The sequence below is a fragment of the Arachis hypogaea genome, chromosome 17 (genome assembly GCF_003086295.3).
Source record: "Arachis hypogaea cultivar Tifrunner chromosome 17, arahy.Tifrunner.gnm2.J5K5, whole genome shotgun sequence".
NCBI classification, from domain to species: domain Eukaryota; kingdom Viridiplantae; phylum Streptophyta; class Magnoliopsida; order Fabales; family Fabaceae; genus Arachis; species Arachis hypogaea.
This window is the reverse complement of record NC_092052.1, coordinates 25,622,665-25,694,753: the sequence shown is the minus strand read 5'-3', so window position 1 is coordinate 25,694,753 and position 72,089 is coordinate 25,622,665. Positions and strand designations below refer to the sequence as shown.

Sequence of the window (72,089 nt, the reverse complement as noted above, 5' to 3'; positions counted from 1 at the left end):
TACTAGAGAGTGTCATCCTTCTCAGAAATACTCTCCACATGAGTATGTGATAAACACTGAGATTGGGAAGCCAGAGAACTACCAGAAAGCTATGTCTGATGAGTATAAAGAAGATTGGTTGAAGGCTATGCAAGAAGAAATAAAATCCTTGCATGAGAATCATACGTTTGATTGGTGAAGTTGTCGAGTAGTAAGAGAGAATTCAATAATAAATGGGTGTTCAAATTGAAAGCGGATGAAAATGTCTCATGACCAAGATACAAAGCTCAGTTGGTTATGAAAGGTTTTGAGAAAAAGAAACGTATTAATTTTGATAAGATTTTCTCTTCGGTTGTGAAGATATCCTCTATTCAAGTTGTGCTTAGATTGGCGGCTAGTTTGAATTTAGAGGTTGAATAGCTTGATGTAAAGACTGCATTCCTTCACGGTGACATAGATAAAGAAATTTATATGGAGAAAATAGAGAATTTCAAAGTTAAAGAAAAGAAGCATCTTGTATACAAGTTGAAGAAGAGCTTATATGTGTTGAAGCAAGCGCCAAGGCAGTGGTACACAAAGTTTAATTCCTTCATGGAAGGTTCTTTTAATCATTATGTATATGTTAAGAAATTCTCTTATGGTGATTTTATAATTCTCTTGCTTTATGTTGATGACATGTTGATTGTTGGTCATAACACTAAGAAGATTGAAAGTCTTAAGAAAGACTCTAACAGATCCTTTGCTATGAATTATTTGGGTCCTACAAAGAAAATCTTTAGCATGAGTATCACTCGTGATAGGAAGAATGAAAAACTATAATTGTCACAGCAAAAGTATATTGAGAAGGTTTTAGAGAGGTTTAGTATGAGTAATTCCAAACCTGTTAGTACTCCACTTGCTAGTCATTTCAAGCTGAGTTCGCGGTAATGTTCTACAAGTGAGAAAGAGAAAGCAGAAATGAAGAAGATTTCATATGCATCTGCAGTTGGCAGTTGGATGTATGCTATAATTTGTACCAGACCGGATATTGCTCATGCTGTTGGAGTTGTTAGTCAATTTTTTCTCTAATCCTGGCAAGAAATTCTGGTAAGCAGTGAAGTAAATTCTCAAATACATTAATGGTACTTCTAGAGTTTGTTTATAATTTGGGAGTGGCCAACCTGTGTTGAATGGTTATACAGATGCGGATATAGCTGGAGATCTTGATTCAAGAAAGTCTACTTCTAGTTATATGATGAGTTTTGTAGGGAGAGATATGTTGTGGCAATCTCCGACTTCAGAAATGTGTTGCTTTGTCTACTACAGAGGCAGAATACATTATTTGTGTTATTTTGTGACAGTCAAAGTGCTATCCATCTCAACAAGAATCCGTCGTTTCATTCTAGATCGAAACTCATAGAGGTGAGATATCATTTGATACGTCAAGCGCTTGAGATGAAGTCATATGTACTTGAGAAGATCCATATTGATGATAATAATTCAGATATGATGACTAAGAGTTTACCTGTAATGAAGTTTGATTCTTGCAAAGAGAAGGCAGACTTGGTAGTAGGGGTGTTATCGGTTCGGTTTGGTTCGGTTTTAGACCAAAAACCAACCGAACCGATTTATTCGGTTTTTACATAATACCAACCAATCGGTTTGCTGTTTGCGCAACAACCGAACCGAACCAAAAGCGGTTTGATTCGGTCAGTTTTTTCGATTTTTAAATTCTAATTAATAGAAAATTAATCTTAGTAAAATGATGTTCAAAACAATCAATAAACTGAAATAATATTATATTACATTCAAATTTAATACAATTTCAACTCATTCCAACAACTAAACATAAAACAAACACATTTGTTAAGTCTAAAATTTTCATTTTAATGTATTACTAAACCATTTCTGTGGTTCGGTTCGGTTTCTGCTGAGCCAACCGAAAACCGAACCGAACCGATCGGTTTACTTCGGAAAAAACAAAAAAAAACCAATTTTTTTCGGTTTTTATTCGGTTGTTGTAAATTTCGGTTCGATTTTGCAGTAAATTTCGGTTTGGTTCGGTAACTTACACCCCTACTTGGTAGAGTAGCCTATTCCCACTTGAATCGATTAGAGAGAGATTTGTTGGTAGGTCCCCAACTCTAGTGGCACCCATACATTTAAGTAAAATAAAAATAAAATAAAAAGAGGAAGAAGTGGCTATAAGCGACGTGAAGAAAGAGAGGCTCTTTCATTTTTTTTGAAAGAAAGAAAATGAAACCGAAAGGGAGAGAGGGTTTCGGCATTGAGAAGAGAAGAAAGAAAAGGGAAAAGGGCAGTCCAATATTGCACATATTAAATTGTTAAACTTGCTCCAATTCTTATGAAATTTTAGTATGTTGTTTTTGGTGTAGAGATGAACATTAGGATATAACTTGCTAGTTGTATTACATTCTCTTTTATCTAATGTGAGATATCCATTTTTGTGGATGGTTTATGTTGATTCTATCATATATTTTGTTGATTATTAAGATGCCATAGTACTATTAAAAAGACTGATTGTATAATGTATACCAATTATTTTGATAGTAGAAGAATTTATTGGACTAGATCTCGTGAATTTTTCGTCCCTTTTTTAGAGATTTTTTCATGATAAAAATTTTGATGTTTAATTATTTAATTTCTGTCACTATATTTACTGCTTGAAATATCTTGGGTGTTGCTTATTTAATTGTACAGATTATGAAAAAAATTATTTTTTGTGCTTTCGCTATTAGATAGGTTCTTATTTAAATTCCAATTTTTTCATGTTAGTTAGTTAGATGCGCTTCCTATTAAATCGGTGGAAACTTTGGTTTTAGTTATGCAGATATTTTCATCTTAAATCGTATAGCCGTGGATTTTTAATTTTTTGTAGGGAGGCTAATAACTTGTAGCCTATAATAGTGTAATTCATTAACAATTCAAACTACTAAATCATTGTGATCACAAGATATTACATACAAAATTTAAATACCTAGATCTTGTAGTGATTTACATAAGCTAAAGAAGGATAAATTTGTAACGATAATTGATAAAGGCAATATGATCATTTTACTTTCAAATAATCCCGAAAAAATTATGTGTTTGTAAAGCCGATCCTCAAAAGATTATGTCTCAAATTGATATATGAAGAATCCAGTCATGAGTCAAATTCATCATTCCATGAGTTAGGTAGGTAACAACACTTAAGTCCAGTTTGGATAAATAGTTTAATTAAATTTTTTTTTAAAAAATAGCTTAAACAATAAATGGTTATATTAAAATAAGTTATTTTGTGTTTGAATTTTTAGTTATAAAAATACTTATTTTATAAAAATGTGATAAAAAATAGTAATATTATGAGAGAAATTTTTTTTTTAACTTTTCTATAAGCTCCTAAATAACTTTTTAAAAAGCTACAATTTAGTTTTAGAAATTGTAATATTAATATTACTATTTTTCATAAATCAGAAACTCAAAAAATTACTTTTAAAACTTTCCAAACGACCCTTTAATATTTGATTCAATTCTTTTGATACCAATTTGAGTTATATAGCTTTTGGAACTCCAAATTGACATATGCATCATCTTTCAAATACTATTTTAACTATTAACCCCAACAATTAAAAAATAGAAGGAAAATGTTTTGCAGAGAAATGGTTTGCAATATCGAATTTACTCTTCCTTTGTACAAATAATTACCCTAGTTTTTCCAAAGGATAATGCGATCATAGGGAATCATCATAACACACCAACGTAAATTGTACTGTAACATTTTCCATCATTGAGATTTCAAAATACAAAAAGGTGAAAATAGTGTATATTGATAATGTCAATTCAACAAAGACATTTATAAGAAGGAAACAGCCACACCCCACATCAGGGTTTTCTTGATGATGCTGTGAAGGTGCTACAATACAAGATTGCAAAAGAACCTACAAAATTTACATCTTCATTACTTCTATATAAGCAAACTTGTTATCAAGTGCTATATCAACAGTTTAGGTTCCACAAAAGGCCTATCGTAAATATGGACCTTTTTCCTTTTTACCCATTGATTCAGTGAAAAGGCGCAATGACATTGTTTGATTCATGTAACCGATCGACTTTTTGTTGTTTACCTATTGATGTTATTTGGACGCAGCAACAATGTTAAGATCTCGGAGAATTGAGGGCGTTTCGAAGGGATATTGTTCCAGCACTTTGTCATGATTGATTTTAGTGTTTGTGGACAGTCTTTGGGGATTTCAGGTCTAAGGCCACAAGCAGCAATGCCAACTGCTGCTTGAACAGGTGAGAATGCTGAATATGCTGCTTCACCAGTTACCATCTCCCAAATTACCATGCCGAAACTATAAACATTGCTCATCGATGTCTCTGTCACACTCTCAGGATCCCCGGCAATTATCTGTTTCCAACACGAAAAAGACAGAAAGATAAACAGGTTAGAATGGGGAGTACGTATTAGTCATGCCATATTAAGAGTCTTTTGAATAGATAAAAGGGTAAATTAAGAGTCCTCTTGGTTTGTACTTTGTCATACCTACCTTGATCTCTCTTCTTAGAAAGCAATGTCAATATCATGAGAAGTTGGTGTCACATTTTACAAAGAACATGACACCAAATGCCATGAAATCTCAAGGAGGGGTATCATGTGTATAATTTAACAATGGAGGGGTGTCATGTGTCATATTGTTTATCTTCAAATTTAAAGGAATTTAGTGAAATTTAACCACACAAAATAATGTGTACTAAGAAATCAAATGTCTACATGCTCTCTCACTCACACAGACAGACTCAGAAAATAGAAAAGAGGACTGATAAAATTCCAAAGCTATTAACCAAACCAGTTTAACCAAACTGAATTGAAATTGAACCAAACAATTTTATAAAAACCAGTTTTTTAAAGTAAAAAAACTGAACTGAAACTACAGTTTTTTTTGTAAAAACCAGTTTATTAAAAACCAGTTTTTGCACTTTGGTTTGGTTTAAAACCAAATAAAACTAGTTTTACAAAACTGTCTTCTTTCTTCCAAAACTGTCAAGAGATCATGCATGTCGACCCCACCGGCTGCCCCACCAACTTGACTGTTCCCACAGCCTGACCCGACTAAAAGAAAATAAATTTACAATGTAGTGTAATTAACCCTATATTTGTATATAAACCGGTTAGAACTGGTTTCTTATATGTTAACTTTTTTTTAATATAAAACCGTTTAAACTGGTTTTTAAAATTAAAACTAATTTTAGTTCTGTGAACTGGTTTAAACTGATGCACCATAAACCAGTTTACTATAGAAGAAGGTAATTGGGTGCAGTTTCTAAACCATTTAAAATGGTTTAGTGCAATTGCAATTCAGTTTATGAAAAAACTGAACCATAGACACCCCTACTTTCAGATTAACAACTAGTAACTTCCAACTAAAGCTTTTCTTCCTTCTAATTTAGGAATTTGGTGACATTTTATTTTTATTATTATTATTATCATCATCATTATTTTTTTTTTTTATTAAAGTCCAACCAGTATATTCTATGGTCAGTTTTGATCATTCAAATACATCACCAGTACGGAGTTACAAACATATGATTTAGTGAGTATAGTTTATCTAGTTGAGGGCAAATGGGGTAATTATGATGTAGTCCTCCCTCTTCTCCGCGAATGAATAGTTTAACTTGTTATTTTCCCTTATGTTATTTCTGAGTAGTTTTATCAATCAAAAAAGTAGAATACTGGGACAAAGATCATGTTAAATACTTAAGAAATGACAACTCCACTATGGTATGTATTAATCCTAGTTTCACACTAACACTGATTTGTCTAATGATATACACGAATGCTTAGATAAAGTAAAAGCAAAAAACAAAATTATTAAAGTCATATTAGGCATGCTCAAACAATGATGCTAGTACAAAGTGACATAAAGTTTCCTTTTAATGCTTCAAATACAATGGATATAAACAACATGCTTTGAGACAATGCAAGTCAAAGTTTGCTCTAAATTGTTCTCTAGATGAACATCTAGTATGTCATTTCATGTGTTTATATATATAAATGTTAAGTCCATCAAGAGAGGAAGCAGACAAAAAAGGTAAAAGAGCCTAAACTGCCTTGGACTTGAATTTGTCATTGAATATTTTAGTATATATAAAGACAAACAAACTAGAACAAATAAGAAATAAAAGTTAAGAAAATGTCACATTTGCTGAATAATTATTTGTGACAATCTACAATTAAAAGTTGCATACATAAAAACTCATTATTATTAGTGCCAAAGTGATAGATGAATTTACTGACCAAATCAATGAGCAACAAATTTTTCACACACTATTTTCAGAAACAGATCACTATCATTGGTTCATTACGTGTCAAAAGATTTTCTGAAGAAGGTTAAAAGCAAAAAGCAGATTCCCCCACCTATTAGTCCATTACAATTACTATATATTACCTAAAAAGCATGCATGTGTATTTATATTAGGTGTCTATGTGTCAAACTATAGAGAAAGGAGGGACCCTATTCTTTAAAGAAGGCAAAGGACAGGTAACAATATAAGACCCTATTCTCTAACTAATTTTCTCTTTAAAGAATAGTTTAAACATGCTTTTATCCTAGTAAAATTAGCTATTTATGAGTTTGGTCATTCTCTTGTTTGGTCAGAAAATGATAATAGCAACTAATTTTACTTATTTCTGAAAAATTTTGGACAGTAGGACCAAAAGTTGTAAATAACTAGTTTTATAGAGACCAAAATGTTATTTAAACCCCTAAAATGGAAAGCATTGGAGAAAATTGCGGACTGTGTATGGCAAATACAATACAGTGTTACATAGGACCATGGAACACAATCTTGTAACACAAATGACCATGATTGCAACAATTATTATTCTTCCAAAACTTGACATGAGTGTTAAAATATAAAAAACATTGAACACCTAAATTAGTATCTAAAAAAAATTTAAATTGAACATTTTGATCCTCAATAAATTTTTATTACTTTAGAGTTCCTCGAGACGGATTGACCCCTCTATAAGGAGGACTAATTTGTCTTATAATGGTATTTGTTGGGAGATCTAATTGCCTTATAACAAAATTTGTTAAAGATTTATTTGCCCAATACGCATATTAAACATTTTATTGTAAGTGACAGAGAGGGACTAAACTGTCCCCAAAAGTAATGCATAGGGACTTCCAAAGTAATAAAAATTTATGATCTGAAATTTGTTGAGTTGGGTATATACTCTTTGAAAAAAAAAAAGAATGAATAGGAGCAAACCTCAGGAGCTAGCCACCGGTATCCATCAGTTTCATACTCCATTGCTTCACCAACACTCTTGCAAGCAGTGACTATTCCCATGTCTCCCAAGCATGCATTCCCATGTCTATCCAACAGGATCCTCTGTGAATTAAGGTCCCTATAAGCAACACCATGATCATTCATGAACTTGATTCCTTCAGCTATATCAACTGCAATTCTCACAATATCCTTAGCATGAATCTTCTTGTTCTTCAGCAACAAGTCATGAACAGAACCACCTTCCATGAACTTGGTAACTACACACAAACCATGATTATCATCCACACAGATACCAACAAACTGAAGAATGTTTCTGTGGCCACAAGTCATAAGTTCAAGAAGATCTTTTCGGAGCTCAAACTCATAAGCATTCCCTTTGTCACACCCCTTGAGTTTTTCAATGCCAACCCTTTTCCCATTGTAGAAACCTTTATAGGAATTTGGTCCAATCTGGTCCAAAAACTCAACATTATCTGAATTCAACACCCATTTCTCAATCTCATTACAGCCTGATTTTATTGTCTGCCATTCATCCACTGACACAACAAAAGATGAACTAGGCAATGGAACCTGAAGCTGAATCTTTTGGCTTGAATTCTCAAACTCCCTCATCACATAGCATGATGATGCATCGCCATCACCATCTTCTTCAATTTCTCCACGCTCTGATCTCCCTTTTGAGATCTCTTCCTGGCATCCACAGAGCCCAAAGGGGAGCTTCACAGCACTGGTTTTTGACTTCTTCATCGCAAATCTGAGAGCATTTTCGACCCGGGTCCTCACCAGCTTCTCTTGCCCTTGCTGAACAACAAGGAGAACAATCCCAATTGTGAAACCTTTCTTCTCAAAGATCTGAACTTTCTTGCAGGAAATGGATGAACTGTCCAATGCACTAGACATTGCAGACCACGAGATCGGAGAGTTGCAAGCAAAAGTGAGCTTCAAGACAGACCCTTTAACAACATCACAACCACCACCACCATCATCACTCTCCTCTTGAATCAGGATGGCAGGGTAGTCACTGGCTGATGCTTGTTCCATCAGCTTGATGTGAAGAAACACATCCTTCATATCAAAATCAGCTTGTGCATAGCTGTGGAAACAACAGAACAAATCATCAACAAAAGATAAAGTGCAATGAAGGCGGAAAAGATTCATCTTTGGTTACTTGATGTTCCCACGTTCTGAAAAAGTGAAATTCTGAGGGTTCTAACATAGTAACATTGAATCGAGCAACACCACCCCCCCCCCCCCAAAAAAAAACCAAAAAAAGGACTAAATATTAAAACCATCCTTTCATTTTTGGTCACTTGAAGTTCCCGAATTGCAGAAGAAGGAAATGAAAAAAAAAATGAAGTTGAGAGAGTTTATAACATTGAAGCAAACAAAACCCAGAAAGAGAAAGTGTAAAAATCAGGGAAGAAAAATATTGAGAAACTCCCATTTCTCGTTTTACTTCACTTGAAGTTCCCAAGTTGTGAAAAATGCAGACTTGAGGGATATGATTCAGATCAAGCAAATGGGGTTCTCAGAATCCGTGAAAAGATCGAAACTTCAGCATTGGATTCCAGTTCAAACCTGAGTGGCAACGAATCGTAGTGCTTCCGAATATTGGACATGAGCTTCTCCGGTAACTGGCTTCCAGGGTATAGCTGAGTCAGGTTTCGAACAACGCAGCCCCACACAACTTTCCGTGACCCTTCGATCTTCGAAGAATTAGTAGTAGTAGTAGTAGTGTTAGTAGTAGAGAAAGAAGAAGAAGAAGAGGAAGAAGAAGAAGAAGAAAGTGGGTCCCTTGTAGTATTGGAGTCTTGAATGTTGAGAGTGTTCTTAAGTGACGCAATGGCTTCAGAAACGTTTCGTGAGAGCTTCTGAAGCTTCTTATGGACGATGGAATTGTTGGAGTCTTTGGTTGAGTTGGTGGAAGAGGCGGTGGTGGAAGAGGAAGAAGAGGAGGAGGGGGGATCGAGTGCGGTGAGTCCTTCGGATCTTTGGTGGGAGCGCATGAGGACCTGCTCGACCATGTCGTCCTCGGTGGTGGTGGTGGCGCGGCTGGACCAGCACTCTAATGCTGCAGCCATTGTTGGATTTGGAAATAATAATAATGTGATGTGAAAAGTGTTCGAAGAAAAAGAGTGTGAGATTTGGAAGTGAGAGTCGGAAGGCGATGGAAGGTGGTGGGTGTGTGTGGGGAGTGACAACAACTGTTCTGAATTGCAATAAATGTTTGCGTAATCAATAATGATGTTCTTTGCCATGTAACCGCCGGATACTTCCATTTTACCATTTTCATAAAAAAAAATTTTAAGTTTAATTTTAGAATTTAATTTTAAAACATTATTTTGTAAAATCGTTTTACACGCACACGTGTATTTAATCGTTTTACACGTGTATTTAATCATATAATGTCATATTAATAAAAAATATTATTTTTTATATTAATCGCATAAATAACCATTAAAAAATAATTGTGATTGTATCACGGTGTAAAATGTTGAGTGCATCAAAATTAAACTCTTAATTTTAATATGTTAAAAAATTTAAAATATTTTACACAATTATCTAATTATATTATAATTATCAGAATTGAACCGGTAATCGAACCGATTGAACTGCTGGGTCATTAATTCAACTAATAGGTCACTGGTCAAACTAGTTGATCCACTCTCATGTAAATAAAAAATATAAAATAATAAAAATTTTAAAATTATAATTTAAAATACATATCTTCACTGGTATTTTAAGAATAATTAAATCATTCTAAAATAATATAGAACAAAAATAATAAGTATTTTATTATTTTTATTTAATCATAAAGATTTTTATTTTTTTATATTAAAATAACTATTATTTTTAAATTTTAATAATTTATTAATTAATTTATACCTATTATACGATTATATATTATAAGTATTTATTGAAAAATAATACTAATAAATATCATATAATTACAAAAAAAAAATAAGTGAGTTTATAATTATTGTTAAACAAAATACAATCAATTTAAGAATGAGTGAGTTTATAACTAAAATTAAAATAAATTAAATAGAAGTATACTATTTGATGTAAGATATCTATATATTTATATGTATTATAATTTACATATATATTAGACTTACAAAATGCTGGTGGACCGAGCAATTTGGTCGAACCGATTTTCATCAAGTTTGATTAGTTTTTGTCAGTTCACTCCGAATTTGCTTAGCCTTGTATCAGACCAGTATAGGATCCGGTTTTAATAATTATGAATTATATTTATTTTTTATTAATGTAATATTACATAAATAAATATATGTGTAAAATTATTTTATATTGATAATAACTAAAATTAAAATAAATTAAATAGAAGTATACTATTTGATGTAAGATATCTTTATATTTATATGTATTATAATTTGCATATATATTAGACTTACAGAATGCTGGTGGACCGAGCAATTCGATCGGACCGATTTTCATCAAGTTTGACTAGTTTTTGCCAGTTCACTCCGAATTTGCCTAGCCTTGTACCAGACCAGTATAGGATCCGGTTTTAATAATTATGAATTATATTTATTTTTTTATAATTATTCACATTATTAATATAAAAAATAATTATTTTTATTAATGTAGTGTTACATAAATAAATATATGTATAAAATTATTTTATACTGACAATATATCAAAATTAAACTATTTTATTAATTTTTTTAAGAGATAAATACCAAATCAATACCCGAAAGATTCTGGCACTGACAAAGTGGTACTTGACTTTTATTATTGACAAAATAATTTTTGAATGATTTTAAAATTTGATAAACGTGTCTCTGAGCTCATCGGAGTACATCTCTGATAAAAACGATGTTGAGGTGACCACCGTAATTTGATGACAATGTAACTTTGTTTTGAACTAGAATTTTTAATTAAATAAAACCTAATCCTACCTAAAAAATCCCTAAATTAATTTGGATTTGTCCTAAACCCTAAATTTCTCTTTTTGATCACGAGTTCTCCCAAATTGCAAAATTGAAAGATGCATATAGTTAGGGCTCGTGAAAAATCTGTGACAGAAAAAAAGAACCCATCAATGCAAGTTTTCGAAGTGGATAGTGTTTCAGATATTGTGAGCAAAACTTACGACAGAACATACTTTTATCCCCTTTCAATGATGTCGTTGAAGTCAAAGACAACTAGCAATCTTGATGAATGGTTTATGTGATTAGAGCAAATCCAAATTGATTTAGGAATTTTTCAAGTAAGATTATGATCTATTTAATTAAAAATTCTAGCTCAAAATAAAGTTGCCTTGTCATCAAATCACAGTGCCCACTTCAGCATCGTTCTCACGGAAGATGTGCTCCGACAAATTTAAGGGGTATGCTTGTTAAATTTTAAATCATTTGAGAACCATTTTATTAATAACAAAAGACAGGTACTATTTTGTTAATGCTAAAATTTTTCGGATACCAAAATAGTAGAAGAAAACATTTAAAACGAGAGAAAATACCCCTAAAAATTAACCTACAATAGAATTTCTGTAAACAGCTTCTATGATGCGACTCCCATTATTAAACCACTTTGTGTACTTAATCGAACTCCAAACACCTTTTTAGCTAATAAATTGGCGACAACTTTCACCTCCCTTAAGACTAGATTGAAATAAACCTCCCAATTTCTATTGAACAGCTCATGAATATGCACTACCAAATTCTCATTATTCATAACCTCCAATCCAAAAATTTTCTAAGTGATAAGAAAAACGTTTTTGAAGTCCGTCTTACAAATAATCGTTTTCAATCCGCACTCCCAAGCTAGAACCATTACTCACCAAATGACAAAGAGTTGCCATTGCTGGTATACCATATCGGCAAAGAACCTAAACATCCCTTGATTCGACCTCCAACATGATTTTTTATCATACAACCAAAACCAACCACTTACTCTTTTACAAAGATATTAGCGTCGTAGTTCCCTTCATGAAACCTTGCAACAGAGGTTTCCACTTCAACAAACTACTCCTCTTTAATAAATAACCAATATGTTTCGAAGAAAATAATAAAAATTTATTAAGAATCAAACTGTTTAATTTAAAATTTTTTAAAAATTAATTTAAATATTTATGTAAAAACATTTGAGGTATTTTTTAAATATTTTTATTATATAATTTATATTTATAATATATAAAACTTCAACTTGTAACTTTTATATCGAGCATCACATATTTTTCTTCTTAACTAACATTATATTTACTATTATTACATATATTTAATTAATATACTTGCGTTTAAATACACTACTTATTAAGAAAATAATTTTTATATCTATTTAAATAATCTGTACTCAAAAGTTTGATAAAAAAATTTGAGAGATAAGAATCATATTGGTTTTCAAAAATTTTAAAATATAATAAAAACTAATCAAGTATTTAATACATATTCTTAAAAAAATTTTAGAAATTAGATTTTGACATAATATTTTGTAAACATTATTAATATGATAATTTTATACAAAGTTTTTTTATTTTTTTTTAAATAACTGAATTTTTTAAAAAATAAAACATACTTATAGTTATTTTTTTGTATGTACCTTTTAAATAGTTATCTAAATATTTTCATAAAAATTTATTTACCACTTTTAAAAGAAAATATGATATTTTTATTTGTGTCATATTTTTAAATTATTTAAGTTTTATCTGTTATTTATATCTTCTAGGATTATTTTTATCAACAATATAAATTTTTGAATTCATTTATCTATCTTTTTATAATATTTGAGAATTTAAATTTTTAAATTTTTAATACAATTTTTTTATATTTATATTTAACACTTAAAAAAAGTATAAAACATTTATTATCTAAATGCTTTTTCTAATCAACTTCATTAGATAGTGAACAATTTTTTTAACATATATTAACTTCGATAAAGAAAGTATAAAATATAATAATTCGGATATGTGTATATATGAATTTTTTTAAATAAATAATTTAATTATTTTATTTATTGAAATAAATAATTATAGAGTATTTATTAATTTGTGTCTCATTTCTTATCTCGTTTATGTTGTAAATGATTTGAGATCGAGTGTAAATGAGATAAAACACGTATGCAGTTGCACATATATCACATGTGCAAACGTGTTGTGAAACGTCGTCTATATACGCTCAATCTCAAATTGTTTATGGTGTAAATGAGATAAGAAAATAGCGTCGCCTATATAAAAAATTCGTTGGCAACGTCTTCAAATGTTACTTTCAAGCCTTTTTACATTTCTTTTTTTTTCTTGGGCCTTTTTTTTATATTATTGAGATACTTGGACATTATGGTATGCGCAGATGTACAAGATGTCGATATTAATCATTTGGACGCGACGTGATATATTACAGGAGCAATCAACTTCTTAGTTAGTGTTGTTATTTTTTTTTCTCTTAAATAAAGAAGCATGTAGTTATAGTTAGAGTACTTTTATGGGTTTAGTATTATTATGTATGACTAGAATAGATATTGTATTAGTAACATGAAATAGGTTAATTGCCAAATTAATTTTTATTAGGCGTTGGAATGTATTTTTAATTACTTGTCTTTGTTGAATGAATTTTTTAAAATAAATAATTTAATTTTTTATTTACAAAACTAAGTAATTTGTAGAGTATTTAATTATTTTATTTTACTAAATGCATTCTTATTAAATAAATATCTTAAATGTTTGATTAGAAAATAATTTTTGGATTTTGAATTCTTTAGTTTGAACTTTATATTATTAATTTTGTTTTTCAAATATGTCATGTATTAAATTATTTTTTATTAAAATATTTTTTATTTTAACAAAGGTTTCGCTTACCACTTCATAAATGAGTTAGTTACACCTTTACAGTTACACCACCGGATGTCATTCTCTCTTACTTGAGGGAGGCTAGGTTTGGCGATGCGTGGCACTGTATGGATTTTGTATGTGATAACACCCTGATTTTTTCTTTTGTGGAGCACTGGCATTCGGAGACCTACACTTTTCACCTGCATTGGGATGAGTGCGCTATCACCCTGCAGAATGTTGTGTACCACCTTGGGTTACGCACCAACGGAGAGCCAGTGGGGTGGCTGTTTGCGAGACTTTTAGACATGGTACCAACACCCGACGTGGGAGTGGGTAAAGGAGCTCCTAGGGGGTAGAGGAAGGAGTCGTTTTCCATCAAACTGACGTGGCTGAGGGACAGGGTGCAGCATATGCCAGCTAGTGTAGATCTGGCCACCCTCTGATAGTACATGAGATGTTACATCATGTTACTAATTGGAGGTTACCTGATGACAGATAAATCAAATAATCAGATTCATATCAGGTGGCTTCCATTGTTAATCGACTTTGACAAGTGTCATAGTTTGTCTTGGAGATCTGCCATACATACATAGACGTACCACTCATTATACTCTACAACATATATATCGAGCCATCACAGACATTGTTGGATGCATGCCGTTGTTGATCTCATGGATATACCATAGATTTTCTACATGGTGTTCACTTGATAGGCAGATTTCCTGCTACAGATTGTTTGCAACACACATGATTTTTTTATTGATCAAACTCCACAACCCTTACTCACACTCCTCTAAATGCTGTAATTCTTCACACCTAGTATGATAGCCTCCCTACTTTTGAATCTGTGACCAATGCGAAACTCCACTCCACCGTCTATGTTATAATCGTATCCCCCTATATTGGAAAATTGAGTTTTCTCATGCATCGCATCCAGATTCAATGTGTGGTAGTGGCTGGCCACAGCTGACAACTCCGGTACTTGTTTTGGAGCAAAAAGATACTGAACTGTTTTATTTACAGGAGTCTTTGGTACAAACTCCTCCTTATCCTTAGAAGAACTACTGTAATTGCTATTGGCAACATATTTTTCATCCGACTCTTCACTGTTCACGTTCATGTACCCCAAAGGACTAGTATAGTGCAAAGGTATTGGTGCAAGATGTGGGTCATTTTAGACAAAATTCGAGCGCTTAGAACCATTACCATTCACATCAATAACCTCCATAAAATGTTTCATCACTTGTTGTGCGATGATTCTCCCGTGGACATCAAACATCGGGCACATATACTGATGAGCAGATATTTTATACGTTTTTTAAGGGTAATTTCATGTAGTTTTTAGTATGTTTTAGTTAGTTTTTAGTATATTTTTATTAGTTTCTAGGAAAAATTCATATTTTTGGACTTTACTATGAGTTTGTGTGTTTTTCTATGATTTTAGATATTTTCTGGCTGAAATTGAGGGAGCTGAACAAAAATCTGATTCAGGCTGAAAAAGGACTGCAGATGCTGTTGGATTCTGACCTCCCTGCACTTGAAATGGATTTTCTGGAGCTACAGAAGTCCAAATGGCGCGCTCTCAATTGCGTTGGAAATTAGACATCCAGGGCTTTCTAGCAATATATAAAAGTTCATACTTTGCTCAAGGATAAACGACGTAAACTGGCGTTCAACGCCAGTTTCATGTTGCATTCTGGCGTTAAACGCCAGAAACAGGTTACAAGTTGGAGTTAAACGCCAGAAACAGGTTACAACCTGGCGTTTAACTCTGGAAACAGCCTAGGCACGTGTAAAGCTCAAGTCTCAACCCCAGCACACACCAAGTGGGCCCCAGAAGTAGATTTCTGCACTATCTATCTTAGTTTACTCATTTTCTGTAAACCTAGGTTACTAGTTTAGTATTTAAACAACTTTTAGAGATTTATTTTGTACCTCATGACATTTTAGATCTAAACTTTGTACTCTTTGACGGCATGAGTCTCTAAACTCCATTGTTGGGGTGAGGAGCTCTGCTGTGTCCCGATGAATTAATGCAATTATTTCTGTTTTCTATTCAAACACGCTTGTTTCTATCTAAGATGTTCATTCGCACTTTAATATGATAGATGTGATGATTCGTGACACTCATCACCATTCTCAATCTATGAACGTGTGCCTGACAACCACCTCCGTTCTACCTTCGATTGAATGAGTATCTCTTAGATTCCTTAATCAGAATCTTCGTGGTATAAGCTAGAATCCATTGGCAGCATTCTTGAGAATCCGAAAAGTCTAAACCTTGTCTGTGGTATTCCGAGTAGGATTCAGGGATTGAATGACTGTGACGAGCTTCAAACTCACAAGGGTTGGGCGTAGTGACAAACGCAAAAGGATCAATGGATCCTATTCCAGCATGAGTGAGAACCGACAGATGATTAGCCATGCGGTGACAGCGCACCTGGACCATTTTCACTGAGAGGACGGATGGTAGCCATTGACAACGGTGATCCACCAACACACAGCTTGCCATAGGAGGAACCTTGCGTGCGTGAAGAAGAAGACAGGGGGAAAGCAGAGATTCAGAAGACAAAATATCTCCAAAACTCCATCATATTATCCATTACTGCATAACAAGTATTTAATTCATGCTCTTTTATTTTTTGCAATCCAAACTGATAATTATAATTGATATCCTGACTAAGAATTACAAGATAACCATAGATTGCTTCAAGCCAACAACCTCCGTGGGATTCGACCCTTACTCACGTAAGGTATTACTTGGACGACCCAGTGCACTTGCTGGTTAGTGGTACGAGTTGTGAAAAGTGTGATTTACAATTCGTGCACCAAGTTTTTGGCGCCGTTGCTGGGGATTGTTTGAGTTTGGACAACTGACGGTTTATTTTTGTTGCTTAGATTAGGAAAATTTTTTCTTTTTGGTTTAGAGTCTTCTATTATTGTTTTTGGTTGAAATTTCTTTTTTTTTAATCCTTATTTTCTCTTTTTAAATTTTTCAAAAATTTTTATAAACTAATAATTGAGTTTTTCTGTTTGAGTTTAGTTTCATATTTTAAGTTTAGTGTCGATTGCATTTTTTTTTCTTTTTAAATTTTCGAATTTGTGTTCATTATTCTTTCTTAATCTTCAAGTTGTTCTTATTTATTTTCCTTGTTTGATCTTTAGTTTTTCTTGTTCTGTGTCTTTTCTTGTTTTTCTTGTGCTTTTTCAAAATATCAGTTTTCAAAAAATTTTTTTTTATTAAATACCTTATTAAAACACTTTAAATTTATAACTCAATTGGCTAGAGCGTTGTGCTTATGTTGTTGGTAATTGGGAATTTTCCTTTTAAAACTTTTTCAAAAATAATTTCTTTTTGATTAAATCCTGTGCCAAACTTTTAAGTTTGGTGTTCTTGTAAGACCCAGAACTTTTGAAAAGTCTTATTATGATCAAGTCTCAAATCATATAGTTATTTATAGCCTTAATTTCGGAAATCATTTTTATTAAAGATAATTAAGGCAAGTTTTGATTTATTGGATTTGAGATAAGCTATGATTATTATCCAATTTTATAATTATTGGATTATTTTCCACATTCAGAGTATAAACTTGGTAATTGTGAAATAATAAGGATTTCCATATGATTTGAATTAAATAAGTAATATTTTCAATATTAATACTACTACTTTGGAAAATAAGGGATTTAATTATATTACTCCTAATTATTTGATTTGGGCATTTTATTGAAAGTAATTTGTAAAAATTGATGATTAAATAGTATTTTCTATATATAATTAGCGTTGGATTTAATTTGGGTTTCAATTACCATATTATTCCTATTTTTATGTGAAATTACTAAAATGCCCCTAACCCTAATTTTAAAAAAATGAAACCCTAACCCAGTAACCCGTACCCGACCCGGTTTCCCCTTTCTCCCACACTCAGCAGACCTCTTCCCCCCTTTCTTCAATTCGATGCACAGCAGCCACAATGTTTCCCTCATCCAGCAACAGCAGCACCCCACGGTTTCTTTCCCTTTTCCATGAAAGAAATGAATCAGAAGCAAAAAGGGGGAGATGGAGCAGAGCTATGAACAGGGGAGGGACAAGCAGCGCTACTGTCGCCGGTCACCTCGCCGCCGTGCCCAGATCGCGTCCAGCCCTCGTCACCGCCATTCGTCCTCAGCCTCATCGCGTTCTTGCTTGACCGCTGCTGCTCCCATGTCCTCCAACGGCGCTGCTGTTGTCGCCAATAGAGCCGCCACGAAGAGGAGGAAGGGCGCTGCTTCGCGCCTCGCCGCCGTCGCTCCTCTGAAAGGGGCAAAAAGTGGTCGCCGTCAAGCATGACGGGTGGAGGAGAGGGAGAACTCGCGTCTGAGACTAGGAGGAGATGGGGTTTCGCCGCTGTTGGGGTCTCACCGCCGCCATCCCCGTGGTGGCTGGTGTCGTCACTGGAGAAGACCACCGGAGTTGCTGTCTGCCTCTGCCTCGGGGTTCTGCAAGTTTCCGGAGCCCACTGCCGCCAGAGCTGCCCAGAACCACCGCTGTGGCTGCCGCTGGGATTGTGAACGGAAGGAGGAGATGCTGTTTCCGTTACAGCCACTCCCGGAGGAGAAGTCAACCGCGCCGCCGTACCGAGTTGCCGGAGAACGCCACTGCCGCCACCGAGCTCCACTGGCGGTAAGGCTTTTAAGTTGAGTTTTCCTTCTGTTAAGTTTCCTGGAACTTCATTGTCGCTGCGTGTGGTTCAGATCGCCGCTGCTGCTTGGGGCTGACTGCCGGGCTGCTGCCGAGCCGGTTCGGAGACCGCCGCTGTTTCGGTTCAGCCGTTCCTTTGGTTCGGTAAGCGTTTCGATCTGAAAGCCCTCTAGTTACTGCTCTATTATACGTTGAGGAGTTGTAGCATTTGTTGTTATGAGAGTTAATCTCGGTTATTATTATATATTGCGATTAGAGTCGTTGTGGTTGCTGAGAAAACGGTTTGGAGCTGAGGTTTTGGTAGTCGGGATTTTGATTGTTGATTTTGGGTCGAGGCAGAAAGGACGCTGTGATGCCTTTGAGTTATGGAATTTGCGTTTTGAGGTAGGGGCGCTTTCCAAAAACTATAGTTTATTATTGGAATTATTACATATGGGTACTGATGTGAGATATTGTGTACTTAGTGATTGTATCTGCCTTATGTATCAATTGATTGACTCGAATGACTATGGATGTTGGTTTGGCTGAATTGTAGTGTGGCTTGTGAAATGTAATGTTTGAAGTTGATTCTTTAAATATTTGAAATGAGTTTAATCCGTTGAGGATTGGTTTGAATTGAGTCAATATTTTGATGATGTGAAAGATAGAATGCTCTTGAAATTCAGCCTGGGTCGCTTTAATTGCTCTGGCTTTGATAAATGATTTATTGCCGAACCGATTCTTTAAAGCTTTATAAATGAGTTAAACCGGTTGATATTGAGTTGATTTCTGAAATAGTTCCCTTGAGATATGCCACTGAGGCGACTGTTGGATTTAGCTTGCTTTTGAATTGATTTCTGGTTTTGGGCTGTTAAAAAGGAATGAGAATCGGTTTAGTTGGGACCCGAACCGGGTGGCAAAAGTCCAAGTTTTAGGGGAGGTGCTGCCGAAATTTCTACAAAATCCTACTCTTGTTTGTAAAGTTATTTAAAAAGGGTTGGATTTGAGAAATTGTATTAATTGATTTATTAAGAGAATATTTATGTTTTCAAGCTTAATTTATTTAATGAACTTTATGCGTTGAGTTCAGCTTATTTAGAAACGAACTATTTGTACAGTTTGAATCACTGAAGGAAAGAATGAGACTCTAATATTGATTTCAATATAAAAAGGAGCTTTTAGTGATTTTAAAGGAATTTAGACTTTTGATTGAGTAATCAAGTTTGAGGCATTTTGGAAGAGTTAGAAAAATGGGTTCCAAAAAGAAACCTGAAAGTGGTTTGATTCAAATGAACCGGTTCCGTTTCAAATGAGTTGATTTTTGGACCGGGTTGGAACTTGTGATTTTGTATGATCGGTTTCATAATAAATTCAGTTTTATTTACTTGAACCGGGAATCTATGATTTTAAAAGTTTCAATGGATTTTAAGGAATTTATATAAGTTGACCTTCCCTAAAGACTTGGGACTCTGGCAAGAAACTTTTGTTATAAAATCCCATTGTTGGATGGGTGATTTTGAATGTTCCCAAAAAGAATCTTTAACTTTCCATGGTTTTGGAAGTTTTGGAAAGAGAATGCCGAAAGTGGCTTTGCTTAAAAAAGGAAACTCACTTTGAGTAAATTTGGCTTATGAGCCTGAGATGATTTGAAAATGAGATCTTCAAAGTCAAGGCTAAAAAGAGTTGAAACTCTATTTCAAGTGAAATGATTTGGGAAAAAGTGATTTATGGCTTAAATGCCGATTTTATGAATTTATGATGTTGAATGTGGAAGTGCTGTTTTGTTGTGAGCCGGAATGGCTATGTATGATTATAAATATTGGTTGGTTCTGGATTGAACCGTGAGCCGGAATGGCTGTGTATGATATGAATATTGGCTGGTTCTGGACTGAACCGTGAGCCGGATGGCTGAGATGGATGTTGATCCATGGATGAGATTGAATGCATGTTTATGCTGAATCATTGATAAATGTGAATGTTGCACTTCCACTATCTGAGATACGAGTTTCCCTGGGTAGTAGCAGTGGCTAGCCACCACGTGCTCCAGGTTGAGACTTGATACTCTGTTGACCCTATGTCGTAAGTGTGGCCGGGCACTGTGAAAGTCCCGGATGAGCTCGCCCCCGTAAATATTCACCAGTGAAGGTGATGGATATGGATCATGATTATGATCAAGTTTATGATGAGTATAACTCGAGTTGGGGATGCGCGACAGAGGGACAGTCCAGTGGTTAGCTACCAGGACTTGTCGGGTTGGCTCTATAACCGACAGATGATATCATCAGCCATTAGGGACAGGCATGCATCATATGCATCTATGTGACATTATTTGGGTGTGCATATCATACTTGGTTTGCCTATGTGATTAATTGCTAATTGTTCTACTTGCAATAACTGTTTGTTTGTGCTTGCATCTTCCTTTTTGTGTTTGCTACTGGGACTTTGTTGGATTGTGGTGATTGGTTGATGGTTGGATTGTTTGGGCCTAGGGCCGTGGTTGGAATGATATGAACCGATGGTTGATTTTGGTTTCGTGTTTCTGGTTTGGAATAAAATACGAAAAGCTATTTTGGTTCAGCATAGATAAACCTTCTGAAATGCTTTTGAATATTGTTTAAATGAACAGTTTCTTCTTTCAGAAAAAGGATTTCAGATTTCTCTTTTATTGTAAACGGTTGTTTTTGAAAAGAGGCATAAGATGGTTATTAATCACTGGTACGGTTTATCTTCACGTATCCTATTACAGTAATTCCCAAAAACCCTCTACTGAGAACCCTTTCGAGGATGATGTTCTCACCTCCCTACATTTTTCCCCTTTCAGGATATGGGCGCAGAAGTTACGAAGAGCTTATTTAATTGTTGTTGTGATGCTCTGTATTGTTTTAGTTATGGTTTATTGTACCCTCGCCTTGATCTTGATATAACCTGTAAGAGGGATAGGAATTGTATTGGATTATGTTTGTAATATTACTTATATATATATGTATGTATATATGTGGATGTACTCTTTATGAGTTTTTGTAAGTTGTATGGTATTTATGGATGTACGTTATCGAACGAAAGTATTTTTGGGAGCGGTATTGCGGTTTAAAGTTTTAAACAGGCTCATATTTTTAGTATTAAATAGTATAAGTGTCGTCGTAATGTCCGAGCTATCAGAGTCGCGCAGCCGGAAGTGTGAGCTCTGGTAGTTAGGGTGTTACATTATGGTATCAGAGCAGTTCTTCCTGTAGAGCCTGAGGAATGGACTGACTATGCTTCAGTTGCATACTCTGAGCGTTTGTCATGTAGTAGGTCTTGTCGAATGACGAGAATTAGAGCTTTATGCACATGACAGTCTATTGATTAACGCTGTTAGTCTTGCATTGCATAATTCCTGATATTAAGTTCGGCCGGCTTAATACTAGTGAAATATGTATATGAAAGCACTGATGGGTTATCATAGATGAAATCCTAGTTTTGAGTAAAGCGAATCGCGGGTTTTGGAAAAGTTGGAAACTACTTCTCGAGGCTATTCAGTTGTGTGTCTTGAATTCTGTTCGAGTTGACATGTTCTTTCATATCCTAACTTGAAGTTCTTATTTGCTAGACCTTTTGAAGAGTAATTCGATGTCTTCACTCTATTCCTCTATCCATATGTATTCTTGTTTGACCTTAAGTGCATATGCTGGTTTAAGATCTTTGTTGCATCTATCTTCCTCTGTTTGAGTTCTTCTTGATTCAAGTATTCTTTGATATAGCCTTGAACCTGTCTTAATGTGCTGTGACTTTTAACTCCGGATTCTGAGTCCATTCTTTGAGAAATTGTTGATTCAGTTTTTCTCTTACTTGACAGTGATCACAGCCAATTTTGAGATTTTATAAATTGCTGTTGATTAGATATATGCTTTTCTATATTTGAGACTTTGAAATTATTTATACAGTTTAACAACTATTTCTTTCTAATACTTTGCCTGTACTTTTACTGGTTTACGCAATTGTACTTATTTTAAAAGTAAATTTTGACCTTCTAGTAATTTTACTATAGTTCCAATGGACATCTTTATTTGATTGTGTATTTAGATATTTTCTGAAATACTGGAAAGAAAGAATTTTTCGCTTTCATTCCGGTTGAGTTTCGTTTGATAAGCTTTACTTAACTTATTTTGAATTGAGTTTGGTTTAGCATACTACATAGTTTATGCCATTGTTGTTCTTTTGAAAATGTTGGATTCATAGCTTTCTTCTTATGAACGGACTGGTTCCTTCTTAAGCTTTTCACCTCTATGAATGTCATACGTGATTCTGTTTTTAACTAATCTTTTACATCTTGTGAACATTACCATTGATCTTGGTTTGTCCCCTCTTGTGAATCTCATCCTTATGTGGGTCAGTTTGATTCGTTTCAGGATAGTACATTGTTTATTCTCCCATTATCTCTACAAGAGTTTTTAGTTAAAGATTTATCATTGAAAAATTACAAATGATTGAGTTGTCTTTTCTATGACTTTTGTATTCTTTTGGATCAATTTAAAACTTGTTTGATATTTCATGCTTAGTGGATCTTGTTTGAACTACTCTAATTTAAGATCCTTTCTTGCAAGGCTTGACTCCTTTTTAGTACATCTTAAACTTCTTGAATGTTCTTCTGAGATGGTGATTTTAAGGACACTTTTGGGAGTCTTGTTTTGAACTTTTTAAAGAAGTTTTGAATTCTCTTGTAAGAAGTTTTAAACGGAATTTATTTTCTGTTGCTTGATTTAGATTGAAACCATTGTTCGATTTTGACGAAGTTAATTTAAAATTTGGCATGTGCTATTTTAAGTGAGGTTTTGGAAAGTTTCCTTATTTAGTGGAAACCGGTTTGTTTGTAACGCACCACTTATTTCCTTACCAGATTGTAAGCAAATTTTTATCTCGGAGTTTCTTTTCTAAAAAGAGTTTAACTTCCTCTTTCGTACTTGCTATAAATGTTATACATGCTTGTTTGAATATGAAATTTTGAGAATTTTAAACAAGCATCTGATTATTTCCGAGTTTTTATGAACTGCTTTTGGTTAAGTTGTGCATTTAATTATCTTTCTAAAATATTTGAGGAAATATTTTAGCTCTTAGCCAAAGTTGTGTGCATTTGTTTTTGGAACTCTACAAAATCTACTTCAACATGGAATTGTATTGAAGTAAAGCCACATTTATGCTTTTGTTACTCTCTTGAAGGACATTTGTTGCTTAACTTTTCTTTTAGACTGCGAGGTGATTTTCCTGCAAGTTTTCGATTCTTTTAAGAACAATGTATTCATAAGTATTTTTAATCATGCCCTTGAGTTTTGTGAGCTTTGCCTTGGGTTTGAGATATTCTCTTTTGTAAACCTCATACTTCATCGACTCAGTTTGAGTTTGTTTCAAGCTGATGCGCTGGTTATCTTCTTGTTGATCCTATTGAACTTCTTTGATCTAAGGGTTATCTTTGAAGTTGTCAATTGAATTATGTCTAGCAAACTTTATTGCTTGAGCATCCTTGTTTATCTAGAATTGGATACACTCGCTCAAATCTATGAGTATCATTGTTGACATTTATCTCTCATTTCTAAATCTTGTATCCTTCTGAGTAGACTCGAGAATTGTTTTGATATCACGTGCGACTTGTAGACGTAGCAACGCGATGCGTTAGTTCTTTAAGACGTGATATGTGTATACGGAAGTTGAAGCGGTAGGTGTGCAACATTATGAGTTGTGGGTGTTTTGTTCCTTGCGAACGGTTTGCGGTTGTTAGGCTTATGATTGGTCATGAGGTTGTAAAATGATTGGTGGAGTTGGGAAGTTGAAGTTCTGAAGTGGGAACGAGAATTGTCAGCGAACGTTATGCCGCTGTTTAAATACCAACATTCCTTGCAGCCTCTTACCACACTAATTACCACTTTACTTTGTGAACGCCTATTTTGATTTGCACCCTATTTTGGCACCTCAAGTTTTGTAAAGCTTTGAGATCATATGACCTTGGGCATTGAGCCTATCTTGTAATGTTTGCTTTGCAACCATACTCCTACCTTTGTATCTTTATGCATACGACCATCCAAGTATTTGAAAACCGTATATATGTTTATATGTTGAGATATTTTTGCTTCTTCCTTAAATGTGTTAAGGGTGAACTGTTATGAAATTTCTTTCGTTTTGTATCAATTTTCGAGGACGAAAATTTTCATAAGGTGGGTAGGATGTAAGACCCAGAACTTTTGAAAAGTCTTATTATGATCAAGTCTCAAATCATATAGTTATTTATAGCCTTAATTTCGGAAATCATTTTTATTAAAGATAATTAAGGCAAGTTTTGATTTATTGGATTTGAGATAAGCTATGATTATTATCCAATTTTATAATTATTGGATTATTTTCCACATTCAGAGTATAAACTTGGTAATTGTGAAATAATAAGGATTTCCATATGATTTGAATTAAATAAGTAATATTTTCAATATTAATACTACTACTTTGGAAAATAAGGGATTTAATTATATTACTCCTAATTATTTGATTTGGGCATTTTATTGAAAGTAATTTGTAAAAATTGATGATTAAATAGTATTTTCTATATATAATTAGCGTTGGATTTAATTTGGGTTTCAATTACCATATTATTCCTATTTTTATGTGAAATTACTAAAATGCCCCTAACCCTAATTTTAAAAAAATGAAACCCTAACCCAGTAACCCGTACCCGACCCGGTTTCCCCTTTCTCCCACACTCAGCAGACCTCTTCCCCCCTTTCTTCAATTCGATGCACAGCAGCCACAATGTTTCCCTCATCCAGCAACAGCAGCACCCCACGGTTTCTTTCCCTTTTCCATGAAAGAAATGAATCAAAAGCAAAAAGGGGGAGATGGAGCAGAGCTACGAACAGGGGAGGGACAAGCAGCGCTACTGTCGCCGGTCACCTCGCCGCCGTGCCCAGATCGCGTCCAGCCCTCGTCACCGCCATTCGTCCTCAGCCTCATCGCGTTGGGGATGCGCGACAGAGGGACAGTCCAGTGGTTAGCTACCAGGACTTGTCGGGTTGGCTCTATAACCGACAGATGATATCATCAGCCATTAGGGACAGGCATGCATCATATGCATCTATGTGACATTATTTGGGTGTGCATATCATACTTGGTTTGCCTATGTGATTAATTGCTAATTGTTCTACTTGCAATAACTGTTTGTTTGTGCTTGCATCTTCCTTTTTGTGTTTGCTACTGGGACTTTGTTGGATTGTGGTGATTGGTTGATGGTTGGATTGTTTGGGCCTAGGGCCGTGGTTGGAATGATATGAACCGATGGTTGATTTTGGTTTCGTGTTTCTGGTTTGGAATAAAATACGAAAAGCTATTTTGGTTCAGCATAGATAAACCTTCTGAAATGCTTTTGAATATTGTTTAAATGAACAGTTTCTTCTTTCAGAAAAAGGATTTCAGATTTCTCTTTTATTGTAAACGGTTGTTTTTGAAAAGAGGCATAAGATGGTTATTAATCACTGGTACGGTTTATCTTCACGTATCCTATTACAGTAATTCCCAAAAACCCTCTACTGAGAACCCTTTCGAGGATGATGTTCTCACCTCCCTACATTTTTCCCCTTTCAGGATATGGGCGCAGAAGTTACGAAGAGCTTATTTAATTGTTGTTGTGATGCTCTGTATTGTTTTAGTTATGGTTTATTGTACCCTCGCCTTGATCTTGATATAACCTGTAAGAGGGATAGGAATTGTATTGGATTATGTTTGTAATATTACTTATATATATATGTATGTATATATGTGGATGTACTCTTTATGAGTTTTTGTAAGTTGTATGGTATTTATGGATGTACGTTATCGAACGAAAGTATTTTTGGGAGCGGTATTGCGGTTTAAAGTTTTAAACAGGCTCATATTTTTAGTATTAAATAGTATAAGTGTCGTCGTAATGTCCGAGCTATCAGAGTCGCGCAGCCGGAAGTGTGAGCTCTGGTAGTTAGGGTGTTACAGTTCTCTTGTTATTTTTCTTTAATTTTCGAAAAGTTATTTTTAGTTTTCTAAAAGTTTTAAATTTGGTGTTCTTTTTATGTTCTTGAATCTTTGAATTTTGTTCTTGTTGTTCTTGTGAGTCTTCAAGGTGTTCTTGAGTCTTCTTTGTATTTTGATCTTAAAATTTTTAAGTTTGGTGTTCCTTGGTGTTTTGCCTCCAAAATTTTTAAAAATAAGGAGCATTGGATCTAAAAATTTTAAGTTTTGTGTCTTTTTATTATTTTTCTCTTTCCTCATTGAATTCAAAAATATCTTTTCCCTTTATTTTAACTGATTTTTCGAAAATTACCTTTAAAAATTCAGATTTTTATTTTAAAAATCAAATCTTTTCAAAATTCAAAATCTTATTCAAAAATCATATTCAAAAAATTTCAAATATTTTCAATTAATTAGTCAATTCAACATTCAAATTTCTTTTTATTTTCTTTTTCTTTTAATTTTTGAAATCTATATTTTATTTTCTAATTATTTTATTTTATTTTATTTCATTTTTTTTTCGGTTATTTTTAATTAAATAAAACAAAAAAATAATAAAATAAAAATATATTTTACTTGCAATTCACATTATCTCCCTTTCTCCGTCATGAATCTAAGTAGAAATGAACAGTCTAGAAGGACTCTGGGATCATATGCTAATCCCACTACTGCTGCATATGGGAGTAGTATCTGTATACCCTCCATCAAAGCAGGCAGTTTTGAGCTAAATCATCAGCTCATTGTCATGGTGCAGCAAAACTGCAGTATTCCGGTCTTCCACAGAAAGAACCTATTGAGTTTCTGGCACAATTCTTGCAAATTGCTGACACAGTACTCGACAAGGAGGTAGATCAGGATGTATACAGACTGTTACTATTTCCGTTTGCTGTAAAAGATCAAGCTAAAAGGTAGTTAAATAACCAACCCACAGCAAGCATAAGGACATGGAAACAGTTATCAGACAAATTCCTGAATCAATATTTCCCTCCAAAAAGGATGACACAGCTAAGGCTGGATATCCAAGGCTTTAAACAAGAGGATGATGAATCACTTTATAATGCCTGGAAAAGGTACAGAGGGATGCTAAGGAAATGCCCATCTGAAATATTTTCAGAGTGGGTGCAGTTAGACATCTTCTACTATGGGCTTACAAAAGGAGCTCAGATGTCCCTAGACCACTCAACTGGTGGATCTATACACATGAAGAAAACTATTGAAGAGGCTCAAGAGCTTATTGATATAGTTGCCAGAAACCAGCATCTGTACATAAGTAATGGGTCCTCCATAAAAGAAGAAGCCAAAGCAGTATCTACTGAACTCGGTCCTCCAGAACAAGTTGCTGAACTCAATCAACAATTGTGCTTTCTAACAAAACAGCTAGCAGAATTCAAGGAGATGCTACAAGACACTAAAAATGCTAATAAAAATATGGAGGCACAATTGAATCAGACAAAACAGCAGTTATCAAAGCAGATAACAGAAGAGTGCCAGGCAGTTCAATTAAGAAGTGGAAAAACATTAAATACCTCGCTTCAGAGCAGCAGAAAGCCAAGGAAAGAACAACTGACAGAGGATGAGCAAAATATCATCCAAAATCCCTCTGAGGACAGTAAGAGCCCAGAGAAGAATGATTCTGGCGCTCAAACGCCAGAAAAGGATGGAGAGCTGGTGTTAAACGCCCAACCCATGTTCAGTTCTGGCGTTCAAACGCCACAAACAAGCAAGGAGTTGGCGTTAAACGCCCAAAGAAAACTCAGTTCTAGTGTTCAAACGCCAGGAACAGGTAAGGAGTTGGCGTCCAACGCCAATCCAGCTTCCACCCCTGGCATTCAAACGCCAGTGAGGGATCAGACACACACAAGTGTTGATAACAACCCCTCTAAAAAGGCTTCTCCAACCACCTCTGTAGAAAATAAACCTGCAGCAACCAAGGTTGAAGAATACAAATCCAAAATGCCTTATCCTCAAAAACTCCGCCAAGAGGAGCAGGATAGGCAATTTGCTCGCTTTGCAGACTATCTCAGGACTCTTGAAATAAAGATTCCATTTGCAGAGGCATTTGAGCAAATACCTTCTTATGCCAAGTTCATGAAAGAGATCTTGAGTCATAAGAAGGATTGGAAAGAAACTGGAAGAGTTCTCCTCACTGAAGAATGCAGTGCAGTCATTCTGAAAAGCTTCCCAGAAAAGCTTAAAGATCCCGGGAGCTTCATGATACCATGCACATTAGAGGGTAATTGCACCAAGACAGCTTTATGTGATCTTGGGGCAAGTATCAATCTAATACCTGCATCCACTATCAGAAAGCTTGGTGTAACTGAAGAAGTCAAACCAACCCGGATATATCTCCAACTTGCTGATGGCTCCATTAAATACCCATCAGGCGTGATTGAAGACATGATTGTCAGGGTTGGGCCATTCGCCTTCCCCACTGACTTTGTAGTGTTGGAAATGGAGGAGCACAAGAGTGCTACTCTCATTCTAGGAAGACCTTTCCTAGCAACTGAATGAACTCTCATTGATGTCCAAAAGGGGGAAGTAACCCTGAGAGTCAATGAGGATGAGTTTAAGTTGAATGCTGTCAAAGCCATGCAGCATCCAGACATACCAAAAGACTGCATGAAAGTTGATCTTATTGACTCTTTAGTAGAGGAGATCAACATGGCTGCGAGTTTCGAATCAGAGCTGGAAGACATCTTTAAAGATGTTCAGCCTGATCTGGAGTATTCAGAGGAATTGAAAGAGCCTCTGGAAATTCCTCAGGAAGAGGAAAAACCTCCTAAACCCAAGCTCAAACCATTACCACCATCCCTGAAATATGCATTTCTGGGAGAAGGTGACACTTTTCCAGTGATCATAAGCTCTGCTTTGAATTCACAGGAAGAGGAAGCACTACTTCAAGTGCTAAGGACACACAAGACAGCTCTTGGGTGGTCCATAAGTGACCTTAAGGGCATAAGCCCAGCTAGATGCATGCACAAGATCCTATTGGAGGATGATGCTAAGCCAGTGGTTCAACCACAGAGGCGGTTAAATCCAGCCATGAAGGAAGTAGTGCAGAAAGAGGTCACCAAGTTACTGGAGGCTGGGATTATTTATCCTATTTCTGATAGCCCCTGGGTGAGCCCTGTTCAAGTTGTCCCCAAAAAGGGAGGCATGATAGTGGTTCATAATGAAAAAAATGAACTGGTTCCTACAAGAACAGTTACAGGGTGGCGCATGTGTATTTACTACAGAAGACTCAATACAGCCACCAAAAAGGATCATTTTTCTTTACCATTCATAGACCAGATGCTAGAGAGACTAGCAGGTCATGATTTTTACTGCTTTTTGGATGGCTATTCAGGTTACAACCAAATTGCAGTAGATCCCCAGGATTAAGAGAAAACTACATTTTCATGTCCATCTGGAGTATTTTCCTACAGAAGGATGCCATTTGGGCTGTGTAACGCACCTGCAACCTTTCAGAGATGCATGCTCTCTATTTTCTCTGACATGGTGAAAAAATTTCTGGAAGTCTTCATGGATGACTTCTCAGTATATGGAGACTCATTCAGCTCCTGTCTTGATCACCTGACACTAGTTCTGAAAAGATGCCAAGAGACTAACCTGGTTTTAAACTGGGAAGAATGTCATTTTATGGTGACTGAAGGGATTGTCCTTGGGCACAAAATTTCAAACAAGGGAATAGAGGTGGATCAAGCTAAAGTAGAAGTAATTGAAAAATTACCACCACCTGCCAATGTTAAGGCAATCAGAAGCTTTCTGGGGCATGCAGGATTCTATAGGAGGTTTATAAAGGATTTTTCAAAAATCGCAAAACCTCTGAGCAATCTACTAGCTGCTGACACGCCATTTGTATTTGACACAGAGTGTCTGCAGGCGTTTGAAACCCTGAAAGCTAAGCGGGTCACAACACCAGTTATTTCTGCACCAGACTGGACATTACCATTCGAATTAATGTGTGATGCCAGTGACCAAGCCATTGGTGCAGTATTGGGGCAGAGGCATGACAAGCTCCTGCATGTCATTTATTATGCTAGCCGTGTTTTAAATGATGCCCAGAAAAATTACACAACCACAGAAAAGGAATTGCTTGCAGTGGTTTATGCCATTGACAAGTTTAGATCTTACTTAGTAGGATCAAAAGTGATTGTGTACACTGACCATGCTGCTCTTAAATATCTACTTACAAAGCAGGATTCAAAATCCAGGCTCATAAGATGGGTGTTGCTTCTGCAAGAGTTTGATATAGAATTAAGAGACAGAAAAGGGACAGAAAACCAAGTGGCTGATCATCTGTCCCGGATAGAGCCAGTAGAAGGGACGTCCTTTCCCTCTATTGAAATCTCTGAAACCTTTCCGGATGAGCATTTGTTTGCCATTCAGGAAACACCATGGTTTGCAGACATTACAAACTATAAAGCTGCAAGGTTCATACCCAAGGAGTACAGCAGGAAACAAAAGAAAAAATTAATTACTGATGCAAAGTATTACTTGTGGGATAAACCCTATCTCTTTAAGTGGTGTGCAGACGGAATAATCAGAAGGTGTGTGCCTAGAGAAGAAGCACAAAAGATCTTATGGCATTGCCATGGGTCACAATATGGAGGACATTTCGGAGGTGAGCGAACAGCCACCAAGGTCCTCCAATGTGGCTTCTACTGGCCTACCCTCTATAGAGATTCCCGAGAGTTTGTACGTAACTGTGACAGTTGCCAGAGAGCTGGTAATCTGCCTCATGGTTATGCCATGCCTCAACAAGGAATCTTGGAGATAGAGTTATTTGATGTATAGGGTATTGACTTCATGGGGCCTTTCCCACCATCATACTCAAACACTTATATTCTGGTTGCAGTCGACTATGTATCTAAATGGGTAGAAGCCATTGCCACACCACTAATGATACTAAGACAGTGTTAAAGTTCCTCCAGAAACATATCTTCAGCAGGTTTGGTGTCCCTAGAGTACTAATCAGTGATGGGGGCACTCACTTCTGCAACAAACAGCTTTACTCTGCCATGGTCCGGTATGGAATTAGCCACAAAGTGGCAACTCCATATCATCCACAGACAAATAGGCAAGCTGAAGTCTCTAACAGAGAACTAAAAAAAATCCTGGAATGGACTGTAAGTACCCGTAGAAAGGATTGGGCAAGAAGCTTGGATGATGCTCTGTGGGCTTACAGAACAGCATTCAAGACTCCTATAGGGACCTCTCTATACCAGCTTGTGTATGGTAAGGCCTGTCATCTGCCCGTGGAACTGGAATACAAAGCCTACTGGGCAACCAGATTCCTAAACTTTGATGCCAAATTAGCTGGAGAAAAAAGATTGCTCCAGCTGAATGAGCTAGAGGAATTCAGACTCACTGCTTTTGAAAATGCCAAGCTTTACAAAGAGAAAGCAAAAAGGTGGCATGACAGAAAGTTGTCATCTAGAGTCTTTGAACCAAGACAGAAGGTTCTGCTGTTTAACTTTAGGCTCAGACTATTCCCTGGAAAACTGAAATCCCGGTGGAGGGGACCATATGTGATTACAAGTGTGTCACCATATGGCTATGTAGAGCTTCAAGACATTGATTCTAATAAGAAGTTCATTGTTAATGGACAGAGAATCAAACATTATCTTGAAGGCAATGTTGAGCAAGAATGCTCAAAGCTTAGGCTAGATTAAAAAAAAAAACTCAACAAGGTCCAGCTAAAGACAATAAAGAAGCGCTTGCTAGGAGGCAACCCAGCCATTAGCAAAACTCTTTCTGCTATTTTATTTTATTCTATTCTTCATTTTATTTATTTTTAAAGCATATAAGTTCAATATTGACAAGGTAAAGAATCAATTGCATAAGTTCACAGGGCTACAGAAGGATTCAGAGCACAAAATAGGAAAAAGGAGCTCACTAGCAAGAAAACGCCAGTAAGAGGCACAATTGGGCGTTAAACGCCCAAAAGGAGCATCTACTGGGCGTTTAACGCCAGTAGAGATAGCCATCTGGGCGTTAAACGCCAGAAAGAAGCAGCTTCTGGGCGTTTAACGCCAGATTTACAGCATCCTGGGCGTTCAGAAAAACGCCCAGTGACAAAGGAGTTTCTGGCATTTAACGCCAGCTGGAAGCAACAGCTGGGCGTTAAACGCCCAGACCAAGCACCAATTGGGTGCCCAAAACATGCAGCAGTTGGGCGTTTAACGCCAGGATTGTGGGGAGTAGGCAATTTCGTTTTCAATTCAAATTTTTTCCATTTTTTATGTTTCAATTCATGATTTCTTGCACAAACATGTTACAAATCCTAATTTTTCAAATCTTTTTTCAAAAGATATCAAATGTATCTTAATTCATAAACCCTTTTTTTTAATCCTCTTCAAATCCTTTTCAAAACAAATCTATCTCTTTTCCTTCTACAATCTTTTCAACTCATCAATATCTTTTCCAAATCTTCACAACATCTTTTTCAAAACAAAGTTATCTTTTTCAAATATCTTCCATATTATTCATATCTTTTAAATTTTAAAGTGCATCCTTTTCCTATCATACTTATCTTTTACAAATCATATCTTTTATCATATCTTCTTCAAAATTTTCGAAAACCCACCCCCCTTCCCTTTAAATCCTAGTTCGGCCTCCCCCCCACCTCCACAATTCGGACTTGACTCTCCTCATATCCCTCTCCTTTCTTTTCTTTTGATTGAGGACAAGTAAACCTCTAAGTTTGGTGTGTTTATCCGTGATCACTAAGCCAATACCCACTAAGATCATGGCTCCTAAGGAAAAACAAACCAACTCAAGAGGCAAGAAAGAGAATATTCCAAAACCACTTTGGAATCAAGGGAAGTTCTCAACCAAAGAACATTCAGATCATTACTACAAAATAATGGGTCTAAGGTCAGTGATTCCAGAAGTTAAATTCGATCTGAAAGAAGACGAATATCCGGAGATCCAAGAGCAAATTCAAAACAGGAGCTGGGAAGTCCTAGCTAATCCTGAAACAAAGGTGGGAAGAAACATGGTTCAGGAATTCTACACAAATCTGTGGCAGACGGACAGGCAGAGAATAGCGGGAACTGCATTCTATAACTATAGAACTCTGGTTAGAGGGAAGATTGTTCACACCCACCCTGATAAAATAAGGGAGATCTTCAAGCTGTCTCAACTGCAAGATGACCTAGACTCCTTAATAGGAGAATGATGAGATCAAACCTGAACCTGGACAAAATCCTAGAGGACATATGTCTCCCTGGAGCTAAATGGACAACCAACACAAAGGGTGCCCCGAACCAACTCAAAAGAGGAGATCTCAAATCAGTCGCCAGAGGCTGGCTGGACTTCATTGGGCGCTCTATACTGCCCACTAACAACCGCTCTGAAGTCACCATCAGAAGAGCAGTAATGATTCATTGCATTATGCTGGAAAAAGAAGTGGAAGTTCATCAGCTGATTGCTTGTGAGCTTTACAAAATTGCAAACAAGAACTCCAAAGATGCCATATTGACTTATCCAAGCTTGGTCTCTCTGTTATGTAAAGATGCTGGGATAAAAATGGGAGTAGATGAGTACATCCCAGTTGAGCTACCAATCACCAAAAAGTCTATGGAAGGACAACAAGTGCAGGACGAACCCATCAAGAGGAGAGCACAGGAATTCCTCCCGAAAATCCCTCAAATTGAATACTGGGAGCGCCTAGAAGCATCTGTCACCAAGTTGCAAGAAGCTGTGGATCAACTGAAGGAAGAACAGCAAAATCAAAACAGCATGCTCTGCAAACTGCTTAGAGAACAAGAAGAGCAAGGGCGTGAACTGAAGGAACTGAAGCGCAAGAAGCTATCTCTTGAAGGGCCAAGCACTCCACAGACTAAAGAGGCATCCACCTCCCAAATTCAAGGTTGTTGAGTTCTAATCTTAGCCTTAACTTTGTGATAATTGTTCTTATTAGAAATTTACCTTAGAAGTTTTATATGAGTAGTAGTAATTAGTATCTCTATTTTGATTTTATCTCCAATTAAGCTATAATTTATTTTTCTCATCATCATCAAACATGAATAAAATAGCAAATTTTTAGAATAAGGAGGCAATATTTTTTTTCGAGTTCTTAATAGGAAAAATTCTAATTATCTATATGTGGTGGCAATGCTTTTTGTCTTCTGAATGAATGCCTGAACAGTGCATGTTTTTTATATTGAATTTTATGAATGTTAAAATTGTTGGCTCCTGAAAGAATGATGAACAAGAGAAATATTATTGATGATCTGAAAAATTATGAAATTGATTCTTGAAACAAGAAAAAGCAGCAAAAAAAATAGAAAAAGAAAAAGAAGAAGGAGCAGTAGAAAAAGCCAGTAGCCCTTAAAACCAAAAGGCAAGGGTAAAAAAAGGATCCAAGGCTTTGAGCATTAATGGATAAGAGGGTCTAAAAGGAATAAAATCCTGGCCTAAGCGGCTAAACTAAGCTGTCCCTAACCATGTGCTTGTGGCGTGAAGGTGTCAAGTGAAAACTTGAGACTGAGCGGTTAAAGTCGAGGTCCAAAGCAAAAACAGAGTGTGCTTAAGAACTCTGGACACCTCTAATTGGAAACTTTAGCAAAGCTAAGTCACAATCTAAAAAGGTTCACCCAGTTATGTGTCTGTGACATTTATGTATCCGGTGGTATTACTGGAAAACAAAGTGCTTAGGGCCACGGCCAAGACTCATAAAATAGCTGTGTTTAAGAATCAACATACTAAACTAGGAGAATCAATAATACTATCTGAATTCTGAGTTCCTATGGATGCCAATCATTTTGAATTTCAAAGGATAAAGTGAAATGCCAAAACTGTTCGGAAGCAAAAAGCTACCAGTCCCGCTCATTTGATTAAAATCTGAGCTTCACTTAAAACTCTGAGATATTATTGCTTCTTGATTTCTTTTCATCCTATTTTATTTGTCTAGTTGCTTGGGGACAAGCAACAGTTTAAGTTTGGTGTTGTGATGAGCGGATATTTTATACGCTTTTTTAGGGTAATTTCATGTAGTTTTTAGTATGTTTTAGTTAGTTTTTAGTATATTTTTATTAGTTTCTAGGAAAAATTCATATTTTTGGACTTTACTATGAGTTTGTGTGTTTTTCTGTGATTTCAGGTATTTTCTGGCTGAAATTGAGGGAGCTGAACAAAAATCTGATTCAGGCTGAAAAAGGACTGCAGATGCTGTTGGATTCTGACCTCCCTGCACTTGAAATGGATTTTCTGGAGCTACAGAAGTCCAAATGGCGCGCTCTCAATTGCGTTGGAAATTAGACATCCAGGGCTTTCTAGCAATATATAAAAGTTCATACTTTGCTCAAGGATAAATGACGTAAACTGGCGTTCAACGCCAGTTCCATGTTGCATTCTGGTGTTAAACGCCAGAAACAGGTTACAAGTTGGAGTTAAACGCCAGAAACAGGTTACAACCTGGCGTTTAACTCTGGAAACAGCCTAGGAACGTGTAAAGCTCAAGTCTCAGCCCCAGGACACACCAAGTGGGCCCCAGAAGTGGATTTCTACACTATCTATCTTAGTTTACTCATTTTCTGTAAACCTAGGTTACTAGTTTAGTATTTAAACAACTTTTAGAGATTTATTTTGTACCTCGTGACATTTTAGATCTAAACTTTGTACTCTTTGACGGCATGAGTCTCTAAACTCCATTGTTGGGGGTGAGGAGCTCTGCTGTGTCTCGATGAATTAATGCAATTATTTCTGTTTTCTATTTAAACACGCTTGTTTCTATCTAAGATGTTCATTCGCACTTCAATATGATGGATGTGATGATCCGTGACACTCATCACCATTCTCAACCTATGAATGTGTACCTGACAACCACCTCCGTTCTACCTTCGATTGAATGAGTATCTCTTGGATTCCTTAATCAGAATCTTCGTGGTATAAGCTAGAATCCATTGGCAGAATTCTTGAGAATCCGAAAAGTCTAAACCTTGTCTGTAGTATTCCGAGTAGGATTCAGGGATTGAATGACTGTGACGAGCTTCAAACTCACAAGGGTTGGGCGTAGTGACAAACGCAAAAGGATCAATGGATCCTATTCTAGCATGAGTGAGAACCGACAGATGATTAGCCGTGCGGTGACAGCGCACCTGGACCATTTTCACTGAGAGGACGGATGGTAGCCATTGACAACGGTGATCCACCAACACACAACTTGCCATAGGAGGAACCTTGCGTGCGTGAAGAAGAAGACAGGGGGAAAGCAGAGATTCAGAAGACAAAGCATCTCCAAAACTCTAATATATTCTCCATTACTGCATAACAAGTATTTAATTCATGTTCTTTTATTTTTCGCAATCCAAACTGATAATTATAATTGATATCCTGACTAAAAATTACAAGATAACCATAGATTGCTTCAAGCCAACAATCTCCATGGGATTCGACCCTTACTCACGTAAGGTATTACTTGGACGACCCAGTGCACTTGCTGGTTAGTGGTACGAGTTGTGAAAAGTGTGATTTACAATTCGTGCACCATATACTCATCGCTTTCGAGCCAAAAAACACGAAATCGAAATACTCAATTTTTCATCGGTGCTAACAACTTATACCCAACTCTTCCAACCTCCTTTCCCCCATTAGCACCGATGCTCATCAATATTAGACTCTTCAACTTAGATAGAGAACTTAATCTTCGAATGTGCAAAAGAATAGGACTATCACACTCAAACACAACCCTATCGTCACTATTTCTCATGTGACAATTAGGATATATACTTACAAAAATATATTTACTACCACTATATAGTTTTGCTAAACTTATTGAATGAATGGAGAAAAAAGAAGTGATATGTTTGTGAGGAAGCCTAAGACTTGTAGATCCTTTTATAGCTAGTTGAATTTTGTCGTACTATATCTTGTTTACAGTGTAAACAACATAATTGTACACTTATCTCGTTTACATTGTAAACGAATTGAATTTGACTGTATCTTGCTTGTATCTCATTTGCACCTATGATATTTGTTTGCAAAAACGTATTTTATCTCATTTACACGGTAAACGAAATATGTTCAATCTCCAAACAAGATAAGAAAGGAGACACAAATTTAATAATACTCTACAAACTATTTATTTCGTAAATAAAATAATTAAATTATTTATTTTAAAAAAAATTATGTATATATAATATAAATATAAATTATATTAATTTATATATGAAAAACTAATAAATGCATATATAATTGGTTTTTATTTTTATTTTTTATTTTTTAAAGTATCTCTTGTCATTTATAATAACTATATTTTTGTTTATCACTATTCATTTATTTAATAGTAAATAATCGATTGGGAGATATTTTTTCTCACATTTATCTCTTGTCATTTATACTAACTTATGTCTCACTACAGGACACGCGCCGAATAGCGGCGGTTTAATTGCCGAAAAGATCTTAAAGATATATTTTAAAAATATTATAAAAGAATATTTTATTAAAATTATTAAAATATAATTTTTTATATTTTTAATATATTAAATACATTAAAATTTAAAGATATTTTTATTATTATACTCTTAAAATATTTCTTTAAACACAAAATAGTTAAATTCTAAATATTGTACTCACTTATTTTTTTCTTTTGTCAACTCTCTAAAATAATTTTGGTGTAATTATTTGTATTTTTTTAAAATGATTCTATCCTGATGTTAATAAAAAATAAATAAAATTCATATATAATTATTTTAATATAAAAAAAATCATTAAAAGTTATTAAATAATAATTTAATTAAATTTATCAAATAATCTAACTGTCTTTATTAATTATATATTAAGGTTATATCAACGTAACTGCATATAAATTTTCATGAAATAATAAATAGCACTTAAAATTCAAACACCCTAACAAAAATTCCTTATCCAATTTCTCTTATCCATTGACTGGCCAATCACAAGCTTAGACGTTAGGCCACGATCAATCTTCAACCTTCATCACATCGGTCAACTCCTTGCTCCCATAACATTCGAGAAATAGAAAGAGTAACTCTTCTTTTCGGTTTATTTCAGCATTCATTTTTCCTGTAATGCAGGTGGTGTGTAGAATACTTGGAAAAGAAACAATTTTTAGCGTCGATTATATATATGAAAAATAATTTGTTATGAAAAATAATTACCATTACTTTATGTGTGGCAGGCCATCAAATATGTTGAAAAGTATCGATTATGTATATTACCATTCTCTAACCTCATGTTTACATGATTTGAGAGTGATGTCTCCCATAGGAGCCAAAGTTGAAAGTTCGTATCTTATTTGTGTTAGGCTATTATTTTATGTTAGAAAAAGTGGAGGACAAAAAAAAAAGTGACCCAAATCCATCAAAACAGCGAATGCTTCATGTAGCATGGTGGTAACGCAGTGATTACAGTGGAATGTCAAATGTGGCAAAGGGCTCAAAATCATGATAGCAAGATTGTCACATTTTTAATCACTTGATTGAACGAAGTGAAAATAATATTAATGATAACGATAATGATGGTAATGTGGTATGAACAAAGGTATGAAAAGTGGGGACAATTTGTTTTGGTTAGGCCACTGGTCTGCTAGATGACCCACATCTTAATGAAATCAATCAATATATAATATACTCTATCTAGGCCGTTAATAAGGGAAATCAATATAAATAAATAAATAATAAATTAATTATGAATGAAAAAGTTAAAAATTTAACATTTATAATAAAAAAAATAAAAATATTTAAGAGACAAATTAAAATACTTATCTTAAAGATTTTAGTTTTGGATAGAGCCAACGGGTTAAAAATTAAATTGGACTTTACTAGGCCCAAACTTAAGGCTTACTTAACAAATTCAGCATCATTTCAGTTCAGCCATTGAAAGTGAGAGACACGGATAAAAGAAGAGAAGAGAGTAAGGAGTTCCAAGTTTACTATTTATCACTACATTTAATTCTGTACAACTTTCAAATCATAGCTCCAATTGACGACCCGTTTGCAGTCGCGCATTCATCTCGGCTCTCTCTTCGATTCTATCTAAATATTGTGGTAAGAAACTTCGAAATCCTTGCCCCGTTTTTCTTTTTCTCTTCTAAATTCGCATTGAGTATGAGATGTTGAAAAAATTGTGATTTTGATGTTTAGAGAGAGCTTTATCTTGAGTTCTAGCGGGGTTTTAACCCAAGGTTACATGAAATAAAGTAGGAGAACTCTTTTCTTTTATTTTTTTCTAGGGGTATACGCGGATCGGATCGGATCGGATATGATATCCGCATTTTTTAGTGCTAGATCGGATATCGGATATATCCGCATAATTAAACCTTCTATTTTGTGAAAATCTAGACTAACAATAGTTCTCTTTATCAAATTTGGCGCCATTGCCGGGGAGTTGTAATGGTGCTTGTTATTGGCTATTGTAAATATGTTAATATGTAAATAGTTGGTTTTGATTGATTGCTTGTTTTTGCTAAGTTTTAAGAGTTTCTTTTATTTGTTCTTATTACCTTTGGTTCCTATTTTCTTTTTATCCTATGAATTCTCACCCATGGCATTGTGAGTTTTGTGCTATTGTGCTATAGGAATTTAGGAATTTCAAATGCTTGTCACATGGATGGAATTAAAGGAATTCACAACAAGATTTGGGTGTACAAGTTTTGGAATCTCAAAAGCCTTGGAGAATGCAAGCTTGGGTGAAATTTCAAGGAGGTTTGATGAGAGCTCTCCATAAGTCCAACTTAAGGACAATAAACCAAAGTGCTAGGTGGGAGACACCCACCATGGTAACATTGCTCCAACTCTTCTCTTTGATTAATAAGTTGCCTTAATTACATTTTTATTTGTTTTAGCTAGCTTAGGATTAGTTTAATTTTGAATTTAGTAGGTTGGTTTTGGTATGGATCATGATTTTGTGATGTTTTGAATGTTTTGGGGTTGATATGTTGATATGCTAAGGCTTGGGCCCTTAATTTTGAAAGAAATTTTTTTTGTGAAACAGGGCATCTATGCGCGCGCACCAAGCTGTGCGTGCGCACAAAACTACATTTATCGCCAACTGTGCGAGCACACAAGTCTGTGCGTCCGCACACCCCATGAAATGCCCTCTAATGGGAGCGCTCGCACAATCTGTGCGCGCGCACCTCCCTCTACTTTGAGACCTGTGCGTGCGCACTGCTGTGTGCGTACGCACGCGTCCCCCTTTGGCGCTCTTTGTGCGGCCGCACAGACGTGTGCGTCCGCACGCTAAGTTGTAGCCCCTCTGGTGGGAGCGCTGGTTCAGCCTGTGTGCATGCACACCCATCCCTTTTCGTGCCTGTGCGTGCGCACGGAACCTTGTGCACACGCACACATGATCCTTGTTGAAAAAAAAAAAGAGTTTTCTGTGCGTGAGCACACACTGGTGCGAACGCACACCTCTTACATCCCCTTCTGTCCAGAGCACTCGCACACCTTGTGCGAGCGCACACCTTCCCTATTCCGCCTTGTGTGCGTACGCACACATACCTGTGCGTACGCACGCCTCTGTTTTTTTCTCACTTTACTTCTTTTCTTCTCTTCTCTCTACTTCTTCTCTTCTTTTCCCCTCCACCCTTCTCTTTTCTCTCTTTTGCCCCATTTTCTACTTATTCTTGTTAGTTTTCATTGCATCTCATTTTTTGTTTTGGTGATTATATTTGTTTTGCTTTAGTTGTATGTTAATTAAATAAATTGTAAGTGTCTTGTTGCTTAATATCCAAGTACCTAGTGGGTTTGATAACTCATGTTTTGACCGTACCACTAGGACAAATTATATAAGTGCATTGAACTAGGTGATTTGAGTTGAAATTACTTGTTCATCATGATTTTCATATCAAATTCATCACATGTCCGGTACTTGTTCCTTGTTAATGCTTTGCATTTGTTTGAGTGACTTCACTTGATTCTTATCAAGTCTATCACTTGTTGTAACAAGTACCTTCACCATGTGACTTTTTCCTTATATTTCATGATGAATAAGGAGTTTTCTCTTTATTAATGGATTGGTTATTGTTTATTGTGCTATTCTATACCAACTTGGCGCTTTCACTTGCACAATTTCAATAACCAATATCAAATACTCACTTCACTTTTGCGGTTACCTAGGGTTGCTTGTGCCTTAAGTTTTACTTATGCTTTACTTGCAACGTAGGTAACTCAATTGAGGAACATATGCTATTACTTTTTGTTTGTGTGGATACCGCTCTACCCAGCCAATGTGTATATTCTAAAGTGTACGCATACTTGGAATACACACATGGCTCATCTTTTCATCATACCACACAACTATGCAAGCTTCCTCAATTAGATGCTTATTTACTTTCTCCTTTACCCTTTTTGTGCTACTTGCCCTATGATTCCTGATTATACTTTATTCATTCTTTTTTAGGATGAGACATGAAGGCAAAGAGCCGGGAAAGAAGGAGAAACCAAGGATGGAGATGCCGAGCAAGCGGTGGACTTGGCTATTTCCACACAACCCAAACCCCCGTATCCGCCAGCCGAAGGTGGAGGAACGTAAAGCTTCATTCCCCCCGGATTGTGTTCGTGCATGGAGGACCGTGCAACACTTAAGTGTGGGGGAGGATTCATCCGTCTGGGGCGTAAACTTTCTTTTTCGAACACTTTACACTTTATTTTTGTTTCTTTTTATTAGGTTTTTTGTATAAATTTGGAGTGTTTTTAACTGTTGCATTGCATTATCTTCTAGTATATATATCTTAGCTTATGCATAGTTTATTTCTAGTTATTTCATGTTGCATTTTTGCATCTTTTCCTTAGTATATACTCTATAAATAGAAGTTGTGATTGGATGTCGTGAATAGTATAGCACCTAGTTCAATTTTGTCCTAATTGTTCATGTTAATTTTTGCAATGTTGAGAATTAGGAATAGAACTAGAAAAAAAAGTTTTTTTTGATAAAATTGCATCCATCACGTCATACATACATATAGGAAATAATTTTGGTGAAAAACAACAAGGATTTTCCAAGAATTTTGTTTTTAGAGCATTCTATAGAATTGATTTGGAAAATTATTTTTTAAACTTGCTTGAATGAATTTTTGTGGAACATAGAAGAGAGAAGAACAAAACAACTTTGTGAGTTGTTGAGCCTTAATGAATGGTTACACATTCTAACCACTAATTTTGTTCATTGTGTTATATCTCTTCTATGATTGTAATCTTAGTTTTGCTTGATTCTTTTTTTTCCAATATTTGATGTCTTGAATGCATTTAGCATGATTGAGGTCATTTTTGATATCAAACTCACTCACCCATATAGCCTTACCCTTGTATCTACCCTTGTTAACCCCTTTTGAGCTTTTTAATCCCCTTTGTTCTAATTGTTAGCACATCACAACCCTAAGCAGAAAACCATGAATAACCTTGAATTGCATCTTTGATTAGTTTAGGTTGAAATGTGTGTGTCATTTAAGTGTGGGGAAAATTTTGGAAAATATTGGTAGAGAAAAAATGTTGTTGTGGGTATTCATTAAAAATTTGGAAAAAATGGGTGCACATTCATGTATCAATTTGCTTTAACCATATGCATTTGTCATAGAAAAAAAATGTAAGAAAAATATAGTAATAAGATGGGAAAAAGGTCTCCCTAAAAAGGAAAAAAGAAAATGAAATGAATAAATAAGAAATGCATATGTGGACTTGGATGAAAAAGATGCATGAATGTGTATAAAAAGGGAATGGGAAGTTAGATTGCATAGTTTGTAATTTGGTTGATATAGGTTGAGTGAGATACTTGAGCTAATCAAAGATCCAATTCTTTAGTCCACTTAGCCATATCTATCCCACCTTAACCCTAGCCCCATTACAACCCTAAAAAGACCTCATGATACTTGCATTCATGCATTACATGATTGTTGATTGTTAGATGAAAAGCAAATCCTTGAAAGCATGATTAGAGGAGACTTGAGTGATTAAACCTTAAACACCGAGCGTTGAGAGTGTATATACACCTAGTGAGGGTTCGATCAGTCAATTCTATGTTTCTACCTTTCTTATCATGCATTCTTGCAAGTTGCTTCTTTTTGATGAGTTGAATCAATTCTTTAGATTTTGATTGCATTGAGTTATTTCTTTGCCTAGCCCTATATGTCTATACACTTGCTTGGAATTTGATTGTTGCTTTCACCAAATCAATAGGACATTATATATAGATAGATATATGGATATATATAGTATATACATACGTGCATGCATATAGATAATTTGTATTGAATAAGTTGCTTGCCTCTTTTATCCTTCTCTTTTGTATGTGTTTAGCATGAGGACATGTTATTGCTTAAGTATGGGGGAATTGATGAATCCATATTTGATGATATATTTTGGCTATAATTGGATGGATTTCATCACATAAACTCACACTTATTCACCAAAATAGCATACTTGTGTGTTTGATCCCTAATTGAGCCTAAATGTGAAAACATGTATTTTTGTGCTTAAATTGAGCAATTTAATCTCACTTTTATTCCATTCGATGCCGTGATATATTTGTTGAGTGATTTCAGGTCCTAGAGGCAAGAATGAGTTGGTAGAAGTGGAAGAAATCATGCAAAAAGGGAGAAAACATGAAGAAAACAAAGGAGAAGTACACAGCCATGCGTGCGCACAAGTATGTGTGCGTACGCACAAGGAGGAAATTAGCATGCGTGCATACGCACAACCCTCTATGCGTACACACAGGAGAAAATTCAGCGAAGTGTGCGGACGCACACACCTGTGCGGCCGCACAGGTCCCAGCACGTGACTCACTTAATGGAAATCGTTGGGGCGATTTCTGGGCCTCCAGAGCCCAGTTTTTGGACCTTCTGAAGCTGATTCTTCCTATATTAAGCAAGACCTCACTCCATTTGAAAATGGGGGGGGGGGGAGCAATTAGGGCTAGTTTTGCATCATGTAGTTTATTTTCTAGAGAGAAAAGCTCCCCCTTCTCTCTAGAACCTAGGGTTTCTAGTTTAATTTCCTTGTAATTGCTATTTTTGATTCTTGTATATAGTTTCTTCTACCTTTCTTTACTTTATTGTCTTAATCTCTTTAGTTTATCATGTTAATTTCTCATTTTGTTGCTTTTTATGCTTATGAACACTCTTGTCACTTTAATTTACATTCAATACAATTTTATGTTTCATGTCATTTATTGCTTTATTGAGTTGCTATCTTTATTTTTCTTGCTTAGTAGTTGTAGCATTTATTATTTTACCATGCTTTCTTTACATTCCCACCAAGTGTTTGACAAAATGCTTGGTTGGATTTTTATTTAGTTTTTCTCACTCTTGGTTGGAAAATTGTGTGGTTTGGGTGAACTTGAGTGGTGGATGTCCATTCCACATTGTGTGAGGGTTGTTAATTAATTTGGTCTCCCTTGACTCTATGTGACTCCTTAGTGTTGACTTAGGACTTAGGGATTGAGATTAATTATGCTTAGTTGACTTATCCTCGATGTAGGGTTGACTAATTGGGATTAATTCACACACAATTACCATGTTTGTGGTCCACAACTAGGATAGCAAACTCTAATTACCCAATCCTTGCCAAGAGCACTTTTTAGCATTTAATTTCCCTTTTATTGCTTTAATTGCTTTGACTTTTGATTTCTTGCATGCTTATTTAATTTCTTGCCATTTTAATTCCTTGCTCTCTCTTGCATTCACAACCCTCATGCTCTTTTCTCATAGCCAATAATAGACACTTAATTGCAATTCCTAGGGAGAACGATCCGAGGTTGAATTACTCTTGATCTCGGTTATTTTGTATTGAATTTATTATTTGATCTTGAGAATTCATTGTTAGTCTAGACTATACTTTCAATGATGGAATTCTAGTTTGTGAAAATCTAGACTAACAATAGTTCTCTTTATCAGTCATGAGGTAAATTGGAGTTTGGTTTAGCTTTGGTTGTGAAATGGGAAGAATGAGAATTTGTGAACTTTTGGTAAAACTAAAATTTTGATGAACTTCAATGAATCATATCTTAAGTTACCGTGCTTGAAATTCAATGCATTTTATATCAAATGAAAGATAATTGAACAAACTTTAAAATGGTTGAAATTTTGTGGAAATCCGAATTTGGTAGAAGAAGATATGATTGTTGAAAGTTTGGTGTCAAAATCTGAATTCAGCAATGTTGCAGAATTTTGTGATTTCTGGTTTGTGTGCGCACGCACAGCCTTGTGCGCACGCACACCCCTGTGAGTTTTTGAACCTGTGTGCACGCACAGCCTTGTGCGTACAGACACACAGGGGAAGGCTTGCTGTTGAGAGCACTAGCACGACCTGTGCGCACACATAACCAACTAAGTTTTATAACCTGTGCGTACGCACACGTTGGAAGGTGCATTCTGTTGAGGGCGTTCGCACGCCTTGTGCGAGCGAACAGAATTGTAAAATTTTACACTTGTGCGTATGCACACCTCTATACGTACACAAACTTTTTGAAAATCTCCTTGGGCATGTGCACGCACACCCCTGTGCATACGCACATGCCTTGTTTTTCAACTAAAACTTTGTTTTTAACTATTTCACCTTCCCAACAAGCTTGTAAACCTCTATGACGCCTATTTAAGAATTTTTGCCTTATTTTTAAATTGTTAAAACATAGAGAAAATCTTGGGTAGAATTATTTGGTATTTATTTGAAAGTTAGAGAATGGAGGCTTAGGTTTCTGATGTACTAAGGATGGCTTTGGTGGAGTGAGAAGGAAGAATGGCATATGAATTGAGAAACTGATGAACTAACGAGTTCGGAATGGAAATATTGAATTGGCAGTGGTTGAGATGAGTCGAGGACTCAAAATGAAATGATGGATCCATGATATACTGAAAAATATTTTTCTGAAAACCATTGAAGTACTATTTTCTGCTGAGATTGTTGAGACGCTATGCGCCCGGCAGGGATGGTGGTTGGATCCCGCCTGTCAAGATAGCGGCGGCGGCGTAAGGGTGGTGGTTCATCCCACTTGCGTTGAGATGTGAGGTCCGTGGCAAGAGTTTTCTGCTCGCATCCCTTCGGATCACTAGAGTGTGTAGGCACAAAATCCTGGACGGTGTTTCGAGCACCATATCTCGGGGGTTCCCAATCATGATTCTGAAGGGTGACATCTCTATGGAGATGTGTCGGGTTGGCAGTTGAACCGACAATGTGATATCACAGCCAGTAGGACATGCATTCATCATATGCATTTTCTATCTGTTTGTATGCTTTGCCGATTTGAAATTGCTTGCCTAATTGTATAACATGCTTAATTGCCTATTTGAATTACTTGATATATATGCCTATACTTGTGTTTTACTTGCATTGTAATTAATTGTGTTTTCAATTGGGATTGAGGAGGCTCGGAAAGCGGTGGCGATGGGATCGCATGGAGGATAGGTTGGTGAAGGCTGTGGGATAGCGTTGAATTGTTAGATTAGAAAATCCTTTAAGATAGACTACCCCTTTTATTATGTTAAGGTTTTAAGTTATGTTTTACTATTTTAGTTATCCTTTAAGATGAATCTTGTGATGGATATCAAGTTCTAGGATTGCCTCTGGCGTCCTGGAGTCTTATATCTTACATCACTGGGCACTGTTACCGTACTGAGAACCTCCGGTTCTCATACCATATTCAGTTGTTGTTTTTCAGATGCAAGTCGCAACTCACCTCGGTGAGTTGTTTCGATGGTGACAGAGTGGAGGATCCTGGATATGTTTTGGAGTCTTTTGCTTCTTTTTGTTTAGTTCTCTCATCTTTTGTATTTACTTTTACCTAGAGGCTTGCTTTGAGAGAAAAACTTGTTAAGTTATTTTTAAACTTTCAGATTTCTGTATTGTCTGTATATATCTAGTCGGCTTAAACTCCGCGAGCTGTGACTAGATCTTCATACTATTATACTCTTATGTTTTGTTATATTATATATATATCTTGTGCGTTAAGTTTATAGCTTCTTGAGCACGTTTTGCGCTTTTCAAATCCTGTTTTTGAGCTATATCCTTCATCGGGCTTCTAGACTATATTAATTCTTTCTATATATTATATGTATGAGTTTAGAACTGTCGTAACCTTTGATTAACATTTGCTTTACGACGCGAGGTAAGGCTTAGGGTAATTAGGGTGTTACACCTTCTATCGGAAATATTACTCTAACATCTTTGTAGTTTTTAACTCAATTCAGTGCATCGAGATATGACTCATCTGATGTTGGTGGCTCTTCTAATGCATCCCCTTAAGCTCTGATATATTCTAGTCCAAATTCTCAATATTAAAATTTTGCCAATCCTTGTGGATTAGATGCTATCGGCCTCAATGATTGATGAAGTTGAAAATCGTAGGCAAGATAGTATTTAACACTAGCAGTGAAAAGATGATGAGATATTGATCAATGCATAGTTGAATGTTTTAACTAACCCTATAGTTGGTACCGACCAAAAGGGAGAAACATTTTGGAATTGAATCCACAAATATTGTGTGAATTTGGCACTGACATGAAAAGAGGAACAGTTGCATGTATAAAATGATAGTATAAGATTAACAAGATAGTTACACAATTTGCTGGTTGCTACGATCAAACTAGTCAAAAAATATAAGGAGTGGTTCGAACGCTGATAATATAAAGGACTTGGTCTATAAAATTTATTCCACAAATTATGGTAAAAAAATCACTTTTGAAAGGCATTGAAATATGTTTTGTTTGGAACAAAAATGAAGAAGCCAACTACCAACATAAAGTGGAGGCCCAAAGAAAACCAAAGTCAATTCAACTAGAGCATACCATTATCAATCAAATTCAGAAACACTGTTGGCTAATAAAACTAGTGTGGACTCTCTCATTCGCCCACAAGGATCAAAGAAGAATAAGAAAAATGGTTAAGAAAAAGCATAAATTTCTGAAGATCTTAGCAAAAAAAAATATTAGTTGTTAAGAAAATATCTCTCATGTAGAATATTAAGAATGTTAGGAAAAATGAATTAATGGATAAGGAAAAGAAAAGAGAAGAGGAGAGAGAACATAGAGAAAAGATTATAACAATCAAAGAAAAGGAGTTATAAATTTAAGTGGCGATGAAGGAACAAGAATTACAAACTTAGAGGTATATTAAAGAAATTGAGATAAATGCAAAGAAAATAAAAGTGAAAAGGATGGTCATAATGAGTGAAAAACGATGAATTTTTTCATGAAATTACATGTGAGAAAATAATTAATAAGTGTTTACTTAATAGTTTTTTGTATTCATAGAGTTAAATAGTTTGTTTTACTTTCATAATGTATTACCATATGTGATGTACTTTGTTTTATTCCATTTTGGGATGTAGTATATTTTATTCATTTGTGATGTAACTTTTAAAATTAGTCAATATTATTATGTGTTATTGTTTATGAAAGTAACCGTTGCAAAACTAACTATTTTTTAGTTGTTACAAATTAACCGTTTCAAAATTAGACAAGAAAAAACTAGCCGTTATAAAATAGATGTTGCAAAACTAGCCATTGAGAAGTAGCTACTTATTGCGGATACACTTATAAATATCAATTATCAAGCATTTACAATCACAAACTCCACTTCAAACTTAATTTTTTACTTCAAAGGAATACTAAATATTATATTTCAACAAATAGCTAGAAATTTTGATGATATGTTTAATGAGACTTTGTATGGTAAAAGAAGAAGAAGGAATAACACTCATGGATAATTAGATTAATGAGTATTTGTTTGATGATCAGAAGAAGACATCGATAAAAGTTCTTTTCCAACTCCTCGTAGATGGATCAACAAAGATCGAGAAGCAGGACATTATCGCCTTTTTCAAATATTACTTTACAGATGAACCGGTGTATAATGCTGACATTTTTCGACGGAGATTTTGAATGAGAAGACACATGTTCCTTTGAATAGTAGATGCCCTCTTAAATATTTATTCATATTTTCAACAAAAGGTCGATGCTACTCGCAGAAGAGACTTGTCATCATTGCAAAAATGCACTGTTGCGATATGGATGTTAGCATATGACGTAGCAGCTGATACTGTTGATGATTATGTGCACACAGGCGAGAGCACCACAATTGAATGCTTGGAAAAATTTGTTGAAGGTTTCATTTCAGTGTTCGAGGATGAATACTTGCGAAAACCAAATTCAAATGATGCACAATGCCTGCTACAAATGGTGCGGACTCGTGGCTTTCCTAGCATGTTGGATAGCATCGACTGCATGCATTGGCATTGGAAAAATTGTCCAAAGGTGTGGAAAGGTATGTACATAAGTGTTTATCGTGGGGTTGCAACTATAGTACTTGAGGTTGTAGTATCTTCAAATCTTTGGATATAGCATGCATTATTTGGAGTTTCTAGTTCAAATACGATATCAACGTGTTAGATAATTTGTCAGTGTTTGATGATATTCTAAATGATCGTGCTCCGAAGGTAAATTACACTATCAATGGTAATAATTATACTATAAGATACTATTTAGTAGATCATATTTATTCTGAATAGACCACATTTGTCAAATCGATCAATATTAAAGCCACAAGGAGAGAAACACAAGTTATTTGCATAATACCAAGAAGGACCAAAAAAATGTGGAACGAACATTCAGAGTGTTACAAGCACGCTTTACAATTATATTTGGAAAAAGAAGAAGCTTGCAAACACAATGAGAACTTGTATTATATTGCATAATGTGATTGTTGAGAACGAAAAAGACACTTATAAGAAAAATTTTGCTCAAGACCTAGAGTAAGACCTAGAGTATGACGATGCCGAAAATGGCTTATCACAACCTCAATTGGGAGAGAAAGATTTTGCACCATACCATCACTTTTTCAAAAGAAATGTCTAACTTTGAAATAGGCAGCAATATTGACAATTGAAAGAGGAATTGATTGAACACATATGGCAATTTCACAATAAGCATAAAGGATATTGTATTCTTTTTCCTTCACTAAAATTTTTTTTCCATTAAATTTTTCTTTAGTAAGGTTTTAACGAGGCATAATTCTTAAAGCTGCGTTTGTTTCTGCGAACAGGACAAAACAAGACACTGAGAACAAGACATAAAAGAAGAAAGACACAAAATTTTGTGTTCTTGTATCCTGTTTGGTAATAAATTAGAACAAATTATGAAAATCTAATTTATTCTCATTTTTTTCATCCAAAAAATTTTAGAAAAAAATTATAATAATAAAAAATATAATTATAAAAAATTAACAAGAATAATAAAAAAATAAAAAATAAGTTGTATCCCTTGTTAGTGTCTTTGTGTCCTTCTTGTCAGGATGGACACAAAATACACTAATTCAGTGTCCTTTGACACATTGTCTCTGTCCATATCTCTTTTATCAAATACGATTTTATGTTTTTATATTCCTGTCTCAGTGTCCTGTCTTTGAAAACAAACGAAGCCCACTAGTCATTCAAGGGAGAGTGTACAATATGGATGACCGTTGACCATCAACTATTCCTCCAATTAAGTTTACTTAGATGGTACAAAACTTTAATATAGACGATGCTATCTTTCCAAAATTTGAAAAAGAAAATTTTTGTATGAGTATAAACAGACGCAGAGACATATGATAGACCATCAATAACAATTCTTTGTTCCTCTATATTATCTATATATAAATTATTTTTTTCTCTCTCTGTCATACAATACTAATATATATAAATTATTTTTATTATATTAAAATATTAATTATGATGAATATTAATACTAGTATTTTCTATTTATATTTTTTTATTTTTTATTTATTATATCTTCGTTAGTTATTTATTTCGCAACAAAACATTATTAAAATTTTTTAATTTCAACTATTCACAAATTTCTTATTAAGAATGTAAATAATAATTTTTGAGGCTAAAATTCTTAGTTTACTCGTTTATGAATCATAACAAGTTGGTACTTCTATAATAGCATGTTGACATGTTTACGTTGGGACTTGGGACAGAAATACATGATGCGCATTCCGTGATCTTCCTTCCACAAATCTTCTTCAATGGAGTCCTCCAGCTCCCCCAAGGTTGAACCTGATGCCGACGACGATGTTTCAGAGGAAGTGGTATTCTCTTTCTCCTTCACCACTGAATCGAAATACTTATTTCTTAATTAATCGGTGGGTTCCTTATTGCGTGCGATAATGGTATTAGGGGTAGTGCTAATTTTACTTCCTCCTTCTTCAAATGTCAATGCAGTTTGAGCATTTTGATGATTTCACTATAGCTTCTTCATGGGAAAGGTTTGTTTATTTTTCGAGCCCTCTCGTTCAAATTTGCATGAAATCTCAATTACAAGAACACTTTATAGCATTACTGTAAGAGAAATGGTTCTTTGTGTTGAAATGATGTTACTCTACTGTCATGATAACATTATTCTTTTATGTTACTTAATAAATTTATTTTGTAGGTTCATTTCTAAAATTGAGGCAATTTGTCGTCTCTGGATGGCTGATGGTCCTAATAATTTATTGGTATGCTTTTTTAATTTCAAGTTTCAGGACTTGAATTTAAGAATTAACTTTCTTTTTAAATAAATTATATGTTTGATTTGGATTATCTCGTGGTAAATACAGTTTGTTTAGTTGCTGCTAGTATGAATATTGAAATCTTTCATAGTCAGTTCTAAGATATTATCAGTTTAATATACCAAGTGTGTTTTCCTATTCTTTACATTTCTATTAATGGAACTTTGCTGTTTTCTTTGATTCTAGGAAAAAGGTGCAATTCCCTTGGAGAATTCCAAAAACTCATACAAGATCAAATCTGAACTGCAGTATGACGTGAAAAGTTATTGCATGGAGTACTATTTTGAAACCAAAACTGGTGCTAATTTTGACTATCTTTTTTGTTTGCAAATGTTTGGTTGGTTTTGAGAACTTGTTTTTGTTTATTTGTTTTGCCTTCTGGGTGATGCAGGAAAATCTTTTGACTGGAATTCTACTTTTCATGACCTGCAGTTATGTTTTGGTGTAAAGGAATTTTTGGTATGGTTTAACACTCTGTCTAGTTTTTCATTGAAAGATTAATGTTTTCACTGAGGAATTGCTTGCTTGTCTTGCATATCACTAGCTCATTGCTCCTCAAAGTGCAAGTGGTGTAGTTCTTGATGCACCAGAGGCTAGCAAGCTGTTGAGTGCTGTTGCAATTGCTCTGTCAAATAGTTCAAGGTAATATGTATTCCTTGTTTTGTAACGTTTGATGAATTGTGGGATTCACGTTAACATGTGGGCACTGGTAGCATTGACACATTGATATATCGTTTTATGTCAAATTGAAAATGGTGACCGAGTAATACTACTTGTTAACTTTAAAGCTTGGGTCCATGCCTCTTTATTCTCAGTGGAGAGTTTAATCTATTGTTGGATGAAGTATGCTATGCTTTATCTGATTTGAATTAAAAGATGTTAAAATAACAGGTTTATTGAAGTCTTGATAACTAAAGCAAAGTTGTAGTTTATTATAACATTAGTTATGTAGTTTATGGCCAGCATTTGTTCCAGTTCATGATCCTTCACGGAAAGCATATATTGGCATTCAGAACACTGGTACTGCATTTACTAGAAGATTTGAAGCAGATCGAATTGGTAGTCAAGTTCCACTGAGTCTCATGCATTTGGAGGGGCTGTATCAGTTGTTTGTATCTAAGTTTGTGAGTTCCTGCTCCAAGTTGTTTAATTTAAAATTTGATTCTTCTTGAATTTCATGATGATGCATTAAATACAATTTTAATTTGATATCCCCTGTGTGAGTTCACTGTGTTTTTCTTCTATAATTTTCTCTCTTTAAACTAATAGATGTATTTATTGCGCCGAAAGATTAATGTTTTTACTTTTGTATTTTTCATGAAAGAATTGTTAGTCTTAACTGAACTTTTGAAAGAAAGTATTCATGTCATATATTCTTTTTGTTTTCCCTTTTATTTTCCACCATAGTTTTTCCCAACAGAATGGATTCTTTGAACAAAATCACTTTCTACCTGTGATATATGCTTACAGTCAAAAGTTCTATGCAGAACTGTCTTCTACTAAGCTCAGTGCTGTCATTTAAACTTTCTCCCCTAGTAATTACTTTCTTTTTGATATTAAAGGCCTACTGCACAGACGATCTCGATAAACATCTTATCAAAGTCGAATTTGCAATGAAGCTGACTTACAGAACGCTTCCCTACGATGATGACAATATCAAAGATATTGATGTTCAAAATACAAAATCTGGCAAAAATCTCACTGGTGAGTCCTCGAATGAGAGACTGTGGGATGATGATTGTTCTTGGAGTGAGTGGTATTCTTCTGAAGATCCTGTTAAAGGTAAATCCTATGAATAAAAATGTTGTACATAGACATAGTTCAAGGTTATCAAATTGGATGCTTTGTTAAATAGAACAAGTTTTAGGACTCAACCATTCTTTTATATATTTGTCACACAGTATATGGGAGCCCAAGTCTGGTGTGTTATAATTTGGAAATAATTGGTGATAGCAAGTAAGGGCTGATTTACGTACCTGACAAAAGAATTTTAGATCCATCGAGTGGTTTTATCTCTCTTCAGCAGAATATTCTTCTTGACTTTATTCCTTTCCATTGAATTGTAATTGTTACAAGAAAGGGACAAGCAAACACACATGCATCAATTTAAATTTTGAAGTCTTTATTTAACTAATTAACTCATATTTACTTTGTTTTTCTACATGTGTAGTTAGTTAGGAGACAAAAATGGTGTGGAGATTTTCATGGATATGTTTGATGTGTAAATTTACACATGGAGCTCCACCTTGAATTTTCCACCCCAAGCAAATGCATCCCTAGGGAGAACCTTTCCCCAATATCTTTTGCATTTATTTATCTATTTAGAGTAAATTGTTTCGTGATTCTACATTTTGGTTTTTAATTCTTAAAAGCTCTCTAAGCTTCATTTTTTCCATTAATCTCTCAAATGTGAATTGTTTTCCATTTAATTTATGCATATAACATGCAGGTTTTGAACTGATAGCAATATGGTCAGAGAAAACAGTTGAAAGTTCTATGAAAATGGAAGAAGTGGAAAATGCTTCACCTCATGAAGCTGAGAAGTGGTTCATCTCTCCAAGTTTTGCTCCATATCTGTAAACATCTTTATTGGAATATGAACAATAATTCATGATAGTGAATAGGTTGCTTATGAACATTGCCGCCAAGAAAATTAAATATACAAAACAATAACCAGATATGGCATATGGTTCTGATCATTGACCAATCTTGAACTTAAGAAAATCACACATACGATTGACCAGAATTTTTTTTCCCTCGCCATATCAAACTAAATGTTCACAACACTTATAATGTATGGCTAGGTTCTAGTTCCATGCCATTCATTATGGGTTTTCGTTGTATTTAAGGTTTATGCAAGTCACCATACTTCTACTTAATTATCCTGTTTTGAGAATATTTCCTATGTTCCTAGCACAACTGCAAGATTTTTTATCTTTAATTTTTTTTTTGGAAAAAAAAAATCCACGATTTTATGGTAGTTACAATACATGGATATCATTTGCTATTCATTTTTCATGCCATTGCTACAGATATTCATGATTGAATGCTTATTAGTTTCTTTTGTTTCATAAATAGGTATTGGTAGTTAATTTTCTATTGTTATATTCTGTTGAAACTTATAGACTTGAATATTCCCATGGGAATCAATTTGGATTTGCATCTGCGTTGCATCTTCTGGTTGATGCATTCGAGATGTCCTTTGAGGCCCAATTTCTAGAAGATTTTGTTTCAGGTTTGAATTTGTTTTGGTGTATTTATTGGTATATTTGACATATTAATGTATGCTTGTATTAAGTAGTTATTAATGCTATTAATCATCGGTATATGGTTCAACATTTTCTCCTCTTGCTTGTAGCAGCTGAAAGCCCAGGTCCTGATAATTTGAAATCCTCAATGGTTATACCTCCACCAACAGTTAGAGATCGTGTGCTCAAAGAACTGTTTGACGAAGGTACATAGCCCTGCTCCTTCCAATGGAATCATTACTCCAGTACTCTAAGCTCATTGTGAGTCATTTCTTTGTTTTTCTGTAACTGTTACTCATGTATTGTTTTCAGGTGTACAGCTTATTGATTCTGCTTATGATGAACATAAGACCCCTCAAGCTATAAAAGGCGCACCTCTTGAAACTCTTTTTGCACAATTTTGTTTGCATTCTCTTTGGGTTGGCAATTGCCATATACGTGGTATGTGCCACATAGGGTTTATTTGTTGCGTAATCCTTAGAGAAGAAAGAATTATTGGTCGCTAATGCGGAATTGATTTTCTTAGGTATCTTGCAGTTGTATGTAGTGTACTTTAATTTGTATGACCCACTTTTGGTTTGTATTTCAGCTATTGCTGCCCTTTGGATAGAGTTTGTTCAAGAGGTGAGGTGGTGTTGGGAAGAGTCTCAACTATTACCCAGGATGCCAGTAAATGGTTCAATTGATCTTTCAACTTGTTTGATTAACCAGAAACTTCATATGGTAATTTTTCATTTTTTGGGTAAATTTTATTTTACTTTTAAAGGATATTTGGTAAAATATACTCCCAGAATTGAAACTTTTTGTTTAATGCTAATTCTTGTTTTGCAGAACATAGCTTTCTGTTTCCTTCAGGTTGTTCAGTTTAATTGTAGTGCTTTTTTTTCCCCATAGACGATTATATATTTACTTGTAAGAAAGAAATTATTTATTTACTCCTTGTGTGGTCTATTTGTTTGAGTTATCGGTTTTGTTATAATAATTAATTCCAGTGAAGCTTGACATAATTTTGATATTACTCATCCCTAGTTTTTCCCTTGGTGAAGTTTTAATATCAAAGTAGAAATGCTTTATTGGTCTTTTAAGATCACGTTGATTGATATGTCTAAGATGGCTAATGACTTCCCCACTTTTTTATTTAGCTTGCAGTATGCATTAAGAAGAAGCGTGAATGGAATGAAGATCATCGGGAATGTATGGGAAGTGAAGATCAAATAGACGATATGACTGAGGTCACAAAGTTTTCATTTCCTCATGTTTGTAGTTTTTAGAGTAACAATCATGCAAACTCTCAAGTTATGTTGTAAACTAATTTTAGATAGCTAAGTTGAGTGCTCAGACTAGAGTGAACCTAGACCAGCATAAACTAAAGAAACCTAGGTAAATTTATACAAGGTTATTATTTTAGTGAAAATATGTTCTCTCCAGCATCAAAACAATGTATTTTACAAAAAGCATTGTTAATTAGAACTTTCGAAAGTTTAAGATCTTGACATCTTGCTTAAGTAACTTTGATTATTAGTCTTGTGATGTTTGATTCGCTATTTTTTCTAGGATTCTAATTGTAGTCCATGTTATAACTACTTTTCATTATTTGTTCTTACAAGCTTATGATTTGACTATACTTAAGCTCGATGGGTGTGGGTAGACTTGGAAGTTTGACAACCTTGCATTGTATTAACTTTCTTCAAAAACACAAAATATATCTTTTCATTGTGAATGTAACTTGATATTTGATGAATTGCAGGAGGAAAGTGCAGTTGGGGATGACACATCTAGTATGCAGACACAGAATGAGGATTTTTCTGGGAAGTTTACAGGTGAACCCAGAAGGTGTGCTTGAATGGTTATTTTCACCAAATCTAGTTGCTAGCACATTTCTACCTTCATTCTGAAGATTTTCTTCGGTCATAATATCTTCTGTGCATATTTTAAGCTCTAGCAGATTTAAGATTTCCATGTGATATTGGTATATTTATTTAGCATGTTACCTTGAGTTTTACACTTCTGATATAGATTCATTTCTTCAAATGTTTTTGTAGGAGAATATGTGCACTACTTCTATTTGTTTCTTTTTCATGTAGCCTTTGCATGTGGAATGTCTACGTTTGATCATGTATTAGTACCTCAAGTTACAAATTAATTTTACGTACATAATATCCTTGCAAGTATTTATTTACTAGCATATCTGCTGTGTAACATGTTTGGTTCATGATGCCTGCAGCTTTCCAACCTCTCGTGATTTACATTATTCTGATACAGCATCCACAGTTGGTCAATATCCTGTAAAGGACAACCTCTTAAATGGTGAAAAATCTTCAGATCAAACCAGGAGAGGTTCAGCTGGTGTCATTGATTCTATGATGCTTCTCAAGTCATATCAAAGAATGCATGCCCCATACACTCAGGTTTCTCCTATATCCACGCACTATATGCTGCCTAATATTACTTTCCTAGTTTTTGAAGAATATCATGCTTTGGAGGTTGTCTATTATGCTACAGGAAGCACCACTTATGACAGAAGACATGTATGAGGAGCGTCTTCAAGCTCTAGAAGCTTCTAATGGTTCATTTGTAAGTTTAAACTCATGCAGTACCTATAGTAATGGTTGACTACAAAAGCTTTGAACACACAGGCTTATCAGAGGCTTAATATTTGAGACAGTAGCTGGATACAAGATACATTCAAAATGTCAAATTGACCAATGTTATAGTGGAATAGTTTCACAAATATAGTTGCTAAGTTTTCAACTTGAGTTAATCCATTTACACTGAAAGCTAATCTGTTAATAATCTATTATTTACCATTGCCTGTTATTCTTTTTATTATTTATTTATTTACATATTGCAGAATTATTTTGCTCAACTGGAAAGAGTTATATTAACTTCAGGTAATAGAATAAGGATTAGACTTATGTGTAAATTAGGACCGATTAGTGGCTCGAACCTAGATATAACTGACATGTGATGACTTTTACTATCTTGTAAGCCACTTGCTTCTTGGAGTGAAATCACTAGGGCATAGTTCCATAATAATGTCTTTCCTTAGTTATTTATCATCTCACAAGTTTCCTTTCCTTGAGGAAATATTGTGAACGCTGTAAGTGGACTATGAGATATCAAGCTAATTTAAATGTGCACACAGTATCAATGAGTTATTATAGTTTGACATTAGAATTGTTGTACTTTAACCATTAAATTTCTTAATGGAATGGGATTTTTGTCAATCTCATTTTTAATCACTCGTATTATGCTGACATGCACTACCAAAGTTTAGAAAAATTCAATGTTTGCAAGTACTTAATCAAATAATTTATGGCTGATTATATTATCAGAAGTATATCGTATGTTAAATTTTATATGACAAATTGATGAGCTGCAAAATGATTTTGTGATAATAAAAAGTTTATAGTCATCTACACAATGAAAGTGAAGAACACAAAAGTGGTATTTTTGTGTTGAAAGATTTCTGTGAATTTCAATGTAAATAAAATATTTTTAACAACTATTATTATATTCTTTCTTTCTCTCTTCCTATTTGGTTATAAATTGACTGGATCTCGAAATACATGTCTCCAGGGAGATTTTTTAGTAATGCATGCCACAATTCTACAGTGTAGTACATGTGACTTACAAATAATTTGCTTTGCTGATTTTAATAGACATGGCAGCATTTAAAGCAGCAAATCCTGATGCCATTTTTGAAGATTTTATTCGGTGGCATTCACCTGCCGATTGGTTAGAGGACCCTATGTTTGAGAAATCAAAAGATAATTGGCCTCCAAGAGGACATCTTTCAAAGAGAATGTCTGAAAGTGACAACTTATGGAGAGAACTTTGGGACAGGGCACATGCTCTTGCTGCTTCAGAGAAGAAACCGCTTTTTGATCCAAATAGAGAAGGAGAAAAAGTAAGATCCGTTTCTTGTCTGCTTTTCCTCTTGAGAAACAAGTAGTAATACTAATTAGACTAGCATAGTTGTTATTACTTGTTTTTTCATAGTCACATGAACTATTCTTCCCAAAAGCTTAAGCTGTTGAGTACAGGCACACTGATGGTTTTATATCTAATACCCATATTGGTAGACAGTTCAACCATTGAAAATCTGTAACCATTTTTCATTTTACTCCATCATTGATTTAAGGATTGGATCTTAATAATACTAGTCTGCTTCCAACAGGGAGATTAGGAGAATTGTATTAGCTTGGACTAAATGCATTTGCATGAAGTAAAATTAGATTTGCTTAAGAAATTATGATATCTAGAATACTATGACCAATTTGGTTGTATGCATCATGCTGCTCATGCAAACATCGTTCTTGAATGTCCTATCAAGGTTGAAGACTGATGGTATAGTAGATTTTTCCTTCTATAATTTTTTTTTACTTTATTTTATAAATGGTTTTAGTAGATTGTAAATGACATTAATATTTTGCTACTACATAATGGTATGAAAAAGGGAAAAAGATATTTTAACAAGTATTTGGGTTGCTTTTAGATGAGCTTTTCCAGTTTATAGTTCTCTCTCTCTCTCTCTCTATATATATATATATATATATTGAAAAACAAAACAAAGTTTGTAGTTATTAGTTTGTCCTTAAATTTTTAGGTTATTCATTATCTGGAAACTTTAAGACCACATCAATTGCTTGCGCAAATGGTATGTACTGCCTTCCTAGCAGCGGCCGACACATTGAATAAGACCAGTTATGGAGAATTGAAACAGATGGAGACTAAGATGCAACAACTTTACCTCACCATGGCACCTGCTTTGAAGCCATTAGAAGGTCTGTTCATTTGTTTTATTCTGCTAAAAATAATAATCTATACAATATATAAAAGTATTCCCATTTGTAACCTTTTTTTGTTGTCTCCTAACTCTATTGAATTTACCTTTTTCAAGTTCAGGTATAGTTTTTATGAGATATAAATGTATAAACATGTTAAAAGGAAAAAATTACTGCCACTAAGATGTTACCACTAGCCTACTACAACCGATATTTATGTATTACCTTAATTGCACACTTGGCCTGTATATTTATGTACATTGCATTCTGCATCATTAAAATGTGACTTCCAATTCTTATGTTAAATTTAAGTAATATTAATATATGCTTTTTATGAAAAAGTAGTTTTACTCTTTAATGTTATATTATTTTTAATTACATTACTCATTAAAATTAAAAATGCGACTAGATTGGCACTGCAGTACTTGTCAAGTCGCTAGCAGCAGCAGTATATTATTCAACTAATCAACTTAGTTCATTTGTTTTTTCCACAGCAAATCGCTTATCTGCTGATAGCGAGACCATTGAAGACCTAAAACGACTGTGTGTTGTTTTCGGTCATGTTGAGAATTTACTATCTGTTGCAACTTCTCTTCATCGCAAACTTGTACAAGCACCACGCCTTGCTGTCGAAATCTTCAGAGATTTCTACAGTTTCTACATTCCAAGAATGGGTACAGGCTTGGAAGAAGACTACTCCAACAAAAAGGTGAAATTACGCTATGCCCCGTACTCTTTCTCTTCCTCAGCATGGACTAACAATTACTCATCTATCCCTTTTGTTTAGGAATTCGACAAGAAACAAATAGTTTGGAACAATGAGAGAGAAGTTGTGTCAAGTATGTTTGTTCCACCCACGGCAAATCAATCTTGGAGAAAGGTGTTCAGCATGGGCAATCTTCTCAATGGTCATGAACCAATGGTGAGGGAGATTATTTTTTCACTTCATGATGGAGTGAGTAATAATCACTATGCAGCTCCTAATGCTAGTGTTTCTGAACAAGAAATTGATACATATAGAATGTATATTTGTGGAACGTCTAATGATCTTCGTGTATCACTCTCTGTTGTCTCATGCGATTAATTTTATTGGAAAATTTTCGTAGTGACTCCCAAACCGGGATAAAAGACGAGGATTACATTAGGTAGTTGATAGTCAATATATAAATTTTATTTAATCTTTTATGATATATTAATGAAATTCAGAATTTGATGTCTATAACCCTCTTAGTGGAATAAAAATCCTCCACCCTTCGAAGCGAAATCAAGCAAAAGGGTTACAGGAATTATCAATATCAAAACGTGAAAAAACCTTTTATAATGAGAAAATTAGGAAAGTGAGAGTGTAATCATTATTGATTTGTATATGTGTGGTTTTTATTATTTTGATGAGTAAATAGTCAAATTAGTCTCTTGAAAGATCACTCGTTCTACAAATTGGTTTTCGAAAGAATTTTTTAATCAAATTTATACTTTAAAGATTTTAAATTAATCTTGTTGGTTTTTTTTTGTTACTTGTTTTTTGTTAATGATGTCAAAATTTATTAATATAGTACGTTAAGTAAATCACAAAACACACATGGAATCTTAATTGACTATTAATATAATAAGTTTATGAAGTTAGATTAAATTAAAATTTAATTGAGGGAAGAATTTGGAATCTCTCAATTTGGAGTTAATTTGATCAAATTTTATAAACTAATCATGTTAATAGTCAATTAGGACTACTAGGTATGTGTTGTGATATTACTTAACGTACTATATCAACAAATTCTGACGCTGTTAGTAATGGAAGTGACGGAAGGACTAACATGACTAATTTAAAATCTTTAAAGGATGAATTTAATTGAAAAAACTTTCAAGGACCAATTTGGAGAACGAGTGATCTTTTAAGGACTAATTTGATAATTTACTCTTATTTTGATTTAATAGTAATTATGTTTTTTTTTATCTAATTTAAATTTAAAATCTCTAAAAATACTACTAAACAATCAAAACTAAATTAAATTTTCTAATAAATTCTAATAATAAAACAAACTAAAATAGAGAGACTATATAAATTCAAAAATAATTGCTGAATTTGTCTTCCACTGGACTTGAAAAATACTGTTGGGCCGTTCTAACTTAGCCTAATGAGCCTAATAAGTATCGCTATTTTAGTACCACTGTTTTTTAGACAAACTCTTGGTCTCTTTGATGTCCAAAACCGGTATAGTATAATTTTTTTTCTAGTATTTAGATCTTTGAACATAACAAGATTACCATTCTGCAATTTAGCTCTAAAATGCCAAAAATACCCTCTTGAACATGAGCATGTATCATTGATACATATACGAGAAGCCGAGAAGATAATTTGGGCATGCTAAGGCAAAAAGAGTAGAATGGAGATTTTACACTTTCGAATGGCCTATCATTAGAGCACGTGCAAAGAAACTCAAAGAGAGCCCTGGTAATATAGCAATACCCATACATGAGGAGATACATCAATTGTTAACCAAAGGAGAAAAGACAAGGTCCATTGGGCTAAGTCAAGACAATAGGAAGCCCACTAATATTTTTCAAGTTCAGTGAGAATCACAAAATTAATATTTATTTTCGAATTTATTAAGTATAAGTTTAGTTTGTTTTTGTTGTTAGTGTTTGTTAGAAGATTCGATTTAGTTTTGATTTGCTTCTTAGTATTTTTAAGAATTTTAAATTTAAATCAGTACGATCTAATCCAATAAAATCAAAACTGATTTAAATTAAGTTATCTTATCTTTTAAGAGATTTAAATTAAGTTATCTTATATGATCTAATAAGTTATCTTATTTGATTTTCACTTTTAGGATGATTTGTTAGGAGCCTATTTAAACACTATTATAACTCATTCTGATTAATTTTTGATAAATAAAAAATTTTAGTTGCTTTATGCACATTTTTCAATATGTGATCAAATGAGATAAGTAATTTGCTTCGCTTGTTGTATGTAGAAAATTGAAGGGTCCAACCTAAGGTAATTATGTGTGTTAGTTTCTTTCAATTTTCACCATCTGATCTAAGTTGTCAATGACAAGTCCTTTGAAGGTCTAATAGAAAATCCCTTCAGGTGACATGGGTTGCTAAGAATAGATTTCTTAGAGGTTTAGTAGAAAAATTCTTTTTCTGTCCATCTTATTTTCACGTTAAATTTTTCATCTTTTTTGTTCTGCTGTGTCTTTTCATTCTTCTTTCTTATCATTTGGTATAAGTTATAGGTCATAAATAAATTTTTATTTATCTACACATTTTAAGATTTTTGTTTAGTCTCTTTGTTTTATCTTCTGTTTATGCAAATTTAGTTTAGAGTTCACATCTAAAAAAAAACTAAAAAAGTTCTAAAAAAAAGGAACTATGAATTAAAAAAAAAAGCGAAATATGGAAAAAGAAACATAAAAGAAAAATTCAGAAGTTTTTTAGCTTTGTTTTAACTTTTCAAGTTATTGTTTTTCAGGTTCTTGAATTACTAGGTTCTTTCCTTTAACTTTCCAAAATTACTTTGGATTTCAATTAGGATTATTATAGTTTGTCACTTTAGTGTCGTTCATTAATTTCTTTCCTTTGTCTAAATTTCATAAATTCTAAAGTGCAACTTGTTAAAGCAATCCAAAAGTGGAAAAAGATAAGAGTGATGAGCTCAAAAGAAGAAAAAAAAAATCTCAAATTGAGTGTAAACACGAGTTTTCTCATTCGAGTGATATACGTGATAAGAGTGATGTGAGGTCTTTTCTTTTTGCTGGTTCTTCAATGGCATCAAAACCAACCCAATCTGTGACGGCTGAAGAGGAAGTGATTCGAGATCCAAAACTGACGTTTTGACTCCAAGCCATCGCTAGCGTACTTGAATGGGTTCAATAACGTCTTGATGACATGAATTCAATGATTGATTCTTTAACCTTTGATTAAAGAGCGTGTTCCTGAAAATCTGTTCACCAATTAATTTGAGGAGTTCGAGGAGGAGGCTTCATCCAAATCTAGGCGATATAGGCAACGGAAAGATGTTGATAGTAACATCAATTGCTATAAAAATGAGTATCCCGAAATTTAAAGGTAGAAGTGATCATGAGACTTACCTAAAATGGGAATGGAAGATAAAGCTAATCTTTAAGTGTCACAACTACTCTAAAGCAAAGAAGGTAAGGCTAGCGACTATAGAATTTTCAGATTATGCCCTTGTCTGGTGGGATGAGTTAGAGAAAAGTAGAAGACAAATTGGAAAAATACCAATTCAATCTTGGGAGAAGATGAAGAAGGTTATGCGAGAGCGGTTCATACGAACCTCCAAAGGTTGTACCAAAGATCTAAGTTAGTAGAAGAGTATCATAAGGAGATGGACATGCTACTAATCAAGGCAAATATTAAAAAGGATCCTGAAACTAATATGACACGTTTTTTGAGTGGGTTGAACCGAGACATTACAAATGCTATTGAACCCCACCCGTTTGTGCAAATGGAAGACTTGGTAAATTTGGCTATCAAGGTGAAAAAATAGTAAAGAGGGAAAGGGCTACGAAATTTTTCCAACCTTATGTCAAGGTGGGATTTTACAAGTGCTAATTTTGGGAAGAAGAATGATTCCAAGACTGCAAAATTAAAAGAGAATACTACAAACCAACACGGGAAGAAGAGCTCATCTAATGCCACATCTAAACCTCCTTCACAGTATCGAAAAAATTACATGCTTTAAATGCTGCGAATTAGGTCATTATGCTTTTGAGTATCCAAATAAAATGACAATGGCCATCAAAGAGAATGATGTGTTCTCAGAATCTGATAACTCAGATGGGTGTGAGAACATGCCACATTTGAAGGATGCTATAGATGATGAAGATGTAGTTGAGTATGCTGTTAGCGACAAGGTCCTTGTTACTAGACGGATCTTAAAGGTCAAAACCTAAGACGATCGTCTAGAACAACAGGAGAATATCTTTCACACAAAAGTTATGTTAGGAGGCAAGGTTAGAGTCATGATCATTGATGCTGGAAGTTATACAAACGCTACTAATTCTACTATGGTTAAAAAATTAGGATTAAAATGCACAAAATATCTTAATTGTTACAAATCAGAGTGGCTAAGTGATGTTAGCAAACTGAAAATTGTGAAGCAAACCCGCGTGAAGGGAAATTGAATTCATTCTTTTCTTTTTTTGGTAAGTTTTTTTCATTAATAGTATAGATTGTGCTGGAGTTTTTGAAACATTAATCATTTATTTGCATAATGATGGTGGGCTTAGTTCGGATTGGGCCGAACATTATTGGGACAACGTTGCCGTAACAAATATGGCAATAGTCCAATACATTATATATGAACACAACAATGGATTGTTTACCTTTTTAAAATAATAATAATAAATTAATAACAACAACAACGTATTGCTTGCAGCATTAGGCGTGTATTTGCTATTGCGACATATTACATATAGTGAGGGATCGGAGGAGGTTGAAAATGAATGGCAAATTTCAAATTATTTATTGGGATTTTTTAAAACGCAGAAAATAGTGGGACAAAAAATTAGACTAAATGATGTCATACACGTCAGCATAACGATGAAGGAAAGGCATGCAAGGCACAGCAACAGCTCTTATTTATTTATTTTTTTTAGTAACGCTAGTATCAAAATAGATTATGTATTTTATAGTGACTATTATTACGATAGATATAATAATTATAAAATTTTGAAATCGTTAAAATTAGAGATTACTCTTTTTTTTTAAATATTTGATAATATTTTTTAAAATTTGATAATACTTTTTATTTTTCCTTTTTATTTTTTATTTTCAAACTAAAGAATAATGAGATATTAATTTTAGCTAAATTTTTTAACGGTTGTCAAAATTTCATAACAACCGTGTGTGTATACATACATATATATATATTGAATAATTGATTGCTTTCAATATTGAATGATTAGGGGGAATCTGATCTGCCTGTGGTGGGGGCGTCGTACATATGAAATTTCACAGAATTTGAAAAATAGAAACAAAGTTCATTGAAGAGAAGCAAAATATTGTTTTTGTGGGTATGAGATTGACGTCTACGCCAACTTTTAGTCTAAAAAGAAATCGTGAAAGTTGTAACCCATTGAAAGTGTCTCACTTCATTGTCACCTGATCCTTTATTTCTTTCTTTCACACAAATTTATTTAATTAATTTGGCGTTTCTATAACATGTTTTGGGTTTAGGTTTGTTTTGAGTGACATTTGATAGAACTTTAAAGATTAAAATGGAAAATTATTTAAAAGCTCTTTATATCAGTTAAGATAGATTATCATTTTTATATTTTATTAACAAAAGTTTAAGTTAGTTTAATACCAATTAGTTCATTGAATTAAGTCAGACAAGTCCTCACGTCGTTCAATGAGAGTTTACATTGATACTTATAGAATATAAATTGTCTAGTGTCTACTAAGGCTAGCTTTATAGCTGCAAGAAGGATTCAAATTTGTATTATTGTGAGATATGTTCTAAACTTTTAGAACTTGTATCCACTTTATTTAGATGATCAACTTCATTTATAATTAACAACATAATAATAAAAAAGACAAAGTGAAATGCCAAAATAATAATCTCTCTAGCTAATAGTTACCTCAAGCAAGATAATACATCTAATTTATAATCCACAAATATTTGTAAGATGAGTGCTAGGAGGCCAGTAAATTTTGTGATTTGTAGCCATCAATTAATTATCATTGATATTTTTAATGGTGTGAAATTCATCAAATGATGTGAGGTTACTCACTTTTCTTTTACTAGTTAAGTTTTAGCCAAATTTTAATAAAAATGCTGACTCCAAAACTTTCTCTATTTGTAATTAATCTCTTAAGTTTTATATTTGTAATAGGAAAGTGACAATACAAAGGAAACAAAAAATTATCGAAAGATTTTACCGATAAAATTTAATTATTAAAATTACCGATATAATTTAAAACGGATTTTCTCTTTAAAAAGAAAAATAAAATAATTTTGATAAAATTTATCGATAAATTTAATAATTTGTAAAAAATTTCATCAATAAAATGAGCTATTTTTGTATGATAATATTATGTCTGATTTTTCATCAGTAATAATAAAATGAAAACATTCCCACTCTTTCCACACAAAATATTTACATTGAGGAACACACCATAACAAACTGCATTTAGGGACGTTTTGGATAGGTTTATAAGTGGCTTTTTTTAACTTTTAATTTATGAAAATGTGTAGTATTAATGTCTAGTACAATTTTTAAAACAAAATTGCAACTTTCTAAAAAGCTCTTTTAGTGCTTAAGGAGAAGTTAAAAAAAAATGACTTCTCTCATAATAAAAAGTTTTTTATCACTTTTCTCTTAAAATAAGTACTTTTAGAACTAAAAAACGAAACACAAAATAACTTATTTATAAGCTACTTTTAATATAAGCATTTATTGTTTAAACTATTTCTTCAAAAGTAACTTAATTAAGTTGTTTATCCATCAGCCACTAAAATCAGTCATCAATGTATTTGTATATAAATATATATGTAGTTTAATTTATTTTCAATGTGTATGTATATTTCAACATATATTTTATACTAGTGACTAATTTTAATGACTAATTTTAGTATATACGAAACATTACTCTAAAAATAACTACCCGCACATAATTTAACAAAAGGGTCGATCATTAAGTAAAGTCTCCCGGAGTGTTATTAGGACATCGAGTTTTAAAAGGTAATAATAATCTTACAAAAATAAAATAAATGAGAGTTACAACTCACACACTTCAAACAAATTAAAATAACATAATACATCTTAATATTTAATTAATATGTATTTTTAAGACACATGATAAAATTACAAATTAAATTTTTTTTTTTATAAAAAACAATACAAAATTTAAATTTTTAATATTTTTATTGTGTATTTATTAAAATAAAATATTTAAAATTTTTTATTACTAACAAACTTAACTTATGTCCTACATCTAAAGGCAAAAGCTTTCTAAGATTTTAGATTCATTCATGTCAATAACTAATTACTCTCGCTACACATGAATGGCCATTTGGCAGAAAGCTGCAACCTCACTTGATATTACACTTAAATGAGTAGCAGGCTTTTAACTTAATTAGTTCATATTTGCTCTCTGACATTTTGGAATCACTGGTCAAAAAACCTACCCAAATACGGAGGACTCTGATGAGGTGTCTCCATGCACATATGCAAAAGTCAGATTCTATTTTCACCTGACTCTGCCATTATTTGCTTTTTAAGATTCCAACACCCTGAAATGACCCCGCAATGACTTGAGAAATGATATCGTGCCTTTGCAATTGCAATCCCTCCACTTTCCTATTCTTTCTATTTCGGCCATTTATTCACATCAAATTCGTTTTATATTTTTTTTAATTAACTTTGAAAAAACAGATAGTGGCGGTTCTGAAACCGCCACTCTTGGTACGACTAAGGTTTTTAATGAGTTTTGGGCAACTGTTTCAAAATGCAGAATTGCGGATGTTCATGTTATAATATATTTTTAGAATAGGTTTAATTATTCTGTAAATCTCTATAATTTTACCAAATTTTTAACTAGATCTTTATGTTTTTTTTTTAATTGGATCTTTAGACGTTCATTTTTTTTTCAATTTAATTGTTACTGTGAGAATAATATTTAAAATAATAAAATATTTTATTTAAAAAATAAATATTCTCATAATTGGGTTAAAATAGTTAATTGAGAATACTTTTATTTTCTCAAAATACCAAAAGAATCTTTGGTCCCAAAGTTAGAGAACCCTAGCTGGCCCTAACTTATGAAATCTGTTTAGTTAACGTTTTCTGTTATTTAATTTTTTGTCTCTGCTTTTGATATGTATCTTGAAAGGAACTATATAGATGCATGCATATATGTATGATACGGTTCTATGAATAACTAATTTTATGCGATAATAAACTTTTTGACTTTGTTAATCAGGTTAATTACTTGTGATAAATCTTGCCAGAAATTATTTCTTTCTAAAAGTACCCAACTAATTAGCAACAACATGAGGTTAAGATATATTACCATTTTTGGTATGATGGAATATATCTATCTTCACACTCAATAATAAATTCGATTCAAATAATTTAGACTATTTCATATATTATTTTTGGACATATGATGATAAAATCTTCCATTGATTTTATTCTGGACTAGACAATGCATCGCTTGAATCAGGAATCAATCAACCAAAGGTCCACTACATATAGTGAACAAATATATTAAATTCACGATGGTATGTATAGGAGAGAAAACATGCAATTTTCAATTTAACCAAGTTAGTGCTTGTAACATATCAAGAAAGTATATAGATAGGATCCTATTATGAATTGACTAAACCTAATAATATATTAGGAGATAATATAACGATATACATTCATAGGATACGTCAAATTTAGAGCTTGGCAAATTCTCTATAATTGTGATGACTCGGATGGTTATGAAATGACCATTCCCTGCCACTACAAGAAAAGAGAGCTATTTTAACATGATTTTTTTTAATAGCCATAGTTAAGTGTAAAAATTAATATATATTTTTAACAAATATCACAAATGTCAAATTCTCTATATTTTTTTGATAAATAATTTGATTGTAGAAAATTACTCCTCAATTTTGACACTCATTTGTTTTCAACTTACTCTATTATTCCTTTTTTTCGTTGAGCTCCGTCAATTTTGGCATCACATTACTCTCAGTTTAGGAACATACTACTCATTCTTCATCTTCAAAATCTCAGTTTATTCTTCAGTTTCAAGATCTCATCTCATTCTTTGTTAAAAATTTTTGTTGAGAATTTTTTATGGTCAATAAGTGTCAAAATAAATAGTATTTTTGACAGTTAATAAGTATCACAAAAAATATATTCTCAAATTTTTCTAATAAATTATTTTTGACGGTCAATATTTATCAAAATAAGATTTAAACTTTTTTTTACAATTACTTATATGTTAAAAATACTATTTTTGACAAAACTTTTATTAACATATTTTCATAATTAAAATAGTGTCAAAATTTATTTTTTTGACGAAATTTAATTTTTTTGACACATAATAATCCTAAAAAATAGTCTATATTATTGTAGTGTGCACAAAAAAAAAATTTCTGGAAGTTACATTACGGTGATTTTATAAACTGACGAAATTAGGTATCTTGCAGTTTAATTACGGGAGTTTTTAAAAAATGATGCAATTTCAAATTTAAATTGAGGCATTTTTTGCTCCTGCACTTTGCGATAGTTTTTTATATACGGCGTCGTTTTTCGAAGGCATCCAACTATACTGTTTTGCAGCAATTTTGATTGAGGTTGTGTAGGGGGTTTTAAATCTTTGCAAATCACTTAAACTGAAAATTATTTTTTTATTTGTAGGAGTTGTAAACCATTTTAATTTGAAAATCATTGCACAAATAAAAGTGCCATAATATTTTTATTATGCATATATATAATTTTTTATTTTATAAGATATTAACAGATAAGAAAAATTTTTAATACTAATAAAATCATTTAAAATATAAATATAATTCATAACCATCGTAATAAATAATAACTTCTTTATATTATAATAAAATTCATAATATCTTAATTAATATTGTCTTTTATATATCTAATTCTAAAAATTAAAAATGTTAAAATTCAATAAATTTAAAACTATCACTAATGAGTTCACTACTTGAATAAATTTGTTTAGTAAATAAAATGCAACATAATACTTTAAAAAGTGTAAAAGAATTAACAACTAATCAATCTTTAAAGCAACACTAAACAATGTCTTCACGATTTTTATTATTTTTGCTTGATAATATTCTTCCTATTGTTGGTGTAATAGGATCATTCTCACCATCATTAGCCTAAAATAAATTAAAAATAAAAAATGTCAACATAACAATTGCCAACATCTATAGCACTATAAAAACAATTCAAAAGAAAAAGGCATTAATCTTTTCAAATGGTAAATTACTATAATAAACCAACTGGCTCCCAAAATTATCCAGATTTCCCAAAACAAAAATGGCTACCTGAAGTCCCAAGATACATTTCTATATAAATCGAATCATTTAGATTCGAATTGCATGCAAATGGATCCTGGCTATAAATCGAAACAATTAGCTTCGAATTATAGACACACACTAAGTCGAAACAATAAGATTCGATTTGCATATGCACATAAATCGAACCAAATGAATTCGATTTAGACACGTGAAGCTTAGCCCATGATAAATCGAAGCCAATAGTTTCGATTTAATGGTGTTTGTAAATCAAAACCCATAAATTCGATTTACAAGCATTTTGTCCCTCAAGTAGTTTGAATCTAATGGATTCGATTTATGCTCATTGATACTATATATACAAATCGAATTTCATTCATTCAAACTGCAACACAAACGAACCCCACACCCAACCCCACCACCCCAGGGCCGAAATTTTCGAAAAGCCGCCAAGGAAAGACCGAAGCTGGAGACATGAAAGATGACCCGAATTGTCTATATCGGCTAGATGGAGTCGCGCATATTGCTGTCGCCATCCACCTCGAGGTTAGTGAAAAAAATTTTCCCTTTTTAAGCATAGATTAGTCATTCTAGTAATGTTAACATAAATGGTGTGGTAGTTGGTTAGAGTCTATAATTAGGGATTAGAGAATTTTTTTAATATAACTATATGTTAGAAGTAGTAAGCTATCAGGTGGTTAGATTTTGATAAGTTGAAATGGTACCTAAGAAGGTTATTTTGGAATGTAAGATATGTTAGATTTTTGAAATTCTTATTCTTATGTGCGACGAAACTTGGTTAATGAGTAGCGATAGCTAAAAATTTATTGAGTTCTTTGAAAAAAGTATTATAAATAATTTTTGTA

The 72,089-nt window shown here is 33.8% G+C and overlaps 3 protein-coding genes across 6 annotated transcripts; 2 read left to right on the top strand and 1 right to left on the bottom strand.

Annotated features, from left to right (window-relative positions):
* Positions 1–3,722: 3,722 nt before the first annotated feature.
* Positions 3,723–9,501, bottom strand: LOC112764820 (uncharacterized). Its single transcript, XM_025810617.3, has 3 exons — positions 8,833–9,501; positions 7,234–8,347; positions 3,723–4,369 (listed from the first exon to the last, which is right to left on the bottom strand). The coding sequence occupies exons 1-3, from the start codon at positions 9,333–9,335 to the stop codon at positions 4,079–4,081; spliced, it is 1,908 nt and encodes a 635-aa protein (XP_025666402.1). The 5' UTR covers positions 9,336–9,501; the 3' UTR covers positions 3,723–4,078.
* An 8,410-nt stretch (positions 9,502–17,911) lies between these two features.
* Positions 17,912–36,426, top strand: LOC112767117 (uncharacterized). 3 transcript variants are annotated; one of them, XR_011875071.1, is made up of 4 exons: positions 17,912–18,704; positions 18,776–18,866; positions 18,979–19,106; positions 21,523–21,725. XR_011875071.1 is itself a non-coding variant. In XM_072222617.1 (3 exons), the coding sequence occupies exons 1-3, from the start codon at positions 18,415–18,417 to the stop codon at positions 21,664–21,666; spliced, it is 525 nt and encodes a 174-aa protein (XP_072078718.1). In that variant the 5' UTR covers positions 17,937–18,414; the 3' UTR covers positions 21,667–21,725. The 3 variants fall into 3 exon arrangements, 1 of the variants encoding a protein (XP_072078718.1); XR_011875072.1 differs by lacking the exon at positions 21,523–21,725 and adding an exon at positions 35,809–36,426 and having other exon boundaries at positions 17,935–18,704; XM_072222617.1 differs by lacking the exon at positions 18,979–19,106 and having other exon boundaries at positions 17,937–18,704.
* A 15,110-nt stretch (positions 36,427–51,536) lies between these two features.
* LOC112765933 (uncharacterized) lies at positions 51,537–61,446 on the top strand. 2 transcript variants are annotated; one of them, XM_025811804.3, is made up of 22 exons: positions 51,537–51,727; positions 51,861–51,904; positions 52,072–52,135; positions 52,376–52,487; positions 52,581–52,648; positions 52,734–52,831; positions 53,142–53,313; positions 53,752–53,971; positions 54,639–54,765; positions 55,315–55,424; positions 55,551–55,643; positions 55,750–55,878; positions 56,027–56,160; positions 56,580–56,669; positions 57,185–57,270; positions 57,662–57,845; positions 57,940–58,011; positions 58,289–58,328; positions 59,100–59,347; positions 60,047–60,224; positions 60,719–60,933; positions 61,012–61,446. In XM_025811804.3, the coding sequence occupies exons 1-22, from the start codon at positions 51,665–51,667 to the stop codon at positions 61,306–61,308; spliced, it is 2,844 nt and encodes a 947-aa protein (XP_025667589.1). In that variant the 5' UTR covers positions 51,537–51,664; the 3' UTR covers positions 61,309–61,446. The 2 variants fall into 2 exon arrangements, with proteins under 2 accessions (XP_025667589.1, XP_025667588.1); XM_025811803.3 differs by having other exon boundaries at positions 55,548–55,643.
* The last annotated feature ends 10,643 nt before the right edge of the window (positions 61,447–72,089 follow it).

Bases quoted from the DNA above. Each gene is read 5' to 3' on its own strand.
- LOC112764820 (XM_025810617.3), bottom strand. From the start codon at position 9,335: ATGGCTGCAGCATTAGAGTGCTGGTCCAGCCGCGCCACCACCACCACC. The intron at 8,348-8,832 runs GTTTGAACTGGA...TTGTTTCCACAG, and splicing joins TACGATTCGTTGCCACTCAG to CTATGCACAAGCTGATTTTG. The intron at 4,370-7,233 runs GTTTGCTCCTAT...TGTTGGAAACAG, and splicing joins ACCGGTGGCTAGCTCCTGAG to ATAATTGCCGGGGATCCTGA.
- LOC112767117 (XM_072222617.1), top strand. From the start codon at position 18,415: ATGGGGTTTCGCCGCTGTTGGGGTCTCACCGCCGCCATCCCCGTGGTG. The intron at 18,705-18,775 runs GTAAGGCTTTTA...CGTGTGGTTCAG, and splicing joins GCCACCGAGCTCCACTGGCG to ATCGCCGCTGCTGCTTGGGG. The intron at 18,867-21,522 runs GTAAGCGTTTCG...TTCCCCTTTCAG, and splicing joins TCAGCCGTTCCTTTGGTTCG to GATATGGGCGCAGAAGTTAC.
- LOC112765933 (XM_025811803.3), top strand. From the start codon at position 51,665: ATGGAGTCCTCCAGCTCCCCCAAGGTTGAACCTGATGCCGACGACGAT. The intron at 57,271-57,661 runs GTGTGCTTGAAT...TGATGCCTGCAG, and splicing joins TTTACAGGTGAACCCAGAAG to CTTTCCAACCTCTCGTGATT. The intron at 58,329-59,099 runs GTAATAGAATAA...TGATTTTAATAG, and splicing joins AAGAGTTATATTAACTTCAG to ACATGGCAGCATTTAAAGCA.